Below are 72,089 nucleotides of genomic sequence, written 5' to 3' on the forward strand. Positions count from 1 at the left end.
AGATATAGCCTGGATGTGTATGATAGGGAATCAACATGCTGTGGGGGAGTCAGATGATGTCACTCAATTCAGAATACTCAGCCTTTGACAAACTTTTATAGATTATTTATACAATGTCACATGTTAAGGTAGCTGCTCAATGGTAATCTCTCAGGATATTGAATGTGCAAGATTCAACAACAATGAAGTCATTGAGAATTTAGAGGGGTGTTCTGACTCTGTTAGAAAGAATCATGACTTGTCCTTTCTGAAGCAAAATGTTACTTGCTATTTATCAGCCAAAGACTGAGTATTGAACAGGTCTAGCTGCATGCAAGCACAAACTGCTTTTATATATAATTACTGTGCAATCATCAAGAAACATTGGAACAGCAAGGATGAAGAAAGGTCAGTGATGATGCAGGTGAAAATCATTGGGCCAAGGATACAACCCTGTGAAACTCTTGCAATAATATCATTGGACTGTCCTTAGGTAAAGGGGTTAACTGAAAGTCAGGCTGCTTCAAACAGGCAGCTAACACTGAATGTAACAAGGAATAGAGGAGTTATTTCTGATACGAAGGCAAACTACAAACTTGAACACTCCAGAAGTGTAATCAATGTTGGGGATGAAATAATCTAAAGGATCAATAATGTTACACCACAAACTTGAAAGAGAGAAAATTCAATTTGAAATCAACTCCAGGAATCTTCAGCAACAGAACTTCAAACAATACTGTACAAGGATTGAACCCTGGACACTTCCAGAGACAGACACGGTTGGTTGGAATTTTGGCTAAATTCCACCATTAATCAGGTAACAGCCAAGTTGAGTTATGAGGCTTAACTTGCTTACTTGAGGTGTCTTGATTGCCACGTGCAATAAAAGTTTAAATCATTGTTTCAATGTTTGAGAGATTTCTTAATAAGTAGCCAAATAAAAGGTAGCTTGTGGTGATTTACACAGTATGCTGTAAGCGTACAATGTATAAACGCTCGTGATGTGAACATAAAAGGAGTAGGTCATTACTCCTCGGTTAGTGTACTACCCTATGAGATGTTATATTGAGCTTTGTTCCAACTTTGAATGTTGATTCTAGCCAATATTAACAGTGGTCTAAAGCCATGGACTGGTCAGAAAATACAAATAACACCCCTTAATTTGACCCCGTGCGTGCGCGTGCGCCACACACACACATCTCTGCTAGACTGCATGCATTGGTGTTAGATCAAAAATCAGAATTAGACATTTCCTTCCCTTGATCCTGTTAATTTTCTATCCAGACTTTCATATGGAAGAATGTAAACCACAAATGACAAGACTGAGGATGGGACAAATTAATTTATGTAAAGCCAAAATACTTTTCAGAAAAATCAGGATCAGAACACATGCTTTATTGTCATTTAGAATATGATCTTTCAGAAAGTGGTTTCTTAGCAAAAGCCTTTTTACATCAGGACATTATGGAATACATTAAATTTTAAAAATTGCAAGCATGATTAGCACAGCATCAAAAAGCTTTAATTGCATATAGATATAGTTTAAGCATGAGATATGCAAGAGTGATATTCGTATGCCAATTACTTCAACTTGGATTTCATAATTATGCAAACATCTGATTATCAATATGAAACCTTTAAATGATGAACATGACATAACACATCGTGTCCTGTACTGACTACTTGAAGGAGGGGTCTAATCAATCCCACTTCTCAACATGTTCCCCTTTGCTCTGTAAATATTTCTTCTGAAAGTGTTTGTCCAATTTCCTTTTGAAAGTTGTTACTAAATCCACCCTTACCATATTGTCAGGCAGGTCATGCTGTTGTAACTCGAGTTTTGTTCTTTATTCTCCACATTGATCTTTTACCAATTAACTGTGAATCTGTGTATTGTGGCTTGTTTCTCTTTACATACTCTATATAAAATATTTTCATAACATTTTTACAAAATTGCTGTAGTTCTAAAGTAGCAAACAAATTGATTCCATCATGTTGGTTTAACATCATGAAACTACACAAAATCCTACATGTGACCAAGCCACAAACATGCACTGCAGGCAGTCTTGCCTGATTAAATCAATTTTCCTCAGAATCCTTCCCACAGTTAACTACAGTAAAATGTACAATGTAAAAACTATTGACAATCTTGCTGGGAACTTCATGTAATTTTAATTTTCCTCTCCTTCACAATATCCCACGTTTGAAATTAAGTGATTAAGAAAAATTACTCAGCACTTAAACAATTCACAAAGAAACAATCCTACATTTCGTAGACAAAACATTTAAGGGATTTAAGGTAAAAGGCAAAAAAGAAGCTACCAAGTTTTGAGAAGATTTGTAGCTCAGGTTGAGGTTCTGGATGTAGGTTTGCTCACCAAGCAACAGGGTTCATTCAGATGTTTCGTCACCATACCAAGTAACATCTTCAGTGAGCCTCCCGACGAATCACTGCTGGTATTTCCTGCTTTCTATTTATATAAATAGAAATTTATATAACATATTATATATAACAAACATATAAATAGAAAGCAGGAAACACCAGCACTGCTTTGTCCAGAGACTCACTGAAGACGTTACATAGTGTGGTGACAAAATGTCGGAAAATGAACCTTCCAGCTCAGCGAGCAAACCTACATCCAAAAAAATGTTACAACAGTCCTCCTAAAATATTTTTCCAATAAAAATGAATCAATTTTATTGAATCAATTTTATTAAGGCCAAATAATATGAAATGAAATATTGCTCCAAATAAAAACTTTTAAATAACAAATGACAATATCTGTAACATCCAGCAGACAAGCTGACTACAGTACATAATTAGAAAACAGTGATAGATATTTTAAAAATTCATAAAATCTACTTGAAACATTATAATTGTTTTATTAAGCCATTAATGTAACTAACACACTACTTATTTATAGACAATTTTGTTTAATGAAGATGATTCTTACCAAGGTACATTTATAAATAGTAAAGATGCACCTACTTCACACCCATTCCAATGCCTCACAAACCATGGTGTAACATCAGTCAGTCTTCTGTAAATGTATTAATCCCAGCCATGCACAGCAACTGAACTGTTACAACTGTTTACAGTGCATCTCGCCTCAGAGGGATGGAAAAATGTGTAAGAGTTCCAACCCTTAATTGCTGCTGGCTGCACCAGCCTAAGGCAGCTAATCTTGGCTAGCTACTTGACCACAAAGGACATTAGTCAATTCTGACACTGGCTTCCCTAAATACAGACAAGTCTGTAGCTGACAGCAGTTAGGGGTTGGAACTCTTAAATGTTTTCTCCTCCCTCAGTGAGGAGATGTTCTAAACGATGTTGGTACATTTACAACATTTAAAAGGCATCTGGGTACATGAGTAGGAAAGTTTTAGAGGGATATGGGCCAAGCGCTGACAAATGGGACTAGATTAGTTTAGGATATCTAGTCAGCATGGACTAGATGGACCGAAGGGTCTGCTTCTATTCTAAATATCTCCATGACTCGAATTCTGAAAACCCAGCTGCTGGCTGAGATTAATGAATAGGAATTAAGTCAGTTATTTATAGGCTAATGGATTAATGCTACACCAGTTTTTAACTGTACTTCAGTAGGTATCAACAGTTTCAGGAAGCCTCTGGATCATCTTGTATCAGTACAAATTTAAAACAGTAGCGTACTAAAATGAATGGATTGTGAACTGGCCATTGCAGAAGATTAATTTAACTCTTTAATGTCTATAACTAAAACTACCATAAAACCACAGAGACAAAGTTGCATAAAATCAAAACATGACCGGATGAACAATTTTATCCATTTTTTTTCTCATTTTTTTATCTATAACTTTTAAAATTGCCATAAAAATTGTGTGTGCACGCACACATTCCAATTCTCCTATTTCAAATAATTAACTGCAAAATAGGATATTGATTTGGTATGCAAAAATCCCTGATTTATTTGACAGATGATTATGCTAACATACACATGCAATGTAGGAAAACCTCATATGCTTCTATAACTGATTAAAATGTATTAGTTTTGATATAAATAGACTGTTAGTTTGATATCAATAATTTAAAAAGGCCTAAAGGTCAAGTATTTTACTCATGTTATTAAAATTGAAATAACTTAAGTTTATAACTTTTTGGAAAACACCACCATGGTGAGGACATGTGTTCTTAAAATACAAAGGTAGCTACATGACAAAGGTAGCTACATGCATTTAAGGAATCTAATTGTTGCTCAGCTGCATTAAATGACATCATACATCTTCAACACTTTCAATGGTACACCATTCCTATAACGTAGTGGTTGTCACATTTGCTTTACATGCAAAAGGCCCTGGTTTGGAACTAGGCAGAAACAATCGAGGGGCTCTTGTGATGCAGAGGTAATGTCCCTACCCCTGGACTGCGAGGCTGGGTTCATGTTCCACCTGTTCCAGAGATGTGTAATCATATCACTGAATGGGTTGATTTAAAAAGAAAATAGGCTAAACAAAATAATGCTTTCAACTATGAAGCGATGGATGAATATTTTGCAAAACTTCTGGGGCAGCATGGTAGCTCAGTGGCTAGCACTACTGCCTCACAGCACGAGGGTCCCAGGTTTGATTCCAGCCTCAGGTGACTGTGTGGAGTTTACACATTCTCCCTGTGTGGGTTTGCTCTGGATGCTCCAGTTTCCACCCACAATCCAAAGATGTGCAGGTGAGGTCAATTAGCCATGCTAAATTACCCATCGTGATAGGTGCATTAGTCAGAGGGAAATAGGACTGGCTGGGTTACTATTTGGAGGGTAGGTGTGGATTTGTTGGGCCAAAGGGTTTGTTTCCACACTGTAGGGAATCTAATCTCAGTTTTATCTGAATTCCACACTAATATTCTGATAAATTAAGATTTTTTTTTTAAAAATGACCTTTTCATCTTAACACTTGAAGGAGTGAATTGGTTTAAATAAATAGCACTGCAATGCTTTAATAATAGTAAATGTTAAGGCAATTTTTCCCTCCAACCGACTTTTAAGAGTTAAATGGTGAAAGCAGCACTAACCAGATGTGCAAGCAAACTAAATAACTGGATGTGCGAGGGAAAAAAAAAGATTGTTTTTAAGAAACCACAACTAACACTTTAAAGATCCAGGTCATACAAGTTAAATTGGAATTACTGTGCAGATGCTGAAACAAAATGAGTAGGCTTGAACAGCAGGTGAGATCAATTCATCAAAAACTTGTTCTAGGTCAAAGTTGAACATTCAGAGAAAACTACAATATTTTTAGCTTTAGTACTTAAGTACTCCATGTGCAATCAAAGTCTAATGTAGCAATTGAGATGCATGCAAGATCACAAAATACAAATACACAATTCAATCAACATTATTCACCCATGTAACTAATTGGTGGTTCAGTTCAGGGGCATTAAAGAAGCAGACCAAGACTGGCAAGTTGTTGACCTGTTCACTTGACGCTGTTAAAATTTTTCAACCTGACATCTGAATCAAGCATAATATTAAAGACATATTCAATTCAGATACGCACTTAATACAGTAATATATCAATTTTATCCAACTTTCTCCATTGAACTTCTCAAACAATTAAACTTGAATAAGTCATACCATTGGGTTCCATCTAAAGCATTCAGTTAACACAACTGCTCTCAGATGTATTTTGACATCAAGAGACCTAGTATTGTGGAGACGGTTCAATTAGTCAATTTTCCAAGTCCTGGTGAGCTAATGAAGCAATCATCATTCAACAAAAAGCCTATAAAGCTAGAATTAGCTTACAGAATAAAGCAGCATCACAAAGAACACTTCAATATTAATTCTACATTGCGAACATAGAAATAATGCTATGTTTGAGGACTTTAAGATAATGATTAAATTAAGGTGTGTTGGTCAACCCAAATGAAATCATTAAAGAACGTGATAAAAACCATACACCGGACATTATTGCTAGATTTTTCTTAAAAAAAACAAACCATATAGTTCCATCCACCTCATGTGAAATTAAGATCTTAATGGCTGTTACATTCTCCTACACAGTACAGAATTGAAAAATCAATTAAACTCATATATACAATTCTACATAAGTAGATTTACAAATTAAAATTACTCAATCAAAACCCAAAGCTATGACAATTTGCAATCACTTCACTAATGATTGTACAAGATTAAATTATAAAATCACACAGCACTGATTACTTGCTGAAAGTATTCTGAATATAATCTGCATAAATATATTTTTAGATTCAACAGAAACAAATTTCAACTACGTGCCTAGTTGGTTACAGTTAAGAATTCCTAAGACAGCGAAGATTAGGCAACCTCTTTTGTATCATAAGTTCAACCAGACAACACATCACGTGATGACTTCTTAATCAAAAATCATTTTTTTTCTATTTATAAAAAAATGATAATTTAAATATTAAAACCAAATAAGTTATGTTTTGGAACTACTTATGCATGCAAATAAAGTGATCTTCCAATCCTATAGGAGCAACTGTTTTCAATATGTCTCTCTTCCTTGGGATTTCTTCCTATGTCAAAGGCACTCTATAAATGTGAATTATTCTTGTTAGTTTTCAGTGAAGAGAAATTTGTTATTTGCAGTTCAGATGAGCAAAAACAACTTCCTTCATGGCAACGAAAGCTCTTGATGCAGGTCTACAATTGCTTATGGCATTCAAAGCATTGTATTCCAAAATGCAAAACCTAAAATATAAATTCCTCAAAGTTGGATTTTACCTTCATGCAGTTTGAGAGCTTCTACTTGTATGAGTATAAATAAGCAAGGGGATTGCTGTTCAGTGTACGTATCATTTACATATGACACTGTTGCAACATGGTAAATATTGTACATTTATACGTTCCAAAATTCAATGGTCATCTTCATTTGCATAATGAATCAGATCTTTAGTGCAATACAGTATATCGTTAGTTTGTGGCTCAGGTTCCACTGTTGTGTATGAAACACCATTATGAATGCTGAGTTTTAAAATAAAATGAGAACAAGCAAAGCAAATCTCTAGTGTTGTTTTCCATTTTTCTGAATGTCTGCTTGCTGCTTCTTGCAGGCAAGCAAGACTTTGTAGCATCCCCTTCCGATCTTGTACATCCACATTATATTCATAACATCTAGGCAAAGGCTGGCCGCAATCCAAGCAAATTGTGCTCGCAGTCCAAGCTTGTAAAAGGCCTCTGTTCCAAACGTGTAAATCATTTTGCTATAGTATGGAGGCATTACAGCAACTCTCACCAGAAAGAATACCACCGTCATCAGAAACCCATTAATAATGTTTGGCAAGGAAGTTTTTGGATAACCTAATGCTTCAAAAAACCACCTGAAAAGCAAAGGGCAATGATCAGTATTACTTCCAAAGTAACATCACAGTGAAAGTACCATCCCTGCATTTGCATTCTAATCAAAGACAATTTAAATATAGTTAAAAATCACACACCAGGTTATACTCCAGCAGGTTTAATTGGAAGCACTAGCTTTCAGAGCGCTGCTCCTTCATCAGGTGGTTAATATAAATTGACAACCAGGTTACATGACTGAAATAACTGCACGAAGTCTGGTATCCCATCAAAAACTTGAAAGGATTCAGAAAAGATTTTCAAGGATGTTGCCAGGATTGGAGGGTTTGAGCTATAGGAAGAGGCTGAATAAGCAGGGGCTATTTTCCCTGGAGCCTCAGAGGCTGAGGGGTGACCTTATAGAGGTTTATAAAATCATGAGGGGCATGGATAGGATAAATAGACAAGGTCTGTTTTTCCCAGTTTAGGGGAGTCCAAAGCTAGAGGACATAGGAATAAGGTGAAAGAGGAAAGATTTAAAAAGTGGCCTGGGGGTAACTTTTTCATACAGAGGGTGGTGCATAGAAAGAGTTGCCAGAGGTGGTGGTGGAGGCTGGTACAATTACAACACTAAAAAGGCATCTGAATAGGTACACAAATAGGAAGGGTGTGGTGGGATATGAGCCAAATGGAACTAGATTAACTTAGGGTATCTAGTCGACATGGAGGAGTTGGAGCAAAGGATCTGTTTCCATGCTGTACATTTCGACGACGCTAAGTCACCCTTTATTTACATACCTAGCTCTCTCAGATCCAGCTCCTAGAGAGTGATCAGAACCCCTGACATTGTCAGCCAGGACTCCCTGGTCAGACCAGAGTAACTGCTCCAATCAGGGAACTTATTGTATGAGACCCACCTGGCTGACCTAGTTCCAATCACTACAGTGACAACCTTGCTGACCCAGAGTGATTCATCAAAATACTAAGGTTCTCCTGCCTCTTTTTCCAAGTATGACCTTCCTCCACCCATCATGTCAGAAGCCAGAACTCTTAAAAGTGTAATGATGAGAAAGCATTGAAAGAAAGATGGAGCCCTCACACAGCTGATTTGATTGGCTGCTGGCAACACTACTGGATTGCCAGCCAGAAACCCATTCATTTACAATTCCAATATTAAATTATTTACATGCAGGAAGTAGGATTTTTGGATAACATCAGCTGGGACAGAATTCCAAAGATGGCATGGAAAATATAATTGGGAATAGAATCATAGAAAATAGGAGTAGGCCAGATAGCCCTTTGAGCCTGCTCCACCATTTATGATCTTAGGTGACCATCCTAATCAATAGCATGTTCCCAGCTACTTTTCCCAATTGTTTTCTGTGGGAGTAAATTGCAAAAGGTCACCACTCTTAGGTGAGAAGAAATTTCTCCAGCCAAGGTCCAAAATGATTTACCCTGTACCTGTACAGACTGTGACTCCTGTTTTTGGACTCCCCATCATCAGGAATATGTTTCCTGCATTTTTCCTGTAAAATTCCAACAAGACTAGACAGATTTCTACAAGATTCTCCCGTCATTTTTCTGGACTCCAGTGAATATATTCCATGTCAATTCAACCTCTCCTCATAGATCAATCCTGCCAGCACAGGTATCAGTCTGTGAGACTCCTGCTGCACTCCCTCTGAAGCAAGAGCATCCTTCCTCAGATAAGGAGAACAAAGATGTGTACGATATTCCAGGTTTGGTCCCACAGAGACCGGTATAATTGCAGTGAGCTATCCCTGCTCCAGTACAATGACTAGGAATTCAAGAACTCCTAAACGAACTAAACATTCAAGACCCAGTGCTGGCAGAAGCATACGCAATCTGCTGGTATGTCAGATTTGTCAACAGAAGTGCATGGCTTTAGTAAACTCAATGCTGCAGTCATAATTCCCATCCAGTAACCGGTTGGCTTAATTCCACCAGAGGAAAAGTTAATTGAATCACAGAGACACAATATTTAATTTTTCTTTTTCCCCTGATGATCTCATTCAGCAATCTGTTCCGTAGTTAACAACAATTGTCAGGTGTCTCTAGAGGCATATGACCTGCTATCCTGCCCTATTAGGATTGGATGGTGAAATTTAAAGTTTGATGTTGGGAAACTATAGCAATAACCTTAATTTGCTGGTTCTGAAACTGGGATTATCTGCACGTTCCAAGATGCTTCATTTTTAATCCATTTACTTGGATAGGTACTTCATTCATTTATTAATGATGTACAGTCCTTTGCAAATGTGTTGAATGGAAACTTGCTAACTACTAAATAAATCTGGGTAAATATAATTTAGCATCGTTTTATTTCAAGATCAGCTTGAACTGTTAAGTTCAGAACCAGAAGATCTTGAGGCTTAAATTTCAATAAATACAAATACAAATCACAGAATGTGTTTCTTGAATTCCGTGCTAAGACAATATTTTGATTTAATATAGAGGGGAAGTGAAAAAGGTAACTGGACTCCATATAAGAAGAATCTGACAGCTGACATAATCACCGAATCATTGACCCGACTTTTCTTGATCTCAATCATTTAGGTTTGGGTATGCTGGCTACACTCCCAGTGGGTACATCAGCTGGGCTAAATGAGATACATGCTGAAAATGTGTTGCTGGAAAAGCACAGCAGGTCAGGCAGCATCCAAGGAACAGGAGATTCGACGTTTCGGGCATAAGCCCTTCTTCAGGCTTATGCCCGAAACGTCGAATCTCCTGTTCCTTTGATGCTGCCTGGCCTGCTGCGCTTTTCCAGCAACACATTTTCAGCTCTGATCTCCAGCATCTGCAGACCTCACTTTCTCCTCCTAAATGAGATACATCTAAGGATACTAAAGGAAATAAGAAGGAAAATTGTGGAAGCATGAACCTTAATCTTAAATTCATTCTTGCATATACGAATGGGGCCAGAGAACAAATACAAAGCCTATACCGATAACCTCTAAATCTTTGGTGAGTTAATTAACTTCAGCCATGAGAGTTTTCAGAATGATCATCTGGGACAAAACTAACTGTCATTTGGGAAAAATTGTAATGCATATCAGCACAGACTTATTAATGGCATGTCATATTTAAACGTTATTGGAATTTGACATTGATGTTGGTGTACATGGACTTCAGAAAATGTTTGACGAGGTAGAACACGGAATATTTCAGCGCAGGACAGGCCCTTCAGCCCTCGATGTTGTGTCGACCTGTGAAACTAATCTGAAGCCCATCTAACCTACACTATTCCATTTTCATCCACATGTTTATCCAATGATCACTTAAATGCCCTTAAAATTGGCGAGTCTACTACTTTTGCAGGCAATGCGTTCCATGCCCCTACTACACTGAGTAAAGAAAGTATCTCTGACATCTGTCCTATATCTGTTATCCCTCAATTTAAAGCTATGCCCTTGTGCTAGCCATCACCATCCAAGGAAAAAGCTTCTCACTGTCCACCCTATCTAACCCCCTGATTATTTTATACCTCTCAAGTCACCTTCTTCTCTTTAATGAAAACAGCCTCAGCCTTTCCTCCGAAGACCTTCCCTCCTTACCAGGCAACAACCTAGTAAATTTCCTCTGAATCCTTTCCGAAGCTTCCACATCCTTCCTATAATGTCGTGACCAGAACTGTATGCAATACTTCAAATGCGGCCGCACCAGAATTTTGTACAGCTGCTGCATGACTTCAGAAACTCAATCCCTCTACTAATAAAAGCTAACACACCGTTTGTTTTCTTAACAACCCTATCAACCTGGGTGGCAACTTTCAGAGATCCATATACATGGACACCTAGATCCCTCTGCTCATCTATGCTACCAAGAATCTTATCACTAGCCCAGTACTCTGCATTCCTGTTGCTCCTTCCAAAGTGAATCACTTCACACTTTTCTGCATTAAACTCATTCTGTCACCTCTCAGCCCAGCTCTGCAGCTTATATATGTCCCTCTGTAACATGCAACATCCTTCTGTACTATCCATAACTCTATAGACCTTAGTGTCATCCACAAATTTGCTAATCCTTCCATCTACGCCTTCATCCAGGTCATTTATAAAAATGACAAACAGTAGTGGACATCCTTAAGGTACACCAGTAGTAACCGAACTCCAGGAGGAACGTGTACCATCAATCACCAACATCTGACTTCTTTCAGCTAGCCAATTTCTGATCCAAACCGCCAAACCACCCTCAATCCCATGTCTCTGTATTTTGTCCAACAGCCTGGGGAACTTTATCAAACACCTTACTGAAATCCCGATAAACCACATCAACAACGTTATTCTCATACACCTGTTTGGTCACCTTCTCAAAGAATTCAATAAGGTTTGTGAGGCATGACCTACACCTTCACAAAGTGTTGACTATCCCTAATGAAATCATTCCTTTCTAGATGATTATAAATTCTCTTATAACCTTTTCCAATACTTTACCCATAACCGAAGTAAGGCTCAACTGGTCTACAATTACCAAGGTTGTCTCTACTCCCCTTCTTGAACAAGGGGACAACATTTGCTATCCTCCTGTCTTCTGGCACTATTCTTGCAGTCAATGACGACATAAAGATCAAAGCCAAAGGCTTGGCAATCTCCTCCCCGGCTTCCCAGGGAATCCTGGGATAAATCCCATCCAGTTCAGTGGTCTTATCTATTTTTACACTTTGCAGAATTGCTAACACCTCCTCCTTGTGAACCTCTAATCTAGTAGCCCGTATCTCTGTATTCTCCTCGACACCATTGTCTTTTGCTAGTGTGAATACTGCTGAAAAATATTCATTTAGCGCTTCACCAATCTCCTCTGACTCCACGCACGACTTTCCACTGCTATCCTTGATTATCTTTCTCTAGTCATTCTTTTATTTATGATTACCTATGGAAAGCCTTAGTGTTTTTTTGATCCTATCTGCAAACAACATCTCATGCCCCGCCTAGTTCCTCTTAAATTTTTCTTTCGGTCCTTCCTGGCTAACTTGTAACTTCAAGTGCCATAACGGAGCCTTCACATCTCATGCTAACATAAGTTTTCTTCCTCCTCTTGACAAGAGATTCAACTTCCTTAGTAAACCACGGTTCCCTCGCTCGACAACTTCCTCCCTGCCTGACAGGTACATACTTATCAAGGACCCACAGTAGCTGTTCCTTGAAAAAGCTCTACATTTCAATTGTGCATGTCCCCTGCAGTTTCCTTCCCCATCCTATGCATCCTAAATCTTGCCTAATTGCATCGTAATCGCCTTTCCCCCATATATAACTCTTGACCTGCAGTGCCACAACAGGCTTAACAAAGCTCAACCAGATGAACTTAAAGGGAAAATGGCAACATGAATACAAAGTGGCTCAGTGACAGGAATCAGTAATAGTAAATAGTTTTTTTTTGGACTGGATGAAGATTACATTTGCAGTAGGAATGGTATTAAATACCACTTTGATACATTTCCAGGAATGGTATTAAGAGCCCTGCTTTTCCCCAATGTATTTTATTGACCTAGACTTCTGACTATTCAAAGCCAATTTCAAAATTTGCAGATGATAAACTCTGTTAGTCTTATCAAACCGGAGAAGACAGTGATAGACTTCAAGAAGACAGAAGCCAGTAGAGTGGGTGGACAGAGAAGTGCAGAGAAATGTGAAAATTTCTATAAAAATCAGTACAATTCTAAAAAGACTGCAGGAAAGAAATACCCAAGAACATATGGAAATAAATCTTTCATGGTGGTGTGGGACAAGTTGAGAAACCATACTGGATTCAGGGCTTATGCATAGGGCCAAAGTGAACACAAAGAAATATTACTAAAGGAAAGCTTTACTCAAACTTTTCATCTTGCAGTTACTAGAATCAGATGTTTACCAGATCTTTGTGGGAAATGATGGAACAGCTTCAGCAACTGTACAAGGATACCCAGGTCTTCTCCAATCTAATTGCTAATCAGAAAATAATCTGCCTTTGCTTTTGCTGCCAAAAAAATGGATAACCTCACATTTGTCCACATGGCATCCGCCATCTATTTACCTGCTTGCTCAACTTGTCCAAATTAAACTAAAGCAGCTCTTCATCAACCTCATAATTCACCCTCTCCCCCAGCTTTGAGTCATCTGCAAATTTGGAGGTGATACAGTTAGTTCCTCTAAATTATCAACATATTTTGTGAACAGCATAATGACAATACTTGCAGCATGTTTTAAGAATCAGAACTCCATTGTCATAAGAGCTGATGTAAAAACGCAATCAAGAATTCCTGCAAAATTTTAATCACAGTCCCTCTGTTGTGGAGGTTAGAGTCAGATATAACACTGACAGTAATTAGCATCAATCTCTAGATGCTCTCTGACAGGTTTTAAACTTTTTCATCACGGTGGATCTAGTTAGAAACCCATAGAGCTGACTGTCTGCAAATGAATGTATATTTACAGATTACAGCAATATCATGGCTGAGAGTTTTTGATCATGTTATTAGTAAAAATGCACAATTTAACATCCAATTACATTAATAATTGCTTGCAATGATTTGGTTCTGTTTGTTTCTCAGATGAAAAATTAGCAGTCTCCAGAAAATGACATTGATATTTCACATCATTCAATTCTGAAAACACCCATTAATTACAGCATTGAAGAGGAGGTAACAACCAGTTGTTATTGCCTCAAAAAGAAAATTGAGGAGGATGGAAGTTTTCTCCACCTTTGCACACCCACCAAAAACTTTTTGACCCAATGATAGCATCCTCTTGCTTTTCTTACCATCTGAGAATCTTGGACCAAAATGTTAGCTATACCCTTGTGCAATAGTGTGATAGCGTTATCTGACAATAATTTGGCAGCCCTTGGACATAAAGATATTCAAGTTCCACTTCGGAACTTGAGTGCAAAAAATCAAGGCTGATGCACCAGTGCAGTATGGAGGGAATGTTGCACTGTCACAGTTCCATCTTTTGGATGAGACCTTAAAAGAGGGGTTATGATTTAAAAAATAAAAAGTCCCTTGGCACTATTTTGAAGAGGAGTAAGGAGTTAGCCCTGGTCTCTTGGCCAATATTTATCCATTGATCAGCACTGTAAGTTGCCTAGTCATCATCATAATATTGTTTTTTGAAGCTTGCTTTGCACAAATTCATTGCCACATTTCCTACATTCCAACAGGGGAGGTGATGGCCTAGTAGCATTATTGCTGGACTGTAAATCCAGACACCCAGGTCGTGTTCTATGGATCTGGGTTCAAATCCCACCATGACAGAACGGAAATCTGAAATTATGAGTCTAATGATGACCATGATGATGGTCAGGAAAAACCCACCTGGTTCACTAATGTCCTTTAGAGAAGGAAACTGCTATCCTTCCCTGCTCTGGAGTACACATGACTCCGGACCTAGAGCGATGTGGCTGACTCTTAACTGCCCGCTGGGATGAACAATAAATGCTGACCTTGCCCTCAGTGCATGAATGAATTAAAGATAAACAGGGGCTATACTTCTAAAGTATTTCATTGGATGTAAAGCACTTGAGAATTTCAGTAATCATATAACTGAAAGGTTTTCTTTCCTTCTTTATTCAAGACTAATAGGAGTCTGAGGATGATGAATATTCAGAAACCTTGCTATAATGGTGGGTCAGAAATATAGGAATTACTCTGACTTGACCATGTGCTTAGGAGGACCACACTGACTAATTTGCTATCAAGTCAAATTGGCACTCAAAGAACACATTCAAGACATTCAGATGTGCAAGCAATTTCTGTTGACAATGGGTTCCTCGATTCCTTTGAAATTGGTAAAGGTGGATCCAGTCAGATCATTGTCTGACCTTCACTTTTTCTCGTCACTACACATAATATTTTGATGAAAGGCAACAAAATCAATGAATGTGAGTAACTGAAATGGATGAAGAAGTGCTGCTGAACCTGCTCCTTGGGGGAAATAAAATCAATGAGTTCATATTTAAAAAGTTATCTTCACTTATTGACTCAGCCTTCCCCATTTTCCAGCAAGCTTTCAGCATTCTCTGCTGTGGTCTTTCGAGCAATGGTGATATGCAGGGGCTGAGAGAATAATTTACACAGCAATAATGAACTGACTTCAAAGTGGAAATGCTGTTCCCAAGATATTAATTGTTTTGCTGCTTCTTGAATGGTGGACGTCACAAAATGGGCTGAACGAAGACTTTAAGAAATAGCAACAGGTCTGGTCCATTTGACCACTGAGGCATGCTCTACCATTCAATGTTCATAGCTGATCCACTGAATTGCTGAAATGCATCTTGTGAACATTGCATATTGCAAATAAAGCATTCTTCTGATATATATGGTTATTGAGAACAACAAGGAAGCTAACTTTTCTCTTCCATAATAAGCTTCCAAAACATCATTGAGGTTACGCAATTATCAAGCACTCTATCACATTGCTGATTAGGTTATAGATGAAGAGGCTTTGACGCATCAGGGGAGTCAGCCATTGCTAGTTAACTAGCCACTACGTTGACCTTGTCGACACGGCATTGTTGTGCTAGTCCAATACACTTCTAGTTAATGGGAAGTCTCAGAATGTTGCATTTAAATTATCCAGTGATAATGTTACCACTGAAAAGTGAAATGGAAAAGGTCAGTCCTAGGCTAGGTGAGCCCTGAACTCTATGTCACCCAGATTCCAGCAAATTTCATTATCAGAATGGTATTCATGGAGATAAACACTGTAGAATCAGCAGCAAACCGCCTCAATCCTAACCAACATTCCCTGTAAGCTGCCTGCGAGGTGATACAGTAACACGGAAGGTAATACACAGTCCAATCACAAACAGTCCCCATTAAGTCAAACAAAAAAAATTAAAGTACTACAATTTCAAATGAATGGGTTGTGCACCAAACATACACAAAGTGGAAGGTTGCTCCTGATTCCTCACAGAAAGAAGGTAATTAATGAAACAGATGGACATGGTTGGCATAAAGACATTATCCAGAGGAACTTGGGCACAGAGGTAGTATTCCTACCCCTGGAACAGGAAGTGGAGGTTCAACTCCCATCTGCTCCAGAGATGTGTAATAACACCTATCCGAGGAACTAGGACCCTCTTGTGGTGCAGTGATGGTAGTGACCCTACCCCTGCACTGGAAAGTCCGGGTTCAAGTCCCACCTGTTCCAGTGCTGTGTACTAACGTCACTGAACAGGCTGATTGGAATGATGCAGGGGCAGAACATGGATAAGACAACACACAGGCAATTGGTTCTCCACAGCTAAATATAGCACACTTAAGAGACATCTCAGTCAGACTGCAAGGACAATGAATTTGTGTTAGCATGATCATTAAAGAGGAGAAACAGAGGAATACAGGAGAGAAAAACAAAAAAAAACTATATATTTAATCAGAACAATGCATGAAACCCAAGTGAGACAAGTTACAAAATGTTAGCATAAACAATGATATTTGATACTAAGTCATACATCCTCACTTAGAATTATGCAGCAGTTTGTTCATCATCATCGGGTAAAAATCCAGGAACTCCTTGCCTAACAGCACTTTGGGTGTCACTACACCCCAAGGTTTGCAGTGAATCAAGATGGTGGCTCATCACCACCTTCTCAAAGGTGGTCAGATATGGGCATTGACTGCTGGCTGTGCCAGTGATGTCCACACATCATAAGCAAATATTAAAAATAGTTTAATTGCCAACCAATATGAAAAGGCAACAACATCTTGAAACTTACCTCTCCCCACCACCCATTGTACTGGGGCCAATGGCAGAACAGCAAATCAAATCGAGCAACTTATCGAGATTCTCAATTCATTAACTCTCTCTTCTGAGCCATGAATCTCCAAATGATTTACGCACTCAAAAATTGTCTGTATTAAACGCCAAAATGTTTAGCAACAAAATCCAGACCTTTCTTTTAAAAAATATGTCAAAAGCAAGTAAAGAATTAATGAAGAGTTATTGTTTTGAACCCTTTAATGTTACAGCGATGTGGAGGTACCAGTGTTGGACTAGGGTGGGCAAAGTCAGAAGTTACATGACACCAGGTTATAGTGTGACAAAACAGCAGAGCTCCGAAATCTCACGATTTCAAATAAACCTGTTGGACTATAACGTGGTGTCGTGTGACCTCTGAACATGTTACAAATTATAATTGTTTAGTTATACATAAATAGTAAATATACCTACCGCTGGTTAACAAAAGGTGTTGAAAATTCTGCAATCAGACGGAAGTTAGCAAAATAAGGCAGCAATCCTTGGCCCTAAAAGAGCAAGTTAAAAATTTAAAGTTTACCTATAATCCACATCAAACAAATCTCTCCACAAGAAAAGGTAATATATTGACTCAAAGCACCATAGCCTTCAAGAAGTATATAATAGATTAAAGAGAAACAAATTAAATACTTGGGTCACTTATGTTCCACCAACAATTGAAGTAATAACTTTGCTTTGAGGCAAAAACAGAATAAAATACTAATTTTGTATAATGCCCATCTCTGCAATGGTTCATTCTTAAGATAAATAATGTTAATGCACATATTATATAGACTGTGAATATTTGTATCAAATGCCAACCACATGGCTGGAAAATTGCACAAACAGACTTAGCTCACAGCATATTCCACCTGCATGTTCTGGAGTACCATATCGAAAACAGCACGTTGACTAATGTCCTTACGAAGACCTGCCTACTTTCAGGATAAAGAAATCCAGAATTTTAATAGTGAAGAATGGAACTCCTTTCCTTTCATTTTTTTGACCAGAAACCGATTATGAACTGTTGAACTAAAGAAAAGATTGCAAGAGGACACATTTATTTTCTATATGTAGATAAGTTCATTTGGTTAGAGGATAATGAATGTTTACACATTTCAGTTTTCAAACAGACTTATACACCATTGAAATACATGATTACAAATCTTTAATGGAAAATAGTAAGCAAAATGTTGTAATTTCACTGAATATCTTTAAATGCTCATTTCCAATAGGAGCCTTTCATGGAAGACAATAAGGAGATTAAAGACATTTTTATCTGATCAGTTCTACAAACTACAAAAATAAAGCACAAAAATCCACTAATTTACAAATTATCCAATGCATAAAGTGCAGAATCTGTACTATTCTAAGGCCTTCATAACAGCTCACTTAAGTGAAAATAAAGGAACTTAAAGTCCTGTAAATTTCCACTCTCCTACAGAGAAGATGCCACTACTCTTGGAAGGAAGCATGTTTCTCTCCATCTTTAAACCCCTTAAGTTCTCTCCACTTCAAGATTAATCTCTGATCAAACAGGTGATAGATACCAGATGTCTTCCACTGGCGGTATTACAAGTTGCAAAACAAGATGAGCATCTGGTGTTGACAAACTCTCAAATAAAGAACCCACAAAAAGTCATGAAGTTCAATATTTTCACTAACTCAAGAATTTTAAAAAAGACAATGTGATTTGACTGCTATTATTTCAGTCAAACAGTTTTAATAATTGTTCAAACTATCCACAAATTCTCCAGACACTGATCTGCAGAGATTGTCAGCTGTGCTTTAAGGATTTTATTTGGAGCATTTTTTTTCAACTCAGCAAATTCCCTGCTTGTCTCTGGATTGCCAGTCTGTCTGGGGCAGAGTGCCAAATTTGTCCAATAAAATGTACAGCTAATTGGTGCTGAGTGGGAGATGCTGGGAAATCGTAAAATATTTTAGTTTACGGAGTAATAATTCCAGTGTTAGATTGCCAATTGAAGTAGCCAAATTAATATATCCATGAAATTCTATGCATTGTTGTGGTTCTGTTCGCCGAGCTGGGAGTTTTTGTTGCAAACGTTTCGTCCCCTTTCTAGGTGACATCCTCAGTGCTTGGGAGCCTCCTGTGAAGGCTTCACAGAAGGGTCCCAAGCCCTGAGGATGTCACCTAGAAAGGGGACGAAATATTTGCAACAAAAACTCCCAGCTTGGCGAACAGAACCACAACAACGAGCACCCGAGCTACAAATCTTCTCACAAACTTTGAATTCTATGCATTGTTTGAATTAAAATATTTGTAACCCTTCCAAGAAACATTATTTTGTTCGATTCCGACAAATGGTTTAGCGTAGTGTATACCATCTACAAAATGCACTGCAGAAATTCACCAAAGATCCTTACACAGCACCATGGACCCATGACTGCTACTATCCAGAAGGCCAAGGGCAGTAAATTCATAGGAACACCACCACCTACCAATTCCCCTCCAAACTACTTTCTTAACTTGGAAATTCATTATTATCCCCTCACTGTTGTTGTGTCAAAATCTTGGAATTCCCTCCCTACGAGCATTATGGGTCTACTTAAAAGCATAGATAAAATCAGTTCAAAAAGGCAGCAGACCACCACCTTGTAAGGGCGATTAGGGATGGGTAATAAATGCTGGCCCAGCCAGTGAGGCATATGTCCGAGTGAGTTTTTTTAAAAATTCTAGTACGTCAATTGTCACCAACCGATCGAAGTACAATATATTTGCTATGGCATAAGTAGTAGACTTGTTATAGCAAACAGCAAAATAAAAGTGAACAGCGAGGAGGAAAGCCTTTGATTACAGGATGAAATGGACATTCTGATCAGATGGAGTAAACTAGTGCAAATGGAATTTAACGCTGAAAAGGGAGATGTGATGCACTTCAGAGAATAAACAAAGGAGTATACTTTCAATGGTAGGACCAGGATGTAGAAAGAATCAGAACGATCTTCATACGCAGGTATACAGATATGCACAGGAAAGGTAGACAAGATGGATAAGAAGATGGGATCCTTGACTTTATTCATTGAATACAAGAGCAAGGAGGTTATGATGCAGCTGGATATAACACTAGTTAGGCCACAGCTGGAGTACTGTGCACTGTTCTCGTCGCTACACTATGGAAAGGACGAGGTTACACTGAGAGGCCATGGAAGAGATTCTCTGGAATGTTGTCAGACAGGGTTGGAGGATCTGAGCTACAGGGAGAGGCTGAACAGGCTGGGGCTGTTTTCCCTGGAGCGTCAGAGGCTGAGGGGTGACCTTATAGAGGTTTACAAAATTATGAGGGGCATGGATAGGATAAATAGACAAAGTCTTTTCCCTGGGGTCAGGTAGTCCAGAACGAGAGGGCATAGATTTAAGGTGAGAGGGGAAAGATATAAAAGAGACCTATAGGGGCAACTTTTTCACGCAGAGGGTGGTATGTGTTTGGAAAGAGCTGCCAGAGGATGTGGTGGAGGCTGATACAATTGCAACATTTAAAAGCCATTTGGATGGGTATATGAATAGGAAGGGTTTGGAGGGATATGGGCTGGGTGCTGGCAGGTGGGACTAGATTGGGTTGGGATATCTGGTCAGCATGAATGGGTTGGACCGAAGGGTCTGTTTCCATGCTGTACATCTCTATGACTTGATAACTGGAACAATTTAGCTGTGAAGAGAGACTAAGTAGGCTGGCATTGTTTGCCTTGGAGCAAAGAAGTCTGAGAGGGCAATAAAACTGAAATGTCCAAACTTCTGAGGGACACAGACAGGGTAGATAGGGAGAAACATTTCCCCTTCATAAAGGGGTCAAAATCAGGGGGCACAATTTCAAGGTAAGGAATAGGTTTTGAGGAAACCAATTTTCACCCAGAGCATTCAGGGTATCTGGAACTCACTGCCTGTAAGGGTGTGCTGAAGCGGGTACTCTCAAGACATTTAATAACCAATAAGAGCACTGGAAATGCCACAGCATAGGAGGATATAGACCAAGTGCTGGAAAAGGGGTGAGAATAAATGGATGTTTGATGATCAACATGGACACAATGGGCTGAAGGGCCTCTTTCTGTGTTGTATAATCTATATAATGTATAAACCTAATGGGTCATCTGATCAGTTTAGGGTAATTTAGTCACTTTAAATCTGTATGGGAGAACTGTAACCAATACAATTTTTAGTCCCGCTGAAACAGAATTAGATTAGATTACTTACAGTGTGGAAACAGGCCCTTCGGCCCAACAAGTCCACACCGACCCGCCGAAGCGCAATTCACCCATACCCCTACATATACCCCTTACCTAACACTACGGGCAATTTAGCATGGCCAATTCACTTGACCCGCACATCTTTGGACTGTGGGAGGAAACCGGAGCACCCGGAGGAAACCCACGCAGACACGGGGAGAACGTGCAAACTCCATACAGTCAGTCGCCTGAGGCGGGAATTGAACCCAGGTCCCTGGCGCTGTGAGGCAGCAGTGCTAACCACTGTGCCACCGTGCCGAATATCAAACACTTACAGATAGATGAGTGAGAAAAAAAATCTTGAACCTTATCATGATCAATTTCCATGTTGAACTACGGAGAAATTAATAAAAAACACTCGTGGACTGGGTCTAAAAAGACATTTATAACAAATGTTTACCTCCTCCGGTTCACACAAAGTGAAGATCATTTCCAGCTGGGGTAATATTGAAAACCAAGGTTAGCTTGGCAAGCAGAATTGGTTAAATTTGCTTCCACTTGCAGTTGCTATCAGTTGGGAAACTGTACAAAAACATAAACAAGTTTCCTCTATTGGGATAGCACTTATCCACTCAATGTCTGGAGCAAACACATCAAACTTAGACACTCGAAGGATGTCTAAGCTCTACACGCTACATAAATGCCAGGCAATGACCATCTCCAACCAGAAAGCATCCACCCATCATCCCTTGATATTCAATGCTATTACCATCGCTAAACCCTCCACAATTAACATTCTAGGGATTACCATTGGCCGCAGTAACCTACCTTTTCAATTCTCTACTCCCACCATACCAATATTTTCCGAGCAATATTGTACCTCCCTTTCAAAAAACAAAACCTCAATCCATTAGCAGATGTAGATTTCTCATGAGGTCACTGTGAGGCATTATTGTTGACTTCTAACCTGGAGTTCATAGTAGATAGTCCAATCATGAATTACCAACAGACAAATACCAACGGCTTATATTTAGAAAGCAAAACAATTTGGCCAGATTACGCAAAGGCTATAATTTATAAACAGCTTCAAGGTGGTGAAAAAGTGAATTGGTATAAATACTGCTGTTACCCAAGAGTGGCAAGACCAGAGTCTGGATCTCTCCAACAGTCAGAGAGTGATGAGAGAGAGAGAGAGAGAGAGAGAGTGAGAGAGAGAAATAGAGAGAGTTATAGAGAGAGATAGCAGTCAGCATCAAGGTAGAAAGAAAGAGCAAATCTAGGACTGACATTCTGCAATGTATAGAAGGTACAAGAAAATTTACACTGGGGAGAGAGATACATGAATAATCTCTGATGGTGATGCAGATGGGTGTGCTGCATCACACAGCTGCTGGATGTGAACTTCTCCTTCTCCATCTCCAAATACTAGTCTCAGGGAAGATTCATTGTTGGTGGTTCCTCTGGCAAAGAATATGTGGTTAGCTGCTCTTACACACTGCACAGCAGCTAATTACAAAATGGTTGTGGCAAACATCTGGATCCACCCTCTCTCTCCGGGCCAGTAATGGTGCAAAGGAATCAAACACAATGTAAGGAAGATGAAGAAATTAAAAGAAATAAAACATGCATCATGCAATCTGCTGTTACTGTTAGATAAATATTTTACAATGCTGTCATTCATTACGTCCCATCAGATAGATAGTGATTAACTCCACTCGGTTTATAACAGAGATACGTCTACTGTCATCTGGAGAAAGAAAACATTATTATCTTACCAGATAGCTCTACAGAAAAAGAGTTAAGGCATACTTACAGCATTATGAATGCAAAAACTTGTGAAATGTATAATGACGAAAAAAAAACAAAAAAACCCATTCAAAAATGGAGGTTGAAAGCATTGTATACTAATACCACTACATTCTGGTAAGTCCATATTACTACGAGACAATACAATTGCTCAGTATATAGCAATAGCATTTAATTGCAGACAAGACATATATACAAGCTCACTAGGTAAATTGATTCTCTCCTAATTTTGTAGTTTTGCAGTTTACCATTTTAAGCTCAGATGGTAAAAGGTGTGAGTGGGATTGAAGTTTATAATTAGGTAAGTAAGGAAAAAAGACAAAGAAGTTAGACAACTACACAGCATCTACACATGGGACTACAGTTAGTGGCAGAGAAGCAGAAAATTCATGCATTCTAGCACTGTGAAAGGAAAGACAATATTAGGTGCTGACTAGCCCACATTTTTCAAGCAACCAGAAAGACAGAAGCGTTGTCAGTGGTAATATGACCAGTACTACAGACTTCACATGAGTATCTTGCTCTGTTTAGATTCACCATTTTTTTTTAAATTGACAGTTCCAATGGAGAGAAGAAGGAAAAAGGAGCCTTATCAAGAATTTACAGGAAAGCAGTTACCAATCTTCTGGAGCCAAAGTAAATGCAAAAAGGTCAATATTATTCAGGAGATGACCAATATAGCACAAGTGGCCTCATTTAAAAATAAACAAAATTCGACAGATTGCATGCAAATTAACCATTTAATGTTCCACCACAAACTCTAACCTCCAGGATTCATTAATATTGCTGCAACAAATTGGTTAAATGATCTATTGTGGGGATTTAGTTTTCCATTTACAACATTGAGAGACATTGCATGCTCAAAAACAGATACAGATAAACGTAGAAGCTCCAACTGTTCCTCCTCTATAAAATCCACTTTAGACAGGCTTTTACGACATCATATTCTGGTTCAGATATGGTTTTCAAAACGGGTTCTACTGCAGCACTAAACCAATAACCAAGAGATCTTCAATACATGTTGGTAATAATCCAAAGAAGAGAAAAAAATTGGTTCAGTTTTCAACTGCACTTTTTGTTAATAAAGATCATTAATTGTGAAAAAATGTTTGGAAATAGGTCTTGCAAGCCAGCATGGGTAATACAGAAAAAAGCTGAGTTGTTCTATATCAGTAACCTGATCAGAGCTTTGGGATGGTGGGTATTTTGCTTATACACAAGAACAGACTTTTGAGGACAGTCGGTGACAAGTAAATTGCAAAAGGCCTGTCTATAAATGACACACCTTTTCACAACTGAAATCTATTGGCTCAGTTGTGTCACTGAAAAGTAGAAATTATTTCTGTTACAGTGTAATTGCAGTGCAAAGCATCACGGTGTGCATACTTTGGATGGGTAACTTAAAACAAGTTCACATTTGCTTACTACAGACCTACTGCAAGTCTGTAGTGTCAAATGAATGACCAGTATTCAAAAATCAGAATTAGATAACACTTCATGCTGACTTAAGACTTGCCATAATTGGCCACTACTCAAATTTATTAGTTTGGAATCAATTTAGAACAGCATTTGGTTAGGCACAAAATGATACAGCAATGTATACATACAACAAAAATCAAACACATCAGCAATATGTTGATTAATGAAAAAGCTTTTAAGTGAATCTTTTTATACTGGCAGACCTCATCTGACACTTCCCTACAAACAAATAGCCTATCCTATTTTCAGATATTCTTTTACAAGGATCACAAATGAAATAATGAATGGGACAAAACAAAACTCGTACAGTGAGACTCCCATTCAGTTGATGGTTAAATACACCAATGTGGTACAGTATTTCAGCCAATTGCAGAGTTAGCTAGTTTCTACCAGTACACTGACAAGAATTAACATAAATAGCTCTGGAAACAGAAGGAGCAGAAATTCTAAATCTGTTCATTGACCCCTGCAAGTGCACACAGATGAAGATCAGTTTCCTATCACTGAACAACTTTTAGTCTAAACAGTTCAGGCTCACTCAGACATGGCCAAACATTGAATTCCATCTCATGCAGATCTATACTTCAACATGGATCATTAAATCTCAGGAAAGGGAAGTTGCAAGGGAATAGAAATGAAAAATAGATTTGAATCACAAATTAAGAACACTCTTATTTTAGTCAACGTGTTGCTGGTAGCAAAATTGAACCCTCAAATGAAACACAAAAATACATGCAAAATCGAAGACACAAATGCAGCAACATGCACAGTTACAATAGGTAAAGATAGAGAAGAAGATAGTTAACTTACATCCCACTTACAATTAAACACTGCATGCAAAATTACAAAAATAGTGAGATAAATCAGCTAACCCAGTGATGCTAGTCTCAAAAAGTCTTTGGACCAAGGGTGAACAGCAAGAGACAAGCCTAAAGCCATTGCAAATTCACATAACTTTAATATAGCAAGACATTTTAAAATACTGAACTCCCAATACAAAGTCTTGTAAAATAAAATTATTTAAAATGCATTATTCATAATGCAAAGATAAGTTAGTTTGAAGGACATTCCATAGACTTTGCATGGAAAAGCAAGCACAGCAGTAAATCCATAAAAGTAGTCATTAATAGGCATCGAGAGTACAATTTTTATTTATATTAATTCTTACACAAAATGTACTTCCTATATTCTTCTATCCAATTTTCCCCTCAGACCTTTCTCTCACTTTGAGTGCCCTAACCTACATTTTAAAATTCCATCATCATTCAGTCGCTGTATACATCTTCCCTGCTTCTCAGGATATCTCTGTCTGTTATTTTTCAGTTTATGCTCCAACTTCTAACTTCCATCTATAATGTAAAGGGAAGGAGAAACCATACCAATTTTTTTTTCCTTATTTCAAATTGCAACTTTTCAATGGACAAAAATTATTACCGTACATCTCTTACGTATTTTTGCAGTGTTTCTAAATCTTGAAATGATGGAATAATAAACATGAATAATTGTCCACTTCTATATTTGTGTTCTAAACTCCCTTCTTTATGCAAACTAGATTCATACACTCATCTCTCAGAAGGCCATGATTCTGTTATTGGATAAGGAAGATTGTTTTAAGAGAAAACAATGAGGAAATGATGCGGAGAAAGTAAACTTTCTTCAGCCAAAATGTATGAACAACAGAAATGCAGAGCATTTCTTAAAATGTTGAGAGATTGGGCAGTGTCAATATACAAAGGGACCTTTGTGTTCTTGTTCATTCATCACTGAAATCAAAGAGGATTGATGAGGGCAGAGCAGTGGACGTGATCTATATGGACTTCTGTAAAGCATTCGACAAGGTTCCTCATGATAGATTGGTTAGCAAGGTTAGATTAAATGGAATACAGGGAGAACTAGCTATTTGGATACAGAACTGGTTCAAAGGTAGAAGATGGTGGTGGAGGATTGCTTTTCACACTGGAGGCCTGTTACCAGTGGTGTTCCACAAGAATTGGTGCCGGGTCCACTGCTTTTGTCATTTATATTAATGATTTGGATGTGAAAATAAGAGGTATGGTTAGTAAGTGGACAGCAAAGAAAATTACCTGAGAGTACAATAGATCTTAATCAGATGGGCCATGGGCATTTTGGAAAAACCAAATTAGGGCAGGACTTATACACTTAAATAATAAAGTCCAGGGGAATGTTGTTGAATGAAGAGACCTTGGAGTGCAGGTTCATAGTTTCTTGAAAGTGGAGTTAGATGTGAATAGGATAGTGAAGAAAGTGTTTGGTGTGCTTGCCTTTATTGGTCAGTGCATTGAGTATAGGAGTTGGGAGGTCATGTTGCAGCTGCACAGGACATTGGTTTAGCCACTTTTGGAGTATTGCATGCAATTCTGGTCTCCCTGCTGCAGGAAGGGTGTTCTGAAACTTGAAAGGGTTCACAAACGATTTAAAAGGAGATGTTGCCAGGATTAGAGGGTTTGAGCTATAGGAAGAGGCTGAATAGGTGGTGGCGAATTTCCCTGAAGCATCGAAGGTTGAGGGGTGGCCTTATGAGGTTTATAAACATCATGAGGGGCATGGATAGGGTAAACAGGCAAGCACTTTCCACTGAGGTTGGAGTGTCTAGAACTAGAGGGCATAGGTTTAAGGTGAGAGGGGAAAGATTTAAAAGGGACCAAAGAGGCAATTATTTCAGACAGAGGAAGTGGTACGTGAATGGAATGATCTGCCAGAGGAAATGGTGGAGGCTGGTACAATTACAACATTCAAATGGCATCTGGATGGGTATATGAATAGGAAAGGTTGAGAGAGATCTGGGCCAAATACTGGCAAATGGGACTAGATTTGTATAGGATATCTGGTCAGCACGGATGTGTTGGACCGAAGGGTCAGCATATCTCTCAAACTCAACTCAAACTCAAGGAGGAGGATGCAGGACAGATCTTTCTAATGTCTTGGGGGCCGGGGGGTGGGGGGGGGCGGGGAGACTTCATCTCTCAAACCAAATGGGGGACAAGAGTCTGAGAATGAATGGTTGCCCTACACAGTCTGAAAATAAGAACTGTTTCATTCAGGTGAGGAATCTTTAGAAATCTCTTCACAGAGGTCTGTGGAGACTCAGTCATGCATTCAAGACAGAAATCAGTAGATCACTGCAGGCAGCACTGTGGCACAGTGGCTAGCACTGCTGCCTCACAGCGCCAGAGACCCGGGTTCAAATCCCACCTCAGGCAACTGTCTGTGTGGAGTTTGCACATTCTCCCCGTGTCTGCGTGGGTTTCCTCCGGGTGCTCTGGTTTCCTCCCACAATCCAAAATGTGCAGGTTAGGTGACTGGCCATGCTAAATAGCCCGTAGTGTTAGTTGAAGGGGTAAATGTAGGGGAATGGGCCTGGGTGGGTTGCTCTTCGGAGGGTCGGTGTGGACTTGTTGGGCTGAAGGGCCTGTTTCCACACTGTAAGTAAGTAATCTAATTTCTAGATACACAAAATCAAGGGGTACCGGAAAGTGACAATGAGGTGCAAGTTTAGTCATGATCTAGATGAAATGCACAGGAGGCCTGAATGGATTAGAGACCCACACTTTCTCCTGTCTCCTACGTTCACCAGAGACCTAGGTCACAGGTCTTAGAAGGAGGCTGGAAGATTTGTCTTCATTTGGCCAGAGCGAACAAACCCCAGAATATTCACCATGGATGTCCATGATTGGGAAGCCAAGTACTTTAGCACAAAAGACAAGGCCCATGGGAATAGGCTGGGAGGGAAGATTTTTTTTTTGAGTGGTGGAGGTGGCTAGTTGTTTTCCCACCTGCATGATTCAGTCAGGGGCAAAGGAAGTGGAGGACAGCCTTCCCACTCGAAGGCTGATACAGACCTTTAAGCAGCCCACCTACTTCCCATTCCCATTAGCATGCTCCGTTGGTCCCCACTGAGCTCACGATGGGAGCTGCTGCTGGAATTGAAGAGTCGACCGTCCTCCATCCATCTGGCAGCACTAGGCTGTCGGATCTCCATCATTAAAGGGACCAAAGCCCTGATGCTAGGCAGTTACTTCCCCGATTAGTATAAAATCGCACACATGCTCCTGGAAAAGGTCATGGGAGGACTACCCCAGATTTCCAGCCTGCCATCAGGGCCTTACCGCTGACTCTAGTTGTAGCCTATGAACTGTATCACAGCGCCATTTGTCAACAGCTGAGGGACAGGAAGAGGTGGTAATGCGCGAGTCGTTTTCTTGCCCATGCTTCACCAGAATGCTTAAAATTCAGAGGACCGAACATCCCAGATTCATTCTTATAAAACAAACAGCCTTATCTATGCTTTTGGTAGCTAGATCCTGCCAGTGGAACAGTGGGTGGCACAGTGGCTCAGTGGTTAGCAATGTTGCCTTACTGGTTCAATTCGAGCCTTGAGTGACTGTCTGTGTGGAGTTTGCACATTCTCCCAGTGTCTACACGGGTACTCCAGTTTCCTCCCACAGTTCAAGGATGGGCAGGTTAGGTGGACTGACCATGCAAAATTGCTCATATGTGTCCAGAGATATGGAGATTAGGTGGGTTAATCATGGTAAATGCAGTGTTATGGGGACAGTGTGGAAGGGGTGGGTCTGGGTGGGGTGCTCTTCAGAAGTTTGGTACAGACTCAATGGGGAAAATTGGCCTCTTTCTTCACTGTAGGGTAAACTTGGGGTGGAAAGGTCAGGAACATCGGCTTATACAGCTGAATATGCATGACTGTGTCGGGTCTTTATTTGATTATACTGTAACATAGTTATGTCAACTACGTGCTTTCAGGCTCAGCTGGGCTGGACATGTCTTTGTCATGCCTGAATATGGGTCTTCAATCTAAAGCACAGGGTAATCTAATTCAAAAACTACATGTCAACACCAACACATTACACCACAACATAATAAAACAAAGAATTGTGGATGCTGAAGATCTGAAATAAAAACCAATTGCTGGAGAAACTCAGCAGATCTGGTAGCATCTGTGAGGAGAAAGCAGAGATACCCATTTCAAGTCCAGCGACTCTTCTTCAGAGCTGCACCACAAGCTTGTTAGTGTTTTCCTTTGGTGTAATAAGAGGTCAGCCATCTTGGAAACATTCACTCGTGCCTCTCCCCACAGATTCTGCCTGGCCTGTTGACCCTTTCCTGCAGTCCTGCAGTATATTACTAAAGGATAATCAATTCCTGTCAAATGCTCAGGAATTACTTTTATAAGAATATTGTGTGTTAATACTGTGGAATGCTAGTGTCAAATAGGAAAAGCAATTAACAATATTAATGAAATGACTAAAAATTTTGCATTTCTGTTGCATTTGTTTTACAACTACCAGATGCCCCAAAGTGCTTTCCAACCAATTATAGGGCCTTTGAGTCATAGAGAAGTACAGCATGGAAACAGATCCTTTGGTCCAACTCGTCCATGCCGACTAGATATCCTAATCTAATTGAGTCCCATTTGCCAGCACTTAGTCCATATTGCTTTAAATCCTTCCTATTCATATACAATTGAGATGCCTCTTACATGCTGCAATTGTACTAGCACTACCCTCTGCATGAAAAAGTTGCCCCTTAGGTCTCTTTTATATCTTTCCCTGCTCACTCTAAACCTATGTCCGTTAGTTCTGGACTCCCCCATTCCAGGGAAAAAATCTTGCATACTAATCCTATCCATGCCCCTCATGATTTTATAAACTTCTATCACGTCACTCTCAGCCTCTGATGCTCCAGGGAAACAGCCCCAGCCTATTCAGCCTCTCCCTCTAGCTCAAATTCTCCAACCCTGGCAACATCCTTGTAAATCTTTTCTGAACCCTTTCAAGTTTCACAACACCCTTCTGATAGGAAGGAGACCAGAATTGCATGCAATATTCCAAAAGTGGCCTAACCAACATCCTGTACAGCCACAACATGATCTCCCAACTCAGTATTCTGACCAATAAAGGAAAGCATACCAAATGCCTTCTTCACTATCTTATCTAGCTGCGACTCTATTGTGAAGGAACTATGAACTTTATGAAGTCTGGTCACTGCTGTAAGAACAGCAGCAGCCAATTTGTGCAAATACCCTCAAAACACAACATGGTAACAACCATATAAATTTGTTACTTTCTGCGATAGTGATTGAAGAATAAATGTTGATCAGGATGCTGGTGATAACTCGGGAAATGGCACAAAGGGAGAGCTTGGTTTCAGAAACCTCATCTGAAAGAAAGAACCTTCACCAGTGTAGTGCATGTCCTGAGTACTGTGCTGGAGGTCAAAACGTTTGATGCTGATAATCTGAAATGGGCCTTGAACCTTGCGAATCAATGGGGAGAGTATTACGCAGTGCACCGTATGGATTGTCCTCACTTCACATCAGTGAAAACATTCCTGAAGATCACGGCTCTCAGAGAAAAGGTTTTGAATGAAGAGTTTAAGCTGAGGCCCTTACTTAGCAAAGAGGAAAGATTATACCTGCACCCTGTAAGTTGAAAGGTAGTCCTTGAATTTAACATTTAAATGTAAGAATTTAGTCACTCAAATAACACAAAATAAAAACCTGCTTGAGAGAGAAATGCAACACTCATAACTTCCAGTACATTCTGCAATGGACTCTCTGACTGTGAACCAGAGTGAGGGTGGGGGGTTGGGATCTGGATCCTTCATTCATCAGGCTGTTGGCTGAGACTGTCACTTGTTCCTGACGAGGGGAGGGGGAGGGGGAGGAGGTGTCACGGGTCTGTTAAGCTATGTAGCGTCATCATGTCACAGGCCATGGGACTAGGAGCTGCTGATCTTGGAAGTGACTGGCACCCTGCAGTCGGTTCTCATGCAGGGACTTACCCTGAGTCCATGAGGTGGTGATGTTACGTTTATAGTCAAGTGGCAGCTCCATAAGATAGTATGCACTCCAGTGGGTGGAAAGGTTCCTACTGCGCATCACAGGCAGTGGTATGACACTTGCAAAGAGGCCACAAGTGGCAGATACTGGAGATGTGGCAAATTTGCATCAATCAGGTCAAACACTGATGTTCTGCTGTGAACAACTTGATAACCAGTCTCAACGCTCAGTAAAATTTCTCAATCTAATAACTTACCAATGTTAAAGTGAAACAATGCTAAAACTGGGCAACTTTAAAATGCAGAGTACCTGTATATTACCAATAAGTGATAGCAAATGGCAGCCCAGTTCAATGGTTCAGAAATGATTGACTTTTGACTCTAAAGGTTTTATTAAACATTTACAACTTTAAATTTTCAATCTAATAACTCAATTGTTAGTCCAGGAGAGAAAGTAGAAATGCACAGGTGGAACTAATAAATTGTCCACACTATTTTATCACACAAAAGGGATATATAATATTTTTTCACAATGGCCATTCCTATAAGAAATATCATTACCTGTGAAATGCTTTGGGATGTTTGGGACATCTGATAGGTAAATGCAATTTCCTTTTTTGCAGTAAACCAGAGGGTAAAGTACACAGGTAGCTTAAAGAAAATTCAATTCCTATGATGGTAATCTTTACAAAGTCACTAGCACAACAATTCAGAAAGTACTTAAACTCAATTCAGTGGTTGGCACAAAATTAATTCAATCACTGTAACAATTGGTTATTGCTGGCTAAAGCAAAGGTCTGTCGCTGTTTTCCCTTGGTCCTTTCTTGCCCACAAATATTGCTATTGTCTAATACGGCACTCACCAGTACATAGTAGTAAGCATATAGCGCTGTTGAATGGTGGATAATAAAATATATGTCTCCGATTGCTTCCCAATACCATAAAATAAGTAGGAAATCTAGAAAAACAACATAAAACCAAAATTAAAAAGAGATTAGATGTGGTCCAGAGGCTTATTCAGTTGCTCAAACAAATTTACAGCAGCTTTTAAAACAGATTCATTGCAAACAGTTGACCACACAATAAACCATAAAGTGTAGAAGCATAAGTACAGTTTGTTCTGCTATAACTCACATTTCATTAGCGTGAATTCACTATAATGCGATGATGAATTGCCGACATTATTTCTGAAGTGCAAACTTTTAAAACATGTGTTGGCTCTAACACAATTATATTGCCAACAGTTTAAGCACTGTTTCTAAAGCGTGATTTTTCTATAATGCAGAGTTGCACAAGAACACAACCACTGCATGATAGAAGAGCTACCTGCCAATCGTTTGACCTATCAAATCTGCTCCACCATTCAATAGGATCATGGCTGATTGGATACACCTCAACTCCACATTCCTGCTTCCCTCCAGCACCCTTACTAATCAAAAATCTGTTCATCTTAGTCTTGAATTATATTCAACTGTTTTAAGGCCTCAATTATTTAATATCTATATTTAGGACTCAGAAGATTGAGAGGTAATCAATCCAAATTTGCTGAGTATACAAAAATAGGTGGGATGACACATTTTGATAAGGACATGAGGAGTCTGTATGGAGATAAGATAAGTGAGTGAGTGGGCAAAAACTTAGCAGTTAATATAGGCAAGTGAAAGATCATGCAATTTGGTAGGACGAATCAAAACAAAAGAGAAGATTCAAATTAAAATAGAGAGAGACGCCACACAGAAAAAAAGAGCAGTATGGATGTTAACATAAAGCAGAGACTCAGCAGCTCTAGCAGTATCTGTGGAAAAAAAAAGCAGAGTTAATGTTCCGAGTCCACTAACCCTTCTGCACATCTGGAATCTGAATATTCTTGTATGTGAAACAAAAACAAATTGCATACAGGTGAAACAAGTAATTAAAGGCAAAAGTGTTCAGGGCCGGAGTTTAAAAATACTGGAAGGAGGTCTCGGTGATGCTGCCTTGGAGTACTGTATACAGGTTTGGTATTTAAGAAAGGATATACTGGCATTGGAAGCAGCTCCAAAGAGATTCACTGGGTTGATGCCTGGGATAACAGGGGTGACTTACCATGAATGACTAAACAGATCAGGCCTTCATTCATTCAAATTTCGAAGATTTATCGCACTGAAACATGTGAGATGCAGAAGGAGTTTAATAGGGTAGATGTTGAGAAGATGTTTCTACTAGTGGGGGAATCGTGAACTAGGTACACTCACTTAAAGCAGAGATGCAAAGGAGTTCCTTCTCCAAGCCATTCAGTATTCTGTATGTTTCAATTAGATTCCTCCACCCCCCCCACCTCATTCTTCGAAACTTCATCGAGTATAGAGCCAGAGTCCTTAAATATTCCTCAAATATTAAGCTCTTCATTCCTGGGACCATCCTCGTGAACCTCCTCTGAACACGCTCCAAGACCAGTGCATCCTTCCTGAGATACGGAACCTTAAACTGCACACAATGAGGTCTGACCAGAGCCTTCTTGAGCCTCAGAAGTACATCCCTGCTTTTATATTCAAGTCATCTCAAAATAAATGCCATCATTGCATTTGCCTTTCCAACTACTGACTCAATTTGCAAGTTTATCTTGAGAGAATCCTGGACTAGGACTTCCAAGTCTGTTTGGTCTTCAGACTTCTGAATTTTCTCCCCATTTTGAAAATAGTCCATGCCTGTATTCTTCCTACCATAATGCATGACCTCACACTTCCCCACATTGTACTCCATCTGCAACTTCTTTACACACTTCCCTAACCTGTCCGATACATTGAATTTGCCCAAGCACCTTTGTTAAACTTCTTGAAAATAGCAATTATCACACCTATCCCAAAACAATGCCTTAAACACTGTCTAACAAAGAGAATGTCACTGAATAATACTGTTTAGGACACTTCCATTAAGTACTATATGGGCTACCAAAGCATGTTTAAAAAAGTGCACATCCACACTTCAACAACATTGGCAGAAAGGATATTTGCCCAGTCATGACAAAGAAATTACACTCCACATAAAAGCTAAATGCCTCCTATGTGTAGTTCTCTATGCCCTCCAACAAAGTCCTATTAATTGGGTGGACCCAAGTGATGTCAAAATGATTCCTTTTCAAGTGCAGTATCAACACAATATTGGGATTAGTGGAATTCTATTCACTCCCAACAAATGGCCTTCGACTGCAAATATAAATAGCAATGGATTAGTTTCTTGTAATATCTGTTATTTTTAGGATATGATTTAAAGAATCAAAATTATTTAATGCTGCAACAGAAGTCAATGTTACATCATTAGCACGACACCCAATTCTGTATGCTTTATTCGGACTGATAAAACAGACCCTTCTGTCCAACTTTGCCAGCATTTGAACCAAACCTTTCCTATTTATGTACCCATCCAGATTCCTGTTAAATGTTGCAATTGTGTCAGCCTCCATTGATTCTTCTGGCAGCTCACTGCATACACGCACCACCCTCTGCATGAAAAAATTGCCCTCATCTCTCTTTTATAATCTTTCCCCTCTTACCTTAAACCCATGCCCTCTAGTTTTGGACTCCCCTATCCTTGGCTCTTCACCCTATCCGGGCCCCTTATCATTTTATAAACCTTTAACTTCACCCCTCAGCCTCTGACGCTCCAGGAAAAACAGCCCCAGCCTGTTCAGCCTCTCCCTATAGCTCCAATATTCCAACCTTGACAACATTCTTGCAAATCTTTTCTGAACCCTATCAAGTTTCACAACATCTTTCCTATAGCAGGGCGAACTGAACCCAGTATTCTAAACGGTCACATTTTTAAACAATGACATAAAAAGAGCAAAGTACAAATGCTGGAAACGCAACATGGGATATGTACAAAATGTCCTAGTTGAAATAGGACCAGCTTTGAAAAGTTGTTTCATTTGCCATTGATTTCAAGCAACACTAATGTGGTGGTAGATTTGTTAAATCACTCGTATTTTTGGCTGTTTGCTTGTGTGCATGAAAACTGCTCACTGTCCTGAACTGCCAAACTTCTATCAACCTATCAACAAGCAATATTTGACACAACATTGCAACAAACAGTAAAAAATACTTGCAATTATATGGACAGCAAGCAGTGAATTCCTTACATTGAAAGCAGTATCGCTTTAGGGACAGACATGTAACAGTGTTAAATCAGTACGTCAATCATCGACATTTAAATCATCATGGACTGCAATCACATTTCCTTAACCAAATCATTTAATTCACAAAACCCTTTTGGAGCTAAAATGATCATTAAAAAATAGCATTGCTTCATTCTTCTCTTCCCTCACTAACACTGCCTCCATTCAAATATTCCTAAAAGATACAAACAAAAATGCCTATGTTCACAGGACCTCGAACAGAGGACAACCGGAGAAAGATTATGGTATCAAGTTTTTCTGATTCAGGCATTTTTGCTAAGACAAATAGCAAGAAATTTTTCTGTGTCTCCTACACAGCAGCAATAAGAAAAGGTTTAATGTAAATCAATTCTAAAATTACAGCATTCAAATTTTGATTTACAGAAATTATGTGGAGGTTGCATAGTGGTAATGTCACTAGACTAGTAAGCCAGAGGCCTAAGCTAGTGTTATGGGAAGATGGATTCAAATCCCACTAAGGTAGACAGTGGAATTTAAGATTTGGTCAATAAATCTGGAATATCAAATAACGGTAATCGCAGTGGCAGCAATCAGAACAACCACCACGGATTATCTGGTTCACAAATGTCCTTTCAGGAGAGAATTCATCTGTCCTTACCTGGTCTAGCTTACAGGTGATTCCAGACCCACAGCAATATGGATCACTCTTAATTGCCCAATGATTAAGCAAGCTACTAAAGGGTAGTTAGGTTTGGGCAACAAATGTGCCAGCAACACCCACATGCCATGAAAAATAAAGGTGAAAAAGCCATTTTTCTAAAATAGAACTCTTAAAGATGGACAAAATTGCATCCTTACAACAAGATTTAACGGGGGGGGAGGGGGAAATAAGACTATAGCTTTTATTAAAATATCACTGTGGCTCAGTGGTTCACACTGCTGCCTCACAATGCCAGGACTCAGGTTCAGTTCCTGCTTCGGGCGACTGTCTGTGTGGAGTTTGCATGCTCACCCCGTGTCTGCATGGGTTTCCTCCGGGTGCTCCAGTTTCCTCTCACAGTCCAAAGATGGGCAGGTCAGGTGAACTGGCCATGCTAAATTGTCCATGGTTAGGTGCATTAGTCAGGCATGGGTCTGGGTGGGTTACTCTTCAGAGATCGGTGTGGACTTGTTGGGCTGAAGGGCATGTTTCTACACTGTAGGGAATCTAATCTACATTAATCAAGAAACATCTCAGGTCTGTTAAAAGTAAACCTTAGTTTACAGAAGTTGTAAGGATTTTTTGAAGAGTAGTAGTTTTAGTAGCGATAAAACTAGAACGTCAAATGTTGGAAATATACAAGAACAACTACACAAGAAATAGGAGGAGAGCCTGCAGTCCCTCAAATCTACTCCCCCATTGAAAATGACAATTATTCAATTCTACTTCCTCCCCACCCTTGCTCTCTTCTAGCCATTTCCCATCCCCACCACTGCTCCTCATATGCTTCGACTTCCTGAGAGACCAAAGTCCTTCAATCCCAGTCTTGTATGTTCATGACAGACCATCCACAACCACCTGGTAGATAATTTCAAAGATTTACAACCATTTCAGCCAAGAGATTTCTTTGCATTTCAATCCAAAATGATTGTCTGCTTATCCCAAGGCTGCGTCCATTTTAGATTTCCTCACCAACAGAAGCAATCTCTCAACACCTTCCATCTCAAGCCCCTTGAGAATCTTGTATGTTCCAAGGAGGTCAGCTCTCATTCTTCAAAGTGTTGCACAGCTTCTCATCACAGGAGAACTCCCCTTCAGACCAAGGACCAATTCAGTGAACCCCACCAATACTGCCACCAATCTCATGGAAAAGCAGATTGTAGGAGGAGTGGGTATTTGGCCCTTCAAGACCACTCCATGATTCACCAGGATCGTGGCTAATCCCCTATCTCAACACTGTGTTCCTTTCTTTTATCCCTATCTCTTGGTGCCTTTTCAATCTGAACATTTATCTAGCTCTTTCTTAATTATTGATCTCAATATTTCCTAAATATGGAGTCCAAAACTACAAAAGATAAATGAAGCCTCACGAATGACTTGCAATGTTGCAGTGAGACTTCTTTATTCAATGCACCAACTTTCTTAGAATAAAAAGAGACCAATGTCATTTGCCTTCACAATTGCTTGCTGTGTGTTCCTTGTATACACACACACATCTGAGTCCCCATGAACACCAACATTTACAAGTCTTACAGCTTTTTTAAAAAATTCTAGTTTCTATTCTGACAACTGAAGTGAATAACTTCACACCACATGCATTATATTCCATCCACCACCTTATTACCCAGTAATTTAACTTTTACATGTCTCTTTGCCGTCTGTGTCTCCTCCACCCAGCTTATCTTACCTAGTTTTGTACAATCAGCATATATAGATGTATTACTTCTTGTCTTTTCCAGGACCAGGCATGGGTCATTACAACATTCCCCTCATCACAGCCTACCAATTTGAAGATACACAGACAACCAAAGACAGACAGATTGGACAATTGGAATAAGGATGTTGCCTGAACTGCTGTGCTCTTCCAGCACCACTGATCCAGAATCTGGTTTCCAGCATCTGCAGTCATTGTTTTTACCCAGATTGGACAATTGGGCTATATATCTTTCAACCAGCCTGAAATGTCAGTCATTTACCCAAATAGAAATCATATTTTTACAAATGCTCATGAAGCATTTTGCATTTTTATGACTGAAATCTTAATCCAGCATCAGCAACACTACATGTTCTTTATAACAAGCCTTGTATTTTTAGTGGGATTTTTCAAGGAGAGAAAGAGAACCAAATCAGAAATTTCCATTACACAAATACAGTAGCGCCTCGACTTACGAACTTAATCTGTTCCGGGACCCAATTCATAAACTCAAAAGTTCGCGAACTGAATCAATTTTTCCCATTGTTCGGATAGCGTAAGAATGCTTGGATGGCTGTTCACTGCGCACGCGCCAAAGACAAACTGGATGAGATCAGGTGGGGCCCCGAGAGTTTTTGCATTCAACAAGCGCGTAGCAAAGCAGAACAATGAAACCATGTGGTCATACACGGGCTTTTTGCGTTCGTACCTTCATTCGTACGTTGAAGCAAAATTTTACGTACAATTCTGTTCGTAAACCGATTTGTTTGTGAACGGGGTCATTCGTATGTCAAAGCACTACTGTAATACCATCTAAATCTGACCTCATTGTGAATTAGGGCCCCTTTATGTCTTAGTTCCGAACCAAATTTAGATGTTGCTATAATTCCAAGCAATTACAAAATATTCTGGTTATGAAAAGCATTTGGCAAAAGAAAATCCTTCAGATGAAAAGTACTCACCTGAAATGAGGTAGCCTGTAGTTAGACCAACATTTAATTTAACCAGTGTAGGGTCACCCCTGCAAGTAACAAGAAGCTGAAGGTTATATTTTGCAAAAAATAAACTGTTTAGTAATGGTACTCTCTGCATGGGATCTTTACACTGCATTAGTTCCTTGCTGAAAGGGCATATGTGCATTTGGGTCAACTGGCAAACATAAATGAAAAGTTTTTGTCCACAGTTTTCACCTCAGCGTTTTAATCTCCAAACTAATTATTTGATATTTGAATTGAGACTTGGCAATAATTTTGAGATCATTCAACATTTTGTGTTGTCAAATTTAATATATCTTCTTTAAAAAAAAATTGACATTTGTCATTAATGCTCAAAATTCAGAAGGGAAAAAAATAATATTTTATATTGCAATCTTTTTTGTCAGCTAAACTAGCATGAAGTAGGAATTACTTAAATGATTTGTGGTTGTTTTGTGTTTGGATCCCTAGCAAGTTTAGATCAAGTTCTAACTTTAAAGGAAAACACCAGAGTAAACTAAAACATCAATGTCTTTTTAAACTGAAAATTAGCTCTCCTTCTCATACTTATTCGCCAAGTTGGCCTCATTGCTGAGTGTTGATATCTTCCAGTTAGTTTGTGACTTTGTTAACTATTGACATTTTAAATAAAAGCATATACATCAACCTGAAGAATACTGGGAACTTGAGTTACATTATTCATTATTTTTTTCGATATAATAGTAGGACTACTCAAATCCTCAAGGTTGTACCACAATTCAACAAAACCATGACTGAATCTTGACTTTAACTCAATTTTGGCTTCATATTTCTGAATGGCTTTGGCTAAAAATCTACTGATGAGTTACAATTCAAGATGTTACTATCTTTGCTCATTATAGGGATCCATAATATTGCTCTGAAATAATGTGAATGATTTTGTCATGTCCCCTTGTTCCAGAGTCCCCGCCAGCGGCACGGTGGCACAGTGGTTAGCACTGCTGCCTCACAGCGCTTGAAGACCCGGGTTCAATTCCCGTCTCAGGCGACTGACTGTGTGGAGTTTGCACGTTCTCCCCGTGTCAGTGTGGGTTTCCTCCGGGTGCTCCGGTTTCCTCCCACAGTCACAAAGATGTGCGGGTCAGGTGAATTGGCCATGCTAAATTGCCCGTAGTGTTAGGTAAGGGGTAAATGTAGGGGTATGGGTGGGTTTCGCTTCGGCGGGTCGGTGTGGACTTGTTGGGCCGAAGGGCCTGTTTCCACACTGTAAATCTAATCTAATCTAATCTAATAAATCTCTCTTCATCTATCCCATTAGTCCTTTTCAAAATCTCAAACCTTCACTTCCCACCCAAAAAGCAAACTAAACTTGCATAATTCAGGAAACACCAACCGGATCTGTGCGATGGGTGTTTAGAAACCAACTATTAGAGGCATGGTAACATCCTGGACTCCTGATACAATCTTTATTCTCCTCCTTCCAGTGGTAATATGTCCTAAAGAACAGCGACCAGAACTCTCAGTACTTCAGCTATACTCTGTTATTAGTTCTTGGCAAAGCTTTCTCCCCTTTATAATTATATTATAATTGTAAATGCCAATGCTCCATTTGCCTTTTTGATTTCATATATATTTTATGTATATTTTAGTACTACATTTTAAGATACTAGTTTAGGTTAAATTAGCACTATGGTGCTTTGAATGCTGGACTAGACAAGGTGGTTATGCTGTGAAATGTATCCTTTAATATCTGATCTGGAATCCATTGAAATACCAAGTCACACAATTCTGGATTAGTGATGCTAGCAGAGCACAGCAGTTCAGGCAGCATCCAAGGAGCAGCGAAATTGACGTTTCGGGCAAAAGCCCTTCATCAGCCCTTTATCGCTGCTCCTCGGATGCTGCCTGAACTGCTGTGCTCTGCCAGCACCACTAATCCAGAATCTGGTTTCCAGCATCTGCAGTAATTGTTTTTACCAAGTGACACAAATCAATCCTGAAGCAGTTTTTATTTTTAAACAAAAATAGAAACAGACAAAACTGATAAATGCTGTGTGGAGAAGCAAATCAACTGCTATGAAGAGCAGAGAAAGACTGTTTCCATGTTTGCAGCCAAGCAGGGTGCTGATATGGTTTCATGGTTTGTTCAAATAAAGACAACAGAAAAACAGGACTTTGAGACTAAAGGAACAAGGAGTTGCTGGGACTGGCCTTGCAGGTCCAAGTCAGATCTGGTCGTCTCAGGCTGAGTGAAACTAATTTCAAAGGGCTTGGATGTTTTGACTTGACACGGCCAGGAGAAATAATTAAAGAAATAAATAATTAGTCATTAATATGAAAGCACACTTTTTTTTAAAGTTTAGTGTATGTACCTGTTAAGAAATGTCTGACCACATTAGTTTTAAATTTGTTCATTATAGGAGAGATATCAGAACTTGAAATCTTCCTTTTTGCTCACTAGGAGATTCATGACTTTTACAAGGGGATAGTACCAGCACCATCGTTGTAACAGAAGGCATGATGCTGGTAAATTTAGGGACAAAGGAAAATGCAACAATTTCTCAGTGTTTCTTTAAAAGATGCCTCACTTTGCAACACACTTCCAGCCACAGAAATTCAGGAAGTCAGGTAACCAAGCCTAGCTTAAGTAGGTATCTTACCAGATAGGATTGGCATTAACTGCATCATCAAACCACAGCAAATACAGACTCAACAGCCCAACCACCAGTGCATGAAATGTTGACACCACCCTAAAAAATGGAAAAACAGATTGGGCATGATCAATGCATTCTCTATAGCCTGTCAGCTTAACAGGGAGCATTTTATCTATCATTTACAACAAAATCACATGTACCTTTACCATAAATTCATTCGTAATTTCAGTAAAAGTAGGCCAGGAAGGAATTGTTCCATTTCATTCGTAGTTAAGACATTTTTAGTCACAGCAGCATTCTTTACAATGAAGTTAAACATAATCAGCGCATAAGTATGTAAGTTAGCTCGCTGAGCTTGATAATCAGTGCATATCATGGGAGACAGGATGTTGAGCTCATACAGATATTTATGTTTGTGTAAAATAATATAATAATAGAATCCCTACAGTGCAGAAAGATGCCATTTAGCCCATTAAGTCTACACAGGCAGTGCAAAGACCCAGCCCTCTACCTTATCCCCGTAACCCCCCATTTCCCAGGGCTAATCCACCTGTGTACACAATGGACTATTTAGCATGGCCAATCCACATAACCTGAAGGAGGAAACTGGAACCCAGTGGAAACCCAAAGAGACACAGGGAGAATATGCAAACTCCACACAGACGGTCACCCAAGGATGGAATCGAACCTGGGTCCTTGGCACTATGAGGTAGTAGTGCTAACCACTGAGGCACTGGGCTGTCTATGCTGCCCACCTATTTTTCTCCTAGACAAACCACTTTTGTGAGTGCTCCCTTTTAGCCCTTTACTCCCTTTTCCTTCATTTATTAAGCCTCCTCCTTATTGTATGAATAGTATCTATTTCAGCCAAATTTAGCAATTTGATCCACCTGACACCATGCTCTACAAAAAGACGTTCTAGTTAAATTATTTATTTGATGTGTTAATTGTGATTTAGTATTTTTGTCTCCTTGTTCTGGACTCACCAAGAATAGGCAGCATCCCCATGTCTGCAAGTATAAATATCCCCATTAAGGCGACTCTTACCTCAATTATATACCAATGAAAAAGAACCTACTCAATCTTTTCTCTCAATTCCAGTAACATACAAAATTTAACTCAAAACCTATTACATGTACACCATCTTGGAAATATTTTAATTCTATAAGCTTTACACAAACACCCAAACAAAAATTTAATTTACAAGTCATTGATTTGTACAAATCGAGAGTATAGTGCTGAAAAACACAGCAAGTCAGGCAGCATCTGAGAAGCAGGAGAATCTACGTTTTGGCCAATAGCCTGATGAAGGGCTTATGCCCAAAACGTCGATTCTCCTGCTCCTCGGATGCTGCCTGACCTGCTGTGTTTTTCTAGCACTACACTCTCAACTCTGACCTCCAGCATCTGCAGTCCTCACTTTCTCCTAATTGATTTGTACTATTTAGTAAGCCAAACCAAATCCAATGGTACTTGAACCCTTGCAAAGACAAAAAAAAAAGAAATATTGGCAAAAGCAGAACATGAGCAATCCCTGACATTGTATCGTCATGGTACAATCACCTACTGGTGAGAAACTCAACAATTCAGAGAATAGAAGCCTACTTTTCCAATCAAAGGTTAGAAAATCTAAAAACTCCTTAATCGACTTTTATGACAATCTGTGAAATAAACATCATTAAATTTCTAACTCTGAACATTAAACAGAATACATTCCACAGCACAATCTAGTGCATTCTTCAATCTACTATCTGCACATGAACTTCAGAACACAATCATAGACATGATTTGAGATGAACATCATTCCATAAGATCTACCCCCATTTTTAAAACAATGAGCATCCAGTAAGAAAACCAGTTCTGTTAAAGAATTCTTTTTTCTTTTGTTTATGATGCGTGTCTCTGCCAAATAAACTGGAGTTCCTTGCACTGTCCCACTCCAGGTTATTCAGTTAATCTCATTCTGTTTAGAAATGTAATCAGTCAGCAATTAAAAATGGTGCAGGACTGCAGCATTTATGTTCACAAATAGATAACTGAAAGGTCATGAACTGAAATGGGTGGGAGGGGGGGTACAGCAGCTCGGTGGTTAGCACTGCTAATTCACAGTGCCAGGGACCCCTGTTCAATTCCACCCTTGGTATACTGTCCGTGTGGGATTTGTATGTTCTCCCTGTGTCTGCATGGGTTTCTCCAGGAGCTCTAGTTTCTTCCTACAGTCCAGAGATGCACAGGTTAGGTGATTGACTATGCTAAATTACCCCATAGTGGCCAGACATGTGCTGGCTAGGTGAATTAGCCAGGACAGATGTGGGGTTACAGGACACGATGAGGGGCTGGGTTTGGGTGGGATGCTCTTCATATGTCAGTGCTGACATGATGGGCCAAGTGGCCTCCTTCCGTACTGTCAGGATTTGTTTTCTTCTATGAAACCGCAGCATAGCGAGTAAGGCCAAATTTATTGAATATGATCACTGGTGTATTAACCATTAAAAAGAAAAAATGATGGCGGTCAAACTCTTTTGTAGAAGGTAGCTAGCTTTCTGTCTCCTTCAGGGATAGGAGTCTACCAATCTGACACAATCTAACCTACATGTGATTCCACTCCACAGTATATGGTTAACTCTAGGCACCCTTTGAAACAGACAGGGAAGACACTTGGATGGAATCAAGTATGCTAAACACAGCCTTGTCAGAATAGACATCATGGCAAAATTCGAAATGTTCAAAGAAAAATAAACTTGTTTGATTTTTATTCTTTCCTCATTCTGCTCATTTTAAAGCACAAGAAAGCTTTAATCAAACAGTATATATTAATATATATTAAGTGATCTAAGCCTGTTTTTAAGAGTATGTCTGATTTTACCATTATGCAACTCCACCTCTATGATTGCAGTTTATTAGACATTCTTTATTATATCTTTAAAGTAATGTACTAAATAAAGTTTTGAAGGAGACATCATTCATCAGAAAATTCTGTCCCATCCCAATAGTTTTCCACTTTTAAAAGATTAAACAATATTAATGAGTGACAGAAAATAAAGTTATGATCAAAGTGTTCTGATACTAGTCATTGGGTCATGAGCAAGGAAGCAACTCAAAGAAACCAGTCACCCACCAATGCCATATTCAAGGATCTACAACTCGTCAGAAGCAGAGAAGAACTAGCACAGTTCATGAGCATGTCACTGGATCATTTACCTGGAAATGGTGTGCCATGGGCGACTCTCAAAAAAAGCAAAAAATTTTAAATAAAACATTGGTTGATGTTTAATTAAAAGAAAACATAATGTTGAGGCTATAATTAGGGAACAACACACTTCACTAAGTTTGCAAATGTGCCTTAGGTTGAACTTATCTATTCATATGCTGTATATTTCCTGCAAATAACCTATAAAGTGAATACCTGGAGTTCCATTCAGTCTTCTGAATGTCAGTCAATGTCTGATAACTCTTGCAGAAACATATAGATATCCTTGCACTTAAATAATGGAACATAATTTGAAATATTGTGAAACTAGCTACCGCGACAATCAGCCAATCAAGCGAAGCCATGACGAATGGAACTCTGTAAGAAAATAAAAATTGGTAAAGTTTTCTAAGTAAAATTAGGACAATTTAAAATTTACTTCAATAACCCAATGATACAGAATTTTCTTTCACAGTTCAAAACTAAGTTGTAGCTCAAATCTCTCTGATCACCCTTTAAGATTAGAAATCAATAGACAGGTAGCAAAGAAAATCCATGATTTTCTAAAAATTTATGTGGAAGCAAGCACTACAAATCTCTTCAGATCTGCAAGCACTGTACCACCGTAAACGGAGCAAATGTGCAGCAGAAACCCAATTTACATTCATAAACCAGGACTGCTAGCCCATCCAGAAATTAAATTTTCCTCTACGGCATTTCTGCTAACTTCAGGGAGTAGTAACTTGTGGAAAGGCAGATACTCTGCTCATTAACTGTCACTGACTCTATGAAGGTTTGAGACAAAAAAACTGCAGATGATGGAATCCAAAGTAGATGGACAGGAGGCTGGAAGAACACAGCAAGCCAGGCAGCATCACAAGGTGAAGTAGTTGATGTTTCAGGTGTAACCCTTCTTCAGGACTGGGAGTGGGTGTGGGGGAGCTGCAGATAAAGAGGGACATAGGGGCAGGGTGGTGAAGTGGGGATAGGTGAAGACAGGTAGGAGGTTCAACCTGGTTGGTCAATGGGAGAAATTAATCTGGTTGGTGGCAGGGAGTGGTGGGAGGGGGAGGAGCTGGGAAGGGAGTTGGGGGATGGGGAGGGAGGTAGCTGATTCTCTGAACAGTCTTAATGGTTTTGCTTTAGTGAATGAAACGAGGCAATCTCCCGAACCCAGCTCTCGGTCATTCACAAAAGTTCCAGTTTACTTGAAGTCTCAATATTGGGGTACAGAACTTGTCTTCCAACCACAGTTTTACTTGATTTAATATATCTATGTAATTAGGAGAAAGTGAGGACTGCAGATGCTGGACGACCAGAGTTCTTTAGAAGGGCTTATGCCCGAAACGTCGATTCTCCTGCTCCTCGGATGCTGCCTGGCCTGCTGTGCTTTTCCTGCACCACACTATATCTATGTAATTACCAGCTTGCATCTATTAGCACCTTTAACATTCCAAAGGAATATCCCAACAACCTCCCAATGTAGTGTTAGATTTTCATGTATGAGGAAAGACATGGCTAAATAAATGGGACGAAACACTGCCAGCTTTCAATTCTGAAAATTGTAACACTGTACTTTGTCAACTAACCCAGACAGGTTCAAGATCAAGATCAAGATCAAGTTTTGGACTGCAGGAAGAAGGAATGTCAACAATGTGGCTTTTAAATGTAAACTGCTCTCTAGTGAGTTATGGGTGGGGTGCAGGAATGCCAGCTCATGTTGGTCTGTTGTATGATAGCAGACTGCTGGATTTGAGTTCGGAAGTATGGTTGCTGTTCACAACACTGACTAACTCCCGCCTATTTTTCACAGGCTTTCATTCTGCAAGGCACCCTCTGTCAGAAATTCGTGGCATGCATGAGCAGGAGAAGAAACAATGTGGCTTTCTACCAGGTTAAAGCATCCTCACAAAGATACATAGAGTCCAAAACAGGAACAATAAACCAAGAAGTATGAATGAGATTTAGATCTTTCACAGAAAGTGAAGGAGGGAAAGGAAAGGAGAATTCAGGTGCAAAAGTCAGAAATAAATGTTTTTTTGTCCATTTCTAACAACTTAATTCTGAAGAAACAAGATTCTATATTTGCAAAATTAAAGTTTAAGGGCTAGAAATTACATGGCATTAATTATGACATTTTACTTTAATAAATTTACCAATACTTGAATACACCAGCTCTAATTTTTCCTTATGTGTTTCATGGGGATATACTGCAACTTCACATCTTTGGTTCAAGTCTATTATTGAGGTTGCCATCATGTAGCTTCAGAGGAGTGGGGTACTTTAACCTCAACTTCCATATGTAAATTGTGTCTACATGTACCCTGGAAGCAGCTGACAGTTCATTTACCAGTAACAGCAGAGCATTGTTAGCCTCACCATGATACTTTAAAAAAAATCCAGGCTAGTGCATTTTGTTATTGAAGTTAAACAGCTTTGGTGATCATCTGCAGATTAAGCCTCAACTCCCTGAAGCTGATTATGCAAATAGGACAGGTTAGAAGTCAGTAAACTGAATGATGTTTTTTTAAATTTATTATTATTTAGAATACACACTGTGTTGAGGATATCATATGAAAATGCTAATTTGAACTTATTTATAATCCATGATGTTTTGTGGATATTTTTAAAATTTAAGGATCACTTATTTCTTTCAACACACTTGTCTTCTTGCTTTGAGTCATAAAATTGTTCCAATTCAACTTAGTAGTTGTTGCATTCTACAGAAACATACAAATACAGTATTTTATTCTGCCCTTGCTTATACTGAAACAGTCAAAGGTAATTGCAGTAGTTCTTTTCTCCCCCCAAAAAAATCAAATGCCATCTGATCAAACCTGCAAAAGTCCAGAGTCAACAATCCCAGACTCTGCCATCCTTAATGTAGCAGCAGGACGGTGGTGCAAGAGGAAATTTGCAGCTAGTGTTATGCTTGACAGTCCTGCCAGTATTTCCAAAGACATGTCTGCCACAGTGCACAGTAGAAAAACAGTAACATATTTGAAAACCAAATTCAAGAGCAAGTGAAATATTAACTCACTCATTTTCTTTGAATTGCATTTGCACTGTTAAAATTGAAAGTCTCCTCCCAACCTGCTTTGGAATTGACTACAATTCAAAAGTATATTACTGACTGCACAGCATTTGGGACACCCTGGGTTTGTGACAGGCACTATATAAGTGCAAGTTCTTGATTTGTACTCATCGCAAACTGCACTTGCAAATTTGAATTCCCTTAAACCACAGTTAAGGTTAAAGCATTCAGAAAGTAGAGTGACATGCCTCCATATTGGCCTAGTATTACAGTGCATATTTTATGGATTGGAAGTTTTAGGAGCTGTTTGATGTACATTTTTGATTTCTTCCATACGAGAAAAAGCATCACACGGTCAGATAATGTCATTCCAGCTAAAGTGACAAAGATTTACAGAAAGAAAACAAAAATGATAGGGCAATGTTAGCTGCAAGTATTAATGTAAAACTGAGTGGAAAACAGATTGATTTAGCACCAACTGTAACTGATTTAACTTGTTTAAGTTTGGGGCAATTAGCAGTAATAGTTCAGATTCAAATTATAACATAATGCTGGTCACGAATAGGTTTCTAACAAAGATGATCATACAAAAGGATATTCACATCACAATATAATCTTCCTGCAAAGTGCCCAGATATTTCTTCATTACATGAAGCAATTGAGTACCAGGCTTGATTTCAAAAACAAATTGATCATCTTTGAAATTTTCTTTTAAAATTTTCTCATTATCCAACAGTAAAAATCACATCAATACACTCCTTACTTTGACCAAGCAAATACTCCTATCTGGATTCTTCTCCACAGTTTACACTTACCACATGATAATTTGACGGCAAAATGACCAATCAAATTAGCATTTCTGTTAATCTTGTCCACTATACATCATTTTGCTTGCATCCTATCAAGACTGAAAATAAAAACACTTTTGAAACTCAAACCACCCTTTGCACCATATATAATTTATTTTTACATCATGACTATAGAAAAATCGTCTAGTCAGAATTGTTTGCAACTGTTTCAGTTGTTCTGAAGTAGAATTTCTGGATCCAAAAAGTTAACTCAGCTTTCTCTCTATAGACATCGCCAGACCTGCTGAGTTTCTCCAGCAATTTCTGTTTTTGTTTTCAACCATTTTCCTTTCCAAAACACTGCAGGGTAACCGCCTTAGGAGTAAAGGAAAGCTTTCTCAGATGCCAAACAGATTTTAGAAGCCAAACATCTTTTGTTATTCATTCATGGAATGTTGGAGTCACTGGCTAGACCAGCATTCACTGCCCATGTCTAATTGCTCAGAGGGCAGGTAAGAGTCAACCATATTGCTGTGGGTCTGGAGTCACATGCAGGCCAGACCAGGTAAGGACAACAGATTTCATTTGCACAATATATACCAGTGAGCTAGGTGGAGCTTAATGACAATGGTTATGTGGTCACGATTACGCTTGTCTTTTATTCCAGATGCTTCGTGAATTCAAAATCCATCATCTGCCATCTATCCCCAAAACATTAGCCTGGCGTTCTAGATTTCCAGTCTAAAACATTAGCATTGCTTCTTCTCCAACTTTGAATTTTACAAGTTGTCTAGCATGAGCAAAAATCCTACTGTCCTTTCTGTTCTGACCTAACATGAAATTTTACTTTTAAACATGTCATTGAACACTGGCAAGTAGGACACCACACACTGTGCACAGGCAGAGCTCAACAACACATGTTAATGCACACACGCACATCAGACTGCTTCAGAATCAGGAACTGACATACAACCACTGTAACTCAGCACTTCAAGCCCTTGAATAAAATGCAAAATGATCAGGGTAAAGATTTTTTTTAAAAAACCCAAGAGATTCAGCATAGCCCACAACACACCTTCCTGTATCTGTTTCTTAAAATCTGGGACCTCACACTTGTTGCATTCAAAATTTAAATTATACTTCAAAAATAGTAAGTTAAAAATAAAACTCTGTGTTAAGTCTGAAACTGGATTATGTGCAACATTAGGTGAAATGTACTTACTAATCTGTCAGTTTTCTCTTTCTTTAAAAAAAAGTCACAGAAGTTAAATAAAAATTACCACAAGTAGAATGAAGTAGCTCCCTACTTCAACGGGTTAACCAAGCCACAACAGCAAATCTCATGAAAGGCCAAGCACAAGTGAACTATATTGTCAGCTGGACTACCAATCAAGGAGTGCAAATGGTAGGATTTCTAAAGAAGTTGGATCAGTTGGGGGTTCTGTGAAGCTAAGAAATCAGAGAATACTTTGAATCTATGCATCAAACTTGTAATGCTAAAATATAAAAGTTTTATGCAATGGTAAATTTGTTACCTGAGTTGTATGGAGTTGAACAATTATACTGTTATCCTGGGGATTGAGTAAGATGAAATAATCGAGACTTTGAACGTTGCCAGTATCTCTGTTCTGTTTTCTGTATACGTAACCAGCTTCGTGTACACAAGTTAGGCTAAATGAGAAAAATAAGGAAACAGAAGAAGAAAACCTATTGAACAAAGGCAGATTGTCACTAAACTGCAAGCTACAATCACCACAATCCTTTCTGACAAAGTTGTTTAAAAGCTAACAGATAGAAAGATGTAAATTCTGTAGATCTCTCCAGATTCAGATAAAAGAATTCAAACGTAGCTCGAGAAATATATAGCAAAATCCTTGTTACTCAACATCTTTCTAGTTATATTCTACAGACCCAGGTTCAAATTCTGCCACAACAAGAGGTGCAATTTAAATTCAGAAAAAGGATATGGAAGATATAGACTGTAGGGAAATAGATGGTGACATCTTGCAAAATGTCCAGATTACGGAGGAGGAAGTACTGCATGTCTTGAAACGGGTAAAGGTGGATAAATCCCCTGATCAGGTGTATCCGAAAACTCTGTGAGAAGCTAGAGAAGAGATTGCTGGGTCTCTTGCTGAGATATTGCTGGGCGGCACGGTGGCACAGTGGTTAGCACTGCTGCCTCACAGCGCCTGGGACCTGGGTTCAATTCCCACCTCAGGCGACTGACTGTGTGGAGTTTGCACGTTCTCCCCGTGTCTGCGTGGGTTTCCTCCGGGTGCTCCGGTTTCCTCCCACATCACAAAGATGTGCGGGTCAGGTAAATTGGCCATGCTAAATTGCCCGTAGTGTTAGGTAAGGAGTATATGTAGGGGTATGGGTGGGTTGCGCTTCGGCGGGTCGGTGTGGACTTGTTGGGCCGAAGGGCCTGTTTCCACACTGTAAGTAATCTAATCTAATATTTGTATCATCGATAGTCACAGGTGAGGTGCTGAAAGACTGGAAGTTGGCAAACATGGTGCCACTGTTTAAGAAGGGCGGTAAGGACAAGCCAGGGAACTGTAGACCGGTGAGCCTGACCTCGGTGGTGGGCAAGTTGTTGGAGGGAATCCTGAGGGACAGGACGTACATGTATTTGGAAAGACAAGGACTGATTAGGGATAGTCAACATAGGTTTGTGCATGGGAAATCAAGTCGCACAAACTTGATTGAGTTTTTTGAAGAAGTAACAAAGAGGATTGATGAGGGCAGAGCAGTAGATGTGATCTATATGGACTTCAGTAAGGTGTTCGACAAGGTTCCCCATGAGAGAGTGATTAGCAAGGTTAGATCTCATGGAATACAGGGAGAACTAGCCATTTGGATACAGAACTGATTCAAAGGTAAGATCTCATGGAACACAGGGAGAACTAGCCATTTGGATACAGAACTGATTCAAAGGTAGAAGACAGAGGGTGGTGGTTATTTTCCAGACTGGAGGCCTGTGACCAGTGGAGTACTACAAGGATCGGCACTAGGTCCTCTACTTTTTGTCATTTACATAAATGATTTGGATGCGAGCATAAGAGATACAGTTAGTAAGTTTTCAGATGACACGAAAATTGGAGGTGTAATGGACAGCGAAGAGGGTTACCTCAGATTGCAACAGGATCTGGACCAGATGGGCCAATGGGCCGAGAAGTGGCAGATGGAGTTTAATTCAGGTAAATGCAAGCTGCTGCATTTTGGGAAAGCAAATCTTAGCAGGACTTATATACCTAATGGTAAGGTCCGAGAGAGTGTTGTTGAACAAAGAGACCTTGGAGTACAGGTTCACAACTCCTTGAAAGCGGAGTCACAGGTAGATAGAATAGTGAAGAAGGCTTTTGGTATGCTTTCCTTTATTGGTCAGAGTATTGAGTACAGGAGTTGGGAGGTCATGTTGCGGCTGTACAGGACATTGGTTGGGCCACTGTTGGAATATTGCGTACAATTCTGGTTTCCTTCCTATCAGAAAGATGTTGTGAAACTTGAAGGGTTCAGAAAAGATTTACAAGGATGTTGCCAGAGCAATAAATGCTGGCCTAGCCAGCAATGTCCATGTCCCATGAGTGAATAAAAAACATTTAACTCCACATGAGTGTGGTCTTTTTAATCTGAGTGCAAACCTCCACATGTGTTTCCACACAGTGAAGCCAAGAGTCTTTTTAACTCCTGTTTGTATTCTCTGCTAGATTCAGGCAGTCTCAAAATCTCAATATTCTAGGAAAGCCCATACCTTGCGTGCAATTCTGGTCTCCTTCCTATTGGAAAGATGTTGTGAAACTTGAAAGGGTTCAGAAAAGATTTACAAAGATGTTGTCAGGGTTGGAGGATTTGAGCTATAGGGGGAGGCTGAACAGGCTGGGGCTGTTTTCCCTGGAGCGTCGGACGCTGAGGGGTTACCTTATAGAGGTTTACAAAATTATGAGGGGCATGGATAGGGTAATTAGGCAAAGTCTTTTCCCTGGGGTCGGGGAGTCCAGAGCTAGAGGGCATAGGTTTAGGGTGAGAAGGGAAAGATATAAAAGAGACCTAAGGGGCAACTTTTTCATGCAGAGGATGGTACATGTAAGGAATGTGCTGCCAGAAGAAGTGGTGGAGGCTGGTACAATTGCAACATTTAAGAGGCATTTGGATGGGTATATGAATAGGAAGGGTTTGGAGGGATATGGGCCGGGTGCTGGCAGGTGGGACTAGATTGGGATATCTGGTCGGCATGGACGGGTTGGACCAAAATTTCCATGCTGTATATCTCTATGACTGTGACTCTATGGCCTGGAAACCTGCTGTGCTTTGACCAGCAACACATTTGCAGCTGTGATCTCCAGCATCTGCAGACCTCATTTTTTACTGGAATTAAGCGTCAAACAATGGCCATGAAACCATTGTTAATCGTCAGAAAAACCCATCTGGTTCACTAATGTCCTTGAAGGAAGGAAACTGCCATCCTTATCTGGTCTGGCCTACATGTGGCTCCAGAGCCAAAGTAATGTGGTTAACCTAGGGATGGATAATAAATACTGGCCTAGTCAGAAACATAAGCGAAAGTAAGGACTGCAGATGCAGATTAGAGTGGTGCTGGAAAAGCACAGCACGTCAGGCAGCATCCGAGGAGCAGGAAAATCAAGGTTTCAGGCAAAAGCCCTTCATCACAAATGATGAAGGGTTTTTGCCCGAAATGTTGATTTTCCTGCTCTCAGATGCTGCCTGACCCGCCTTTTCCAGCACCACTCTAATCTAATCAGAGACATCCGCATCCCATGAGTGAATTAAAAAAAAGTTAAAGCACATCAGCTCCACATCATTTAGACTCCAAACATCTAAAGGCACCTCTCTTCTTTAAAAGAGCACCACAGTAATTCTGAGCCAATTTTGATATAGACTGTATATCTGAAATGCATAGTTTAGTATGACAATATAAATCCTCAAAGTAAAATTAAAGCAAAGCATCCAACCATTTCATCTCAGCTCTAAGCAAATCTCAAGAAAAGGCATACTTAAGACAGAGTTAGAGAGGTTCTTGATTGTAAAGAGAATCAAGGGCTACAGGGAGAAAGCAGGAGAATAGGGTTGAGAAACTTATCCGCCATGATTGAATGGTAGAGCAGACTCGATGGGGTGAATGGCCTAATTTCTGCTCCATAGCCCCTTGGCTTTTACTTGCAAAGAAAAAAACGTTTTGTGTACTGAACTCAAATTTACTTCAAATTAGGGTAAAGTACTTAAATTCTATCCACTTAGCTGAACAACACAGAAGATCCTCCATCCATCTGGCTAGGCTGTATTAGAGTTCTGCTTTCAGAGATCCAATAGAATAGTCTTGTCTCATTTTTAGACGGAGAATCTACCAAGCAACGCAGCCAACTAATAACTCTACCAGCATCCCTGCTGAACGGACAAACAGCAAGTTGCAGACTCCTTCAATTGCAGACTAAACCTTGAAGAAAGCTTGTGGCTATTAGTCAGATGAAATATTGCATGATAACTGGGTATGGATGGGTATATGAATTGGAAGGATTTAGAGGGCTATGGACCAAATGCTGGCAAATGTGGCTACATTAATTTTGGATATCTGGTCAGCATGGACAAGTTGGACCAAAGTGTCTAATTCTTTGTCGTACATCTCTATAACTATTAAGGACATGATGCCAAAAATATTAAAAAATGAATTTTCATCAGCCTGCCTATAAGTCATTTTCTTCTTATTCTTTTTCCTATTTGATGTTGCAACATTAACACAAGGAGCCTGGCAAACATTTCGGGAATCATTTCTATACCAGTTGTGATGATGTATTGCACCATACAAGAATAACCGATGATATTAGCAACAGATCCTTCCTTTCAGGGAAACATCGGAAATGTGCTTGCCAACTCAAAAAACGTATGCAAGGCCACAATGTCTTTCAGTTTGTTCCAATGTGTTGTTTTTCCTGTCTCTGGTGAACAAACTTGCTGAAAATGAAAACTTGGCACGAAGAACTGCAGACACAAGGTTGTACACAATATTACAGTCCACCATGCCATCAATGCTTAACCTGTAGCAGCTGAACTTAAACATGCAACAGATGTACAAAGTTAAAAATCACACAACACCAGGTTATAGTCCAGCAGGTTTAATTGGAAGCACACTAGCTTTCGGAGCGACGCTCCTTCATCAGGTGATTGCAATCACCTGATGAAGGAGCGTCACTCCGAAAGCTAGTGTGCTTCCAATTAAACCTGTTGGACTATAACCTGGTGTAGTGTGATTTTTAACTTTGTACACCCCAGTCCAACACCAGCATCTCCAAATCATACAACAGATGATGGGATTCATTATGAATAATCACATCCATAGATTGGTGCATCGCACAGTGAACAGGTTCACCACAAACAAGTTGAGAGGCTTCTTATCCAAGCTGGTCTTCATTTTCCCACTCTTAACAGCATAGTGAATCTACCACCACAAGGACTGCAACAGTTCAAGAAGGCAATTCATCCGTCACCTTGCCAAGGATGAATAAGATTGGGCAACAAATACTGGCCTTATCAGTAATTCTCATATCCCATTACCTCATAAAAATCATTCCAAAAGCAATAAAATTGTATAACAACAACAGCTGATGCCTTTTTGGTTTACACATTATAGCAAAATAGTAATGCCAGTCAAGCCAGTTCAGATGAAACAATTAAAACATTCAACTTTAATAAAAATACTGTATACTACCTTCCCTAACTTCACAGGCAATATATAACACGCAAATGTCTTTTCAGTGTGTTTAAGTGAACTCATTACAATATGGGCACTGGAAAAGTTAATACAACCCTGTTCCTCCTTACTCTGTGTCCATCCCCAGTACAACCTTTTATCTACAATCTAGGTTTTACTTTGTGCTGACTTCCTGGTTTACCTGTTCTACCACAGGAAGTCAAGGAAAAGGGCTATATACTGCCCTCCTGTTCTCAGCAATATGAAAATCTCTTTTTCCAGTATGCACCACCTATTCATACACCTGGTGTGATGGGATTATGTCACATCACATTCCCTTTTTACCCAGGAGGTGAGGGGGCTCCCCAAGTGTTACTTTATTGGGGGGGGGGGGGGGTTGATGCCACATGTCACCTTACCTGGGGGGAGATAGTGAGGGTTCCTAGGTGTCACTTTACCAGGGAGAGGGAATGGAGGGTGGTAATGAGAGAGGGATCCCAGGTGTCACTTTAGATGATGGGGTGAGGGGTGGAGAAAGAGTATAATGGTGAGGGTAGGGGTATTCAAGGTGTTTCTTTACCTGGGGGTTGGGGGTTGGGGGTTGGGGGGGGGAAATCCCAGGTGTTACTTTACATGGGGGATTTGAGGTGTCCAAGGTGTTTCTTTACCTGGGTGTTTTGGATGGGGGGGGCAAGGTGTTACTTTATTGGGGGATTTGAGGGTGGGTCCAAGGTGTTACTTTACCTGGGGGATTTTGCGGTGTGTGTGTGTGTGGGGGGGGGGGGGGGGGGGGGTGGGGGGGGGGGGGGGGGGGAATGCTTTGGCTCCGGGTTCGAGCCCGAGGAGGGAGGGAGAAGCCGCTGTCTCCCCTGCCCTGTCCTGTTCCGAGCAACACTGAGTGAACGATGCGCCGCCAGTTTTGGGCATCAGAACCGACCACGGGCAAATCCACCCAGCCCAGTCCGAGGCCTGGCCGCCCTCGCCGGGCCCGCCTTTACCTCCCTACCCTTCTTCCCCAGCCCGAGCCCGGTGAGCAGACCCGCTTATGATCAACATCATTGCGGTCCATCTGCCCTTCTCCATCTCCTTCACCTGGTTCCGATAATTCTCCCCACCACCCCCTGTCTTCCAGCTGCTCTTAAAGCTTCCAACCCAAACCTCTGCAATCTGCTTTTCATCACATTGACCCATTTTAAAAACACATCGTATCTTTGCGTTTTAAAAAAGAAAGGATTTTTCCATCTCTCGCCAGCCCGCGAGAATCTCAGATCTTACCATGTGTCTAACAAGCTGCTCTCTCGTTTTCTTCCTCTTCCTCCTCAAGACAGCTTTTCTCTTTCTTTCAGTACCAGGGTTCCTGCCTATCCTTCAACCGAATTCCTTCTGATCTGACAAAACACAAACCGTTTCGAACCTCCTCCAATCAACTTCACTCCTTCACCCCATCCCCCTCAAGCACAGTTTCATTGAGGAGGGTGCGTTCAGAGGCTGGGTGGAGATTTCAAATGCACAAACTATTTTCAGATCAGCAGGCAGAGTGGTTCACCCTGCGCTTCCAAAAGCCAACAGTTTCCCTTGTCTTAGGACAGGAAAAGGTGAGGTAAAACCCCAATGGTCTAGGTGCACAGGGAGGCATTGGGTAGGGAATCCTGGTGAGTTTTTTTTTAAAAAGGATGAGGGTTCGAATGAATTATTCTGCTGCTAGTCCAGGAATTGTCTTTATCTTTCCAGAAACTAATGGATGTTTTGAGTTGTATAAAACATTTTATCAGATCATTTTTAAAGTGCTCAAAACTGAATCTTAAATTCTTGTACATTTAAAAGCACAGGCGTCTCCTCTCTGAGGGATGATGGAAAACTAAATGGAAAGGAGTCAGGATTCCTACTCAAAATGTTCAGTCATGTTTAATTTGAACAGTTGGTTACGCAAGCCTGACTTTTCCAGTCAACGATGAAGCAATTGCCTGACCTCAAAATAGCTGTCCACAAATCTAGTGCTCATCATGGAATGATATTTCCTTGTACCAACCATTATTTACTGTAAATAATGGGATGGCATGGTGGCTCAGTGGTTAGCAGTGACACCTCACAGCACCAGGGACCCAGGTTCGATTCCTGCTTTGGGTGACTGTCTGTGTGGAGTTTGTACATTTTCTCTGTGTGTATGTGGGTTTCCTCCCACAATCCAAAGATGTGCAGGCCCGATGAAATAGCTATGCTAAATTGCTCATAGTGATAGGTGCATTAGTCAGGGGTAAATATAGGGTAGGGCAATGGGTCTGGGTGGGTTTCTTCTTTGAAGAGCCGTGTGGACTTTTTGGGCTAATGGGCCTGTTTCCACACTGTAGGAATTCTAATCGAAATCTGGTACCAAGTCAAGGAGATGTCATACTGACCTTATTGAGGTGTTCAAAATTATGATTAATTTTGACAGGGTAAAGAAGGATGCAAATGTTCTCTTGTTTCTACTGGTCAGTAACCAGTGGGTATAATTTGAAGTTTGTCAGCAAGAGAGCTAAAAGTGAAATGAAAATAAACTTCTCTATTCAAACTCTGTGTGGCGAAGAGGTGGGGATGGATTCCACATGAAGTTTCAAAAGAGAACTGGATATATGATTGAAAGTGATGAATTTAGAGGGCTATGACGTAGGGTTGAATAATGGGACTAGTTGATAAGTTCTTTCAGGAGCCGGTATAGACATGATGGGCTGAATAGCCTCTTTCTATATTGTAAAATTCTTTGATTCTTAACATCTAGCAGCTGTGGTGTCAAACAATAAGAAAAGCAGCCAGTCCTGCTCAAGGTTTTACATAGAAAACCAGCAATGTTAAAAAAAAATTGTTTTCAATTTAAACATTCAGTGAGAAAAATAAAACTGATTATGTTTAGATTAAGTTGGGAGCAAAAAATACTTTGTTAACAAATTATTTTTAAAATGTGGGTTTTCTTATATCACAATGGAGAAATTTGACATTCCACTCAAGAGCAATAATTTTTACATTAATGATCTGGATGAAGGAACTGAGGGCATTCTGGCTAAGTTTGCAGATGATACAAAGATAGGTGGAGGGGCAGGTAGCATTGAGGAAACAGGGAGGGTGCATAAAGATTTAGACAGGTAAGGAGAGTGGGCAAAGAAGTGGCAGATAAAATACAGCATGGGAAAGTGTGAGGTCACACACTTTGGTAGGAAGAGGCACAGACTATTTCCTAAATGGGGAAAAAATTAAAAAATCAGAAGTGCAAAGGGACTTGGGAATCCTAGTCCAGGATTCTCTTAAGGTAAACTTGCAGGTTGAGTTCGTAGTTAGGAAAGCAAATACAATGCTGCCAATCATCTCGAGAGGACATTTAGAGTATTGTGAGGAATTTTGGGCCCCATACCTCAGAAAAGATGTGTTGGCACTGGAGTGGGTCCAGAGGAGGTTCACTAGAATGATCCCAGGAATGAAAGGCTGAACAGATGAAGAATATTTGAGGGCTCTAGGACAATACTCAATATTTAGAAGAAGTACTGAACAGCCTGGACAGAGCAGAAGTTAGGAAGATGTTTCCATTGGTAGGAGAGACTAGGACCCAAGGGCACAGCCTGAGAGCAAAGGGAAGACCTTTTAGAATGGAGATAAGGAAAAACATTCTTTAGCCAGAAAGTGGTGAATCTATAGAATTCATTGCTGCAGAAGGCTGTGGAGGCCAGGTCATTGAGTATATTTAAAACAGAGATAGATAAGTTCTTGATTGTCAAGGGAATCAAAGGTTACAAGGAGAAAGTGGGAAAATGGGGTTGAAAAGCCTATCAGACATGGTTGAATGGCAAAGCAAACTTGATGTGCTGAATGGCCTAATTTCTGCTCCTATGTTTTCAGGTCTTCTCAAAACAAGAATTAGCCCGAGTTAAAATATCGTAAAGGAAGCCAGATACACAAGTTTCAAGGGTTTTCCTTGGAGGTTTAAGAGCATTAAGAGCAGATTGTCCCAACAATCAATTGATCTCTTATTGATTGCTATCTATGTTAGGGAGGGGAACATTCACAACATGCTAAAGAAAAGTGAAGAATCATTGACTTAAATTCATTGACTTCCTCATTGCTCTGTACATTTGGTCTCCTGAGTGAAGGGTTGGAGGGTTTGAACTAGAGGGAAAGGCTGAATAAAATGGGGCTATTTTCCCTGGAGCATCAGAGGATGACCTTATCAAGGTTTATAAAATCATGAGCAGCATGGATAGGGTAAATAGACAAGATCTTTTCCCTGGGGTGGGGGAATCCAGAACTAGAGAGCATAGGTTTAGGGTGAGAGGAGAAAGATATAAAAGGGAACTAAGGGGCAATATTTTCATGCAGAAGGTGTGCATGTGTGGAATGGGCTGCCAGAGGAAGTAGTGGAGGCTAGTACAATTGCAAAATTTAAAAGGCATCTGGATGGATATATGATTTGGAAGGGTTTCGAGGATATGGGCTGAGTGCTGGCAAATGAGACTTGATTAATTTAGGATATTTGGTTGGCATGGACGAGTTGGACTGAAGGATCTGTTTCTGTGCTGTGCATCTCTATGACTCTCAGTAACAACAACGAATGCTAGCGGTTTTGCCACCATTAAAATCCAGGCCTAAAAATGCTCAAGTTTCATCATTGCCTTTAGCTTACAATGATATTCCACTCTCCTTCCTTGATCAAAAGTATTCTGGATTCTCAGGATGCTTGACAGGGTTGATAGTGAGAAGGTGTTTCCCCTTTGGGAATTTCTAGAACCAGAGGACATCTAAGAGTAAGGCATTACCCTCTTCAAACAGAGATGAGGAGGATTTCTTTCTCTCAGAATGTAATCAACCTGTGAAATTGCAAAGGACTGCCAGAGCAGGGTTGTTCAGTTTCATTCAAGGCTGAGGTAAATTTCTAATCAGTAATGGAATCAAGGGCTATGTGGATAAGGCAGATTGATGCACAAGAAATCCTTTGTGTTTTCACAATTTTTCTCCTTTTAAGAATAGAATTTCTGTTCTTCCTGCCAGAGTGCATAATCTCACATTATGTTCCGACTGCCTCATTTTGCCCACTCAGTTAACCTGACTACATCCTCTTTCTCATATCTTTATTTCACCGTCAGTACTTGCCTTCCCACCTATTTTTGTGTCACGTGCAAACATGATGATAGTAAATGCATTTCTGTCATCTATGTCATTAATATAAATTGGAAATAATTGTGCACCCAGCATTGGCCCCTGTGGCACTCCACTAGTTACAGTTGCCCCTCCTTTAGCCCAATTATTTGTCTTCTATTCATTAGCCAATCCTCTATCCATAATATACCATCTCCCACTCCCCAACCCCTGCAACATTATCGGCTATTATCAAGTAGTCTTATGGGCAATACCTTATCAAACACCTTTTCGAAATCCAAATATATTACATCTTGCTTCCCCATTCCTAACTCTACTTGTTGCCTCCTGAAAGAGTTGGAAGAAATTTGCCCGGCATGATTTCCCCTTTATGAAGCGATGCTGACTCTGCATAATTATCTATTTATAGATGCTCTGCTCGAGTATTCCTTATAATAGACATTTCCCAATGACAGAAGTGACTGTAGTTACTGTATTTTTTGTCTCTCTCCTTTTTTGAGTCAGAATGTTAACATTGGCAGTTTTCCAAATCTCTGGAACTTTTCCAGAGTCAAAGGAGTCTTGGAAGATTATTAACAGTGCATCCATTATCATCATAGCTGCTTCCTTTAAAGTCCTAGGATGTAACCCATCCAGTCCAGGGAACTTATAAGCATTTAGCTCCACTGGTTTCCCAAGTACTTCTTCTTGAGTGATAATTATTGTCTTTACTTCCTTTCATTTAGCCATCTTACTCACTTTATTCCAAGTTATCAGCTTGTACTTGTGGCTTTGGTATTTGCGTGAGAATAAGCAGGGCACAGGAAAGGGAGATACATCAACACCCAACAACTGGGGCCCAGGCCTTTAGGGGCCCATTGTACTCTGGCTAGGTGCAGAAAATAGCATCAGGAATCATGATTCCATCCCTTCCATTTGACAGTGGGGAGTTGAGATCTCTGGCTTTTCATGAACAATTCACATGGTGCTGGACCATTTTGGAATGGAATTGAACAATGACTCAGAAATGCAAGTAGGATATCATTGTTCTTCGGTAATGCTTTCACTGTATGCACTTCTCAAATCAGTATCACTATTGGTTTCAGGTTTCTTGTATGAGCTGGTTTTCTCCCACAGTCCAAAGATGTGCAGGTCAGGAGAATTGGCCATGCTCAATTGCTCATAGTGTTAGGTGCATGAGTCAGAGGGAAATGCGTCTGGGTGGGTTACTCTTCGGAGAGTCAGCGTGGACTTGTTGGGCTGAAGGGCCTGTTCCACACTGTAGGGAATCTAAAAAAAATTTAGACAAATCCATTTAATATTGTGAACTGTTTAAAATATTAATTAGCATTGCACTCCATGGTCCAAAATTTAGTCTGGGATGTCATGTATTACAAATGTCTCCTTCACGTAATGTAATTACTGCTTTAGACTATGGAACAGTTAGAATAGAATCGGTCAGAATATCCTTTACTGTCATGTGTGTTCCATTGTAGAAATACAGTGAAAAGCTTTTACGCGGGCTGCCTCTTATGGCACCATCTCAGTTTCAAGTGCCTTGGTACAAATCTTGGATACAACAGAGGAATAAAAAGTTTAAAAAATAAGTTAGAAATAAGACTACGTTAAAGGATTGACATTGCAGTAAGGTAAAAACTTTCAAATAAACTTTACAGCAGCTCAGCACAGAACCTTCGCACGTGGTCTAACTGCCCACGCCAGACCCCAGTGCAGCAGCCATCCCCGCTCTGTATTGGCACTCAGCTGCTCCAAGGTAAGGTCCAGGACTGCCTCCCCCATGCCAGTCTCTGCCAGGGAATCGCTCGTGTGCTGTTCTGGGAGGTGTTCCTCTAGTACTGTTCCAGGGGCCTGCTGCTTACACCCTGTTCCAGGGGCCTGTCACCCACACCCTGTTCCAGGGGCCTGTCACCCACACTCTGTTTCTGGGGCCCTCTGCTCACACCCTATTCCAGGGGCCCTTTGTCCACACCCTGTTCCAGGGGCCCACTGCTCACACCCTGTTCCAGGGGCCCTCTGTCCACACCCTGTTCCAGGGGCACACTGCCCACACCCTGTTCCAGGGGCACACTGCCCACACCCTGTTCCAGGGGCTCGCTGCTCACACGTCTTCTGGGGGCCCACTGTCCACACCCTCTTCCAGCGGCCCTCTGTCCACACCCTGTCCCGGGGGCTCGCTGCCCACACCCTGTTCCAGGGGCTCGCTGGAGACACCCTGTTCCAGGGGCCATCTGTCCAACCCTGTTCCAGGGGCCCATCACCCATACCCTGTTCCAGGGTCTCGCTGCCCACACCCTGTTCCAGGGCCCTCCGCCCACACCAAGTTCTAGGGGCCTCCGCCCACACCCTGTTCCAGGGGCACACTGCCCATGCCCTTTTCCAGGGGCTCGCTGCACACACCCTGTTCCAGGGGCACACTGCCCACACCCTGTCCCAGGGGCTTGCTGCCCACACCCTGTCCCAGGGGCTTGCTGCCCACACCCTGTTCCAGGGGCCCGAAATCTGTGTGCTACTCCAGGACTCTCTGCCCATGCTGTATTTTGGGGATATCGGCTACCTGCTGCTGCTTTAGGATTCACCTCTGGGGCTAAGGGGAGGAAAGGAAAAAAGAGGGGAAAAAAAGAAAACGATAAATGAAGAACAGGTAGAGCAGAGGAGCTGCAGCTTGAGCATCCTACTCTGCCTCCATTTTGCTGCCAGTTTCCTGTCTGGTGTCATTGTCTACTCTCATCCACAACATCTTACCTCCAGGTTCAATAAGGTCCATACTAAGACATTACTACAAGAAGATGGCATCAAGAATTCTTTGGCCATCTGAGATAAATTGACGAAATAATATAACATCATCTCTTCCAGTGGCTTTAAAACACCAAGCCACCTATTGGAAAATCTTGCCGTGACTTGAAAATTTGTAATGCCAAAATGTCATTGGTGCAATCATTGTATTTATCAAGTCTCATAACTCTTCAAATCACCACCTTGCTGTCATAGATGAATAAATCAACAACTATACTCTTGGTAGGTACTGTCTAAGAATGGGACTGTGTGGCATGTATGTTCGCCTCCATTGATTCAGAACTCTCTGACCTGAGCACATTCTTCATCAGACTGCTGTGCTTCTCAGATCTGAGGCGAAAGTAAGCTCTGCAGATGCTGGAAGTTAGAGTCAAGAGTGTGGTGGTGGAAAGGCACAGCAGGTCAGGCAGCATCCGAGGAGCAGGAAAATCGACATTTTGGGCAAAAGCCCTTCATCATGATATGATTCAATTGTTGGTAGAGTTGAGATTGTTCTGGATGCAAAGGCTTGTACTTTTCCAACAAGTGCTAAAGATAAAAGGAATGTTCATATTGCTTTATCAGAATGAGGGGCAATTGCTAGAAGGCAATTGCAGTAGGCCATGTGCTAACAGTCAAGACAGGAGTCTCTGAGTCCCAGAGAAGAGTTGACAAGGTCAGGTTGTAAACTGTTACACTTTAAATTGATTATTTATTTCCAAGATGAAAGGCAGCTTGACATTGATGGATAGCTAATTCCCAGTTTTGTGATGGGATATAGGCACATGGGATTCACGTTCACAGGGGGAAGGACGCAGAGGAAATCGTTGTGAAGATCTGATTATTGGCTTTCCTAGAATATTGAGATTTTGAGACTGCCTGAATCTAGCAGTGAATAAAAGACAGGAGTTAAAAAGACTCTTGGCTTCACTGTGTGGTAATGCATGTGGAGGTTTGCACTCAGATTAAAAAGACCACACTCATGGGGAGTTAAACAAATGTTTTTTATTCACTGATGGGACATAGACATTGCTGGCTATTGACATTTATTGCCTGTCCCTAGTTGCCCTTGAGAAGATGGTGATGAGCTATCTTCTTGAACTGCTGTAGTCCATGTGTTGTAGGTAAACCCACAATGCTTTTAGCAAGGTAACTACAGGAATTTGACCCAACATCAGTAAAACAACAGAGATATATTTCCAAGTCAGGATGGTGAGTCGCCTGGGGAGAACCTTGCAGGTGATGATGTTCCCATATATCTGCTCTCCTTATCCTTCTAATGGTAGTAGTTGGGAGTTTGGAAGGTACTGTCTAAAGATCTTTGTATTCCATCACACTCTCCTCACTTGTAGATAGTGAACAGGTTTTGATGAGTCAGGAGGTGAGTTACCCATTGCAGGATTCCTAACCTCTGATCTATTCTTGTAGCCACTGTATTTCTATTATCAATGGTAAGTGCTAGGTTGTTGATAGTGGGGAATTCAGTGATTGTAACACCATTGGATGTCAAGGGGCAATAGTTTGAGGATGTCTTACTGGAGATGGTCATTGCCAGGCATTAGTGTGGTGTGGCTTGCCAGTTTTCAGCACAAGCCTGGATTCAAAGTTTGTGCGAAGATTTGTAGCTCGGGTGCTTGTTGTAGTGGTTCTGTTCGCCGAGCTGGAAGTTTTTGTTGCAAACGTTTCGTCCCCTAGCTAGGAGACATCATCAGTGCTCTGGAGCCTCCTGCGAAGCGCTTCTTTGATGTTTCTTCCGGCATTTATAGTGGTCTGTCCTTGCCACTTCCGGGTGTCAGTTTCAGCTGTCCGCTGTAGTGATTGGTATATTGGGTCCAGGTCGATGTGTCTGTTGATGGAGTTTGTGGATGAATGCCATGCCCCTAGGAATTCCCTGGCTGTTCTCTGTCTGGCTTGCCCTATATTGTCAAGATGTTGCTGCATTTGGATTTGGACTGCTTCAGTACCTGAGGAGTCATGAATGGTGCTGAACATTGTGGAATAATTGGCTCTACTCTTGACCTTATGATGAAGAGAAGGTCATTGATGAAGCAGCTGAAGACAGTTGGGCTGAGGACACTAGCCTGAGGAATTCCTGCAGAAATGTCCTCGAGCTGAGATGACTGACCTCCAAAAATCACAACTATCTTTCTATGTGCCAGGTATGTCTCCAGTCTATGGAAACATTTCCCTGATTTCCATTGATTCCAGTTTTGCTAACACACTCAGTCAAATGCAACTTTGATGACAAGGGCAGTCACTCCCACCTCACATCTGGAATTTAGCTCTTTTGACCATGTTTGAATGAAGGCTGTAACGAGGTCAGGAGCTGAGGGGCCCTGGCAGAACACAAAATGGGCCTTCAGTGAGCAGGTACTGCTTGATAATACTATTGCTGAAACCTTCCATTATACTCGTTTGGAAAAATCTGATGAGTAATATATTGAACAGCACCTCTCAGCCCTGCTAAATGCACGGTAACTAACTCCTTTAAACTGAAGAACAAGTCCAATCTTTTCCCTTGACTTGGTTGAACACAAAGACAATCCAAGTGAGAGCAAGGTGCAGTGCTGTAGATGGAGTGGGGAATGAGACTAAGCCTCCCCTCTATAACCCCACATGAACAGATGGTGATGGAAGTACTAGCCTACTGCACCATTGTGGCAGCAATAGGAGATCCGCCACAGACTAGAGATATAGCCCACCACCCTTCTAATATCTGCTCATTTCCTGGCTATTAATGCTCCAGATGTTTGCTGTCTTCACCCTGGCAGATCCATGGCACATCAGATGGCAACTCACTGCTGTACTGAAAAATGCATCACTGGGCAGAGACTGTCAAAGTCCTTGACTTCTCATAGAGACTTCAAGGGAATAGGAAGCTGTTCTGTGTCTGTTGCTCTTTGACGTCCTTTGTGACCAAGCAGGGCAGCTTCCCTGCTGGAAGTCAGCATTAAGTCTTATTGTTAAACTTGTGTCATTTTATGATTTAAAATTCCTAAATGTTTCTTTAAGGTTTAGCAAGTTATAAAATGTTGCACAAACATTCAACATTTTTTGAATTCTGGTTTACAGATTTTGTTAACGTTGGAAATAAATATTTGCTACACCATAGCAACACGCATATGGGACTCAGTATAGGGCCTGTGTTCTGTGTTTCCAATGACACATTATATCCTATAATGCAGCAATGCTTCATTCCCGTTAAAGCCTGTTCAGCATAAGAATTAACAGCAGGACTCAGCTATCTGAATTCTCAAGCCAGGGTTGCCACTTGATATGATCATAGCTTATCTAGTTGTAACCACAGCTCTGCTTTCCTGTTTACCCTTGATTCTTTTGTCAATCAAAAATTTAAGAGCACAAATGAGTTACATGTTTTTGAGTAGCATCACTCGGCACAATCAATTTCCATTAATTACGTTTTGTCCCAACCTGTTGCTTGATCTATGCACTGCTCAAGTTGAAGTTCTATTAATATTTATTATGTACCCTTACGTATCAGAAATTGGACGAATATAAGTATAGAAGTGTAACATCAAATCAATAACATTTCCTGAAATGTAGCCCCTTACTTATTTATAGATTTGAATCTGGAGATGAACAGAAGCAGATTACATGTACAGGATATAAATAGCTTTGGGTATACCATTGCATGATTGCCATGAAGCTATTAAGCACATATACTTTTTCACTATTATCACTGTTTATTTGACATACCTATATATAAAGTGACAGCAAAATTAACATTTCTGATTAATAAATGTCAAATCTTCATGCACAGTGATTTTTATGCCTCCTGTTTCAAATTCTATACTTTTTTGCTCACAAACATAATGTTGCTCTTCCTTTCAGATGCACAAACTAGTCAATGTTTAATTGCATAATCAACAGGTTACATAATTTGTAAAAGCATTTGTTATGTTCCCCATAGAGACGAATAACTTTAAAAACAAAAGAAATTTATATTTTCCAGTTAATAGCCAAAAGAATGATGTTAAATCATGAAATATAGTTCCATGTTTACTTTAATAAATTATAGCAAACACTGTTAACTAAACATGATTAATGCAGAGAAATTATATTTACACTCTATAATGGAGTGACTCTTCTTATTCTTAGCTGTTCAAATACACTTCACAATTATACTTTACATTGTTCTTAACATAAACATTCAACGTTACCAGAATCAATTCAAAATGATTCTTAGCTCTTAAGTGTTTTTTTCCCTATTCCTTTCTTTCGCAGTCTGGTAACTTGCAAAGTTAGACTGTCTTCTGGGTGAGGTTTTCTTTACCGAATAGCCTCCCTCTAGCTCAAGTGTGACACATTAAGAAGCCCAAGCAAAACTGGACCAAACTGGAATCGTGGCAGGGGAACATGTCCACTGGAGTTATACATCGACATAGGAAGACAGTTGTGGTTGTTGGAAGTCAGTCATCTCAGCTCCAGGACATCTCTGCAGAGCTTTTCAGGACAGTATTCTTGGACCCAACTATCTTCAGCTGCTTCATCAATGACTTTCCCCCTATCATAAGGTCCAAAGTGGTGATTTTCACTGATGACTGCACAATGTTCACTACTGTTCACTACTCCTCAGATACTGAAGCAGTCCCTGTCTAATGCAGCATGACTTGCACAATATCCAGACTTGGGCTGAAAAGTACAGAGTGAACAGCAATGACCATAAGAGACAACGTAACCAATAGCGTCACCATCACTAAAGCCAAAGGATTCAACATACTGGGGATTACCGTTGACCAGGAACTAACTGGATTAGCCTTATAAATGGAGTGGCTACAAGAGCAAGTCAAAGGTAGAGACTCCTACAGCGAGTAACTCACTTTCTGATTCCCCAAAGCCTGTCCACCATTTACAAGGCTCAAGTGATGGATGAGCGAAGCTCCAATAATGCTAAAGAAGCTTGATTACATCAAAGCAGATCATATGATTGGCATCACAATCACAAACATCCACTCTCTCCGCCACAGACACTCAGTGGCAGTAATGTGTACTACCTACAAGATACTTGGAGAAATTCACCAATGCTGTTTAGACAGCACCTTCCAAATCCATGGCCACTTCCTCCTGAAAGGACAGGGGCAGCAGGTATATTGAAACACCATCACCCATAAGTTCCCCTGCAAGCCACTCACCAAACCGAAGGTGGGTCTGGGTGGGATGCTCTTTGGAGGGTCGGTAAGGACCTGATGGGCAGCAAGGCCTACTTTTACTCTGTAGAGATTCTATGATACAATGGCAGACAAGAGGAAACTGGAGCTTTGTTTTCGGGGCCTGGAGGTTCTGGCAATGGAGGCTATGATACCAGACTTTACTTACCTGGGTAAGTGCTGACTCCACAGTCAGCCTATCTCATAGAGGAAACCATTCCACGAAACTGGATTAAACTGATACTGAGCCAAAACCTGGTAAGCTTCAGACAGCCCTGTAATTTTGTTTTTGTAAATAGACATCCATTCAAACTAAATGAGTCCCACTGCCCTGTGAAATAATAAATGCTTGCATAGGCAAGTGATGCCAGAAGAGCTTCCCCAGATAATGACTTTAGATGTGATTTAGAATATTTACAATATTAAAACTTGATGAAGAGAAAAGAAAGAATCCAGCAGCAACATGTAATAATGCTTGGTTGAGTATATTGTTATAACCATATATACTGGAATTTTTCAGACTACTTTTTAAATTTATGGGGTTGACTAGTATGCAGATACTACTTTTGAGGGGCTGAAATTCATGCTACAGTCCAACATGCCATAACATTAGTAGAAACCCAATTGATCTCTAAACGAATAAAGGAATAAAAAGCAACAAACTAGCGTAATTACTCGATCAGGACAATAGAAACAAAAATGAATTAACAGTAGCAAGCTTTTATTTACACATACAAATATTGAGGTAGAGATAGAATATTTCTTTAAATCACAATTACTGGGACATGTTACATCTTAAACATGTCAACTACAAACGTTAATTAAAATCCTGCAAAACCACACTCTTCAACATCTTCAGCACCGAATAATGCTTCATAACCATCAGGATGAATAACGTTGTCGTATGGATCCTCTTAATCTTTGCTGTTCACAGTTAGTGGTAATACAGCATCTTATTCCTCTCTATCATCCCATAGATAGTCGTCCTCTGTACCATCCAATACATTCAAAATTCCACATTGTTTGAATGATCTGACAATAGTGTCAGCTTTTGTTTCCTTCCATGAATCAACGATCCAGTCACAGATCAGTGACAGTGATGGACCCCACATTCTGCCTCCTTTTGTATATGTTTTTTCTCCATCACGCATTTGGTTTTTCCACTTCTTCTTCATCATGTCCTTAAATGGCCTATTAATACCAATATCGATTGGTTGCAAAACATTTGTAAGTCCACCATGAATTACAGTCACTTTAATGTTATGTAATCGAATGTTATCAACAACATCCTTCACTAGATTTATTTAAATTGATCCGAAATGAGCAAATTATTTTCCTTGCATAGTCTACCAGGTTGTAAATTCCAAACTTCCTTTATCTATTTTCTACATCCACCTTCATCCATCCAGCCTTGTGGATGCACATGGAAGTCAATTCCTTTTTGAAAATTTCTTCTTTGACAAAGGTTTTACCTTAAAAACAGCCAACAGTTTAATTTAGTGCTACCAGCCATTCAAGAAAGAATTAAAGTAAACCTACTTTTCTCAGGGCCAGTCATTCTCACCAATACTGTTTTCTCTCCTCTTTGGTTCACAGTCCAATTCTCTAGCACGTTGAGAGTAATAGACATTTTCTCCATGTTGCCAATGCAAATAACTTGTAGCCTTCCTTCTGCCAATTTCTGATTACAAACTGGTGAGGCTGTAATACTTTATCTTCTAGTTCAGCAGGCAACTTTTATTCAGTCTAAGTTCTCTGCCCAAGTACACGTCATGCTTTCTCATGAACCTTGTGCATTTTCCAGCACTTGGCTTAAAATCCGAAATTCCATCCTTCTTGATTCATTTCGTGCATGAATTTGAATGACTTCACGGCTAACACATTTTCCATTTTGATGATTTTCAAAGTACCCACTCATCAACTTTTTTCTCTAATTGTGGCCACTTGCTAGGTTTGTCCCTGCTGGCATACTTTCATTTTAGCATTGTCTGAAGTTGGTTCAGTATCTCCATCCAATCTCTCACAAGTTTCTCCAAAACACAAAATTCTCTTGCTGCTATAAAGATATTTGTCTTCTCTGCAACTTCAATATCTTTACTGTATATTTACTGTGTATTTTTACTGTATATTTTACTGTATATTTTTAAACTTTACTGTATATTTTTTGTTTTTTTCTGGAGGGCATTTTTACACAAAATAATGAAGAAATTTCAAAACCTCAACTAGGTACATGACTGTATTCTTGAGGTTGGAATCTTTCGCACTGAACTGGTGTGAATTGTACAACAAATCACATAATAGCAAGAATAAAATATTCATTTCCTCATCATAACATTTATGTAGAGGATAACACCTTTACTCACGAATGTTGATCTGTTATCTCATAGAATCTCTACAGTGTGGAAACAGGCCATTCAGCCCATACCAAACTTCTAAACAGCATCCCACCCTGTCCCTGTAACCCTACACCTCCCATGGCTAATCCACCTAGCCTACACATCCCTAAACACAGCCAGTCCACCTAACCTGCACATCTTTGGACTGTGGGAGGAAAGCAGATACAGGGAGAATGTGCAAACTCCACACAGCCAGTCACCCAAGGGTGGAATTGAACATGGTTCTCTGGGGCAGCAATGCTAACCACTGATCCACCATGCCACCCCTTCTCTGTGAAGAACTAAGGTTGGCTTTTACATGAGATAAATGGAAAATTCCAGAATAGGGGTTTGACTTTTACATGAGATCAACTATTACTCAAGAATAAACTGTGCAAGCAAGAGATTTGACTTCTTGAGAATCTATGCTGTACTAAACAACAACTCAGCACCACTGTAAACTTCAAAACAGCAAAATCCAACCATACTTATTGCAAATCTACCCTAATGCACATTCAGCAGTCCTATAGAAGGTGCACACTGCCTAAACCTGTTAGGAGAGCAGATGAATTCATATCCCTGATATTTGTGTACATTTCCTTGACTCTGAATTTATCAATATGGATTGGTTATCTGGTTTTGAAACTTTATATTCGGTGTATTGAAGTGGAAAGGAAAAACTGCAGTTCCCAAATAAGCTGCAAGAAATGTAGGAAAGAACACATTTGGAAATAAGCCATAAATTTTCAAACTTGAGTCCCCAAAATTAAGAAATCCTGTGTGGAGATTCAGAGTCTACAGTCATTAATTATTTTCTGTTTATCATTTGGTTTTGGTATTCAAAGATTATGTTAGTTCATGATTCTGGTTATTGCTTTCTTCAACAATAAGTTTCACATGAACGGCTGAAACTGTCATAGGAAATTAACAAACAAATCTGTCAACATTTGAAGGTTGCTGTAAAGACAAAAGATTTGCAATGTTGCTGTACCATTTCATATCTTACTGAAGCATTCCAAATGATGGTTAGGCCACTTTTGGAATACTGCATTCAATTCTGCTCTCCCTGCTATAGGGAAGATATGTGAAGGGTTCAGAAAAGATTGACAAGAATGTTTCCAGAGTTGGAAAGTTTGAGCTATGGGGAGAGGCTGAGGAGGCTGGGCTATTTTCCCCAGAGTCTTGGAGGCTGAGGGGTGACCCTCAAGTTAATAAAATCATGAGGAGCATGGATAGGGTGAATAATCAATGTCTTTTCCCAAGTTATGCAAGTCCAAAACTAGAGGGCGTAGAGGTGAAAGATTTAAAAGAGACCTAAGGGATAACTTTTTCATGCAGAGGGTGGTGCGTGTATGGAATGAACTGCCAGAAGATGTAGGGGAGGCTGGGTACAATTGCAACATTTAAAAGGCATGTATATGAATTGGAAAGGTTTGGAGGGCTATGGGGCAAATGTTGGCAAATGGGACAAGACTAATTTTGGATATCAGGCTGGCATGGATGGGTTGGACTGAAGGGTCTGTTTCC

The 72,089-nt window shown here is 40.1% G+C and overlaps 1 protein-coding gene across 1 annotated transcript; it reads right to left on the reverse strand.

Moving 5' to 3' along the window:
• Positions 1-2,531: 2,531 nt before the first annotated feature.
• tlcd4a (TLC domain containing 4a) lies at positions 2,532-56,644 on the reverse strand. Its single transcript, XM_060830573.1, has 8 exons — positions 56,402-56,644; positions 49,953-50,088; positions 44,812-44,973; positions 41,412-41,501; positions 38,761-38,819; positions 32,155-32,249; positions 17,441-17,514; positions 2,532-7,312 (listed from the first exon to the last, which is right to left on the reverse strand). Exons 3-8 carry the CDS (start codon positions 44,958-44,960, stop codon positions 6,997-6,999), a joined length of 783 nt encoding a protein of 260 aa, XP_060686556.1. The 5' UTR covers positions 44,961-44,973; positions 49,953-50,088; positions 56,402-56,644; the 3' UTR covers positions 2,532-6,996.
• Between the last annotated feature and the right edge of the window lie 15,445 nt (positions 56,645-72,089).

The sequence above is a fragment of the Hemiscyllium ocellatum genome, chromosome 9, assembly GCF_020745735.1.
Source record: "Hemiscyllium ocellatum isolate sHemOce1 chromosome 9, sHemOce1.pat.X.cur, whole genome shotgun sequence".
In the NCBI taxonomy this organism is placed as follows: Eukaryota; Metazoa; Chordata; class Chondrichthyes; order Orectolobiformes; family Hemiscylliidae; genus Hemiscyllium; species Hemiscyllium ocellatum.

Bases quoted from the DNA above. Each gene is read 5' to 3' on its own strand.
- tlcd4a (XM_060830573.1), bottom strand. From the start codon at position 44,960: ATGGCTTCGCTTGATTGGCTGATTGTCGCGGTAGCTAGTTTCACAATA. The intron at 38,820-41,411 runs GTAAGATACCTA...TGTTACTTGCAG, and splicing joins GTTAATGCCAATCCTATCTG to GGGTGACCCTACACTGGTTA. The intron at 17,515-32,154 runs GTGAGTGCCGTA...TTGCTCTTTTAG, and splicing joins ATGCTTACTACTATGTACTG to GGCCAAGGATTGCTGCCTTA.